General features: G+C 36.8%; 1 protein-coding gene across 1 annotated transcript; it reads left to right on the top strand.

Moving 5' to 3' along the window:
* The first annotated feature begins 27,439 nt into the window (after positions 1-27,439).
* On the top strand, positions 27,440-66,379 carry LOC131165835 (BTB/POZ and MATH domain-containing protein 3). Its single transcript, XM_058123940.1, has 4 exons — positions 27,440-28,298; positions 33,788-34,136; positions 41,583-41,859; positions 65,937-66,379. The coding sequence occupies exons 1-4, from the start codon at positions 27,907-27,909 to the stop codon at positions 66,167-66,169; spliced, it is 1,251 nt and encodes a 416-aa protein (XP_057979923.1). The 5' UTR covers positions 27,440-27,906; the 3' UTR covers positions 66,170-66,379.
* The last annotated feature ends 5,710 nt before the right edge of the window (positions 66,380-72,089 follow it).

Below are 72,089 nucleotides of genomic sequence, written 5' to 3'. Positions count from 1 at the left end.
TCCATTTCCCTTTCCTTATTATTTAAGTTTCATTTTTAAATTCGGGTCGTTACATATCATGTGTCTATTTATATTTCTGCACTTTATATTTACCGCACGTATATGTTATAGTGTGAATGATGTGCATGATTTAAATTTATGCATATTATATGCACATTTGGAGCTGCATAGACAGACCCTAGGTTGTGAATGTACTGCTGTTGAACTAGCTAAAGCTAGGATTAAATTTTAAATTCCAATTCACCCCCCCTCTTGGGAATATACCAAAGCTAACAATATATACATACATATATATATATATATAATTAAAAAAAAACAAACAAAGTTTCCTCAAGCTTTCTAGACACCCCCCTTCCCCTTCTTCCTGCGCACGCCCCTCTATAATTTCTCATGCTCTCTCTGTCTCGTCTTCGTCTCTCTCACACTCTCTTCAATTTCTTGACTAATTTTCGTCTGATCAAAAATCAGAAAATACCGCTTTAGTCCATTTTCCGCTACTGTCATTTCTATCGGAGCGGATTGGTTGTAAGAGCAGCGTAGGCATACCTCCCAGGGTAAGCTAAATTTCCACTTTTACCTCAATTTCTTATAAATCTTAAGCATAGTTGATGATCAGACACCACCACGAGAATCTAAGGATAATTCTCTACAAATCTAGTGGAGCGGATTCTCGTGGGGTCTTCGTAGGCATAACCCCAAAATTGGGATAAAAGAGTTTGATTATGCGTCAAAAGTGCGTAATTAGGCATCTTAATCTGGGTATTACGGCTTATATTTTTAATTAAATGTCTAATTATGTCTAATATTTAAATAAAGTGCTGAATTTATCATTTTTGAGTTTTATTGCGTAATTTATGAATTTTTGGTAATTTTTTATCGCAGGAAAATTCCTAGGAACCAAAACCGGTACCTATTTGTAATTCATGCACAACTTTTCCGTACAAGCTCTGATCGAGACGATTCAAATTTTTTTGAGAAATAGGAAAGGATTATCTACAACTTCTGTGTTTTGAGTTTCGCGAGAAATAGGCTCTAGAAAGGTCAAATTTGGCTGTGAACGGAGAACAAAAAAAAAAGAAAGAAAAAAATTTATAATTAAAGTGTTGACGTGACCCAGCCATGCGGATGTGCGGGGTGTGTGGGTGAGTTTGTGTTTTTTTTTTTTTTTTTTATGCTTTGAAAATTCAAATAAAGGGGCAAGAAAGGAAAGAAAAAAAGAAAAGAAAAGGAGGTAGGGTAGGGTTAAAGAAATTTAATTCTTTTGGAGGGGGCCAGCAGTTGTAGTCTTGTGGGGAGTCTGCGTGCCGCTGGAACGCAAGGAGACCTCCTCACGACCAGCCCTTCATTGATCTCTCTCTCTCCTTCATTTTCCTCTCTCTTCCTCTCTCTCTTTGAATTTAATATTTGTTAAGGATTATTCACATTGTTAAGTCTTTAGTTTACTTTTATTTAAAGTTAATGTTGCGATTAAATTCTGGTTTAAGTTTATTAGAGTGTAAATTTATTCCATTGTTGAAAAATCTTTCTTATTAGATTAATTTCTGCTTTACTCCCTCTTTTACTCTCTCTCTCTCTCTCTCTCTCTCTCTCTCTCTCTCTCTCTCTCTCTCTCTCTCTCTCTTTGAATTTAAATACTTGTTTGAGTTATTGTTGAATCTTATTTGGGTTGTTTTATTATTAAAGTTAGTTTGTTTTTCTTTTTAATTAAAGTCATTAAATCTAGTCTAAGTGATGCTTTGTGTTGAGTTTGTTTGCTGCATTTATTTAAAATTAGTGTTGGATTTAAATATTTGTTCAAGTAGTATCTTAGGTTAGTTTATTATTGAAAGACTTTTATCTAGGTTAGCTTAGTTAATTTATTTGTTTAATTGTGTGTTAGTTATTTTCCTATTTGTGCACGTTATGTTCTTGTTTTAGGTTTTAATTTGTTTCAATTTCATCACGAAATTTCAAAACCCCCAAAAATTTTGAATCTGAACCATGTTCAATAAATTTTTTTTCTTTTTTTCTTTTTTTTTTTGTTTTGCGCTAGTTTAGAACTAATCTGCATTCCCCGTGGAGACGATTTGGCCTATTTGGGCTAATTATTACATGACGTAGCTCCTATACTTGGGATAGCCCTAGTGCTACTCATTTTTATAAGTGAGTCAAGTTTTTGGTGCCGTTACCGGGGATTGCCAGAATTAGTTTCAATCTAGTGTGTCTCCATTTATTTTAATTTCTCTCATAACTTAAAAACACAATATATATATATATATATGTATAATATTTTCAAAAAAAAAAAAGAGCAAACTTTTTATCATGCTTGATTGCTGCTATGTTGGTGATTGTCTACTGTTTGGGTTGATGTTTGATGCCTTGGGTTAGAGACATTTCACATAGGTTATACAAACTGTCACCTAATACATGTAGTAGGTTTCCTATTTATGTTGTAAGTGAGGACACTGAAATTGATTTGAGTGATTTCTTTGAAGAGAATTTTGAGGAAACCATGGCTGAACCTCCACCTGCACCTCGCACGTTGAAAGACTTTTTGCCGCCTACACGCATCACTACACCATCCTGCATTGCTTTGCCAAATAATGCACCGAATTGCACCATTAAGCATGGTATGTTTTCAGTAATACCTCAGTTCCACGGGATGGATTTTGAGAGTCCTTACCAACATCTGACCGATTTTGAGTTGGCATGTACTACCTTCATTACTAAAGCAGAAACTGATGAATACATTAAACTTCGTTTATTTCTTTTTTCCTTGAATGATAAAGCGAAGATCTGGTTTAATTCTCTAAGACCTAACTCTATTTCTGATTGCACTGACATGCAACGTGAGTTCTTACATAAATTTTTTCCTTTTTAGAGAACCTAGTTCCTATAGGAGCAAATCAGTCAGTTTATGCAGAGAGGCAATGAGACTTTCCAGGCTTGTTGGGAAAGGTTCAAAGAGTTGATTAATATTTGTCCACATCATGGGTTTGAGTCTTGGAGGCTGGTAAATTATTTCTATACTGCTCTCAATCCTGATTGTAAGCAGTTTGTTTAGACTATGTGTAATGGGAAGTTCTTTAGCAAGGAACCAGATGAGGCACTAGCATTCTTTGATTACTTAGATGAAAGTGCACAACAGTGGAATACACGATCTGATCGGGCACCAACAACAGTGCAACCTCTCCGGGTAATCAGTGGTGGAGGTGGATATGAGGTAAAAGAGGAAACTAATATCTAGGCTCGTATTGCTGCATTAGCTAGGAGGGTAAAGGTTATGGAGTTAGAGAAGGTGAAAGCAGCGAAATCAGTTGAGGTGTGCTCTCTATGCGCCGACTCTAGCCATAAGGCCCAGGGTTGTCCGATCATGATGGTAGTGCAGGAGAGTAGGTCTGATCAGATTTAGTCAACAAATTGGGTTAACAGAGCTCCCAGTCAGCCATTCTCAAACACTTACAATCCGGGATGGACGAATCACCAAAATTTTTCATGGAGGAATGATCAGGCTGGTTAATCTTCTTCACAGTTTTAGCAGCCTCCCCAGTCCTTTGCACCACAGTCTCAGCACCCATATCAGCCACATCCGATTTCTCAACACTACTCACCTCCAGGGTTTCCATCTAATGTTACACCCTTCAACACTACTCACCTCTAGCCACATCCGATTTCTCAACACTTCTGAGATTGAATTTGGGTTATTGAATTCAATACTTGGATAAGTGTCGCAAGTGTAATTTCGGGACCTTACAAGCATAATTTAGGAAATCAGGTAAGGGTGTTAAATATTAGATTAAATGTTAATTTGGATTATTGGGAGCCTAGGAATTGTTTTATGAAAATTATTTTGGAAATCGTTGAATGTTTTGGGAAATGGAAATTGCAAACTTTTGATGTGATGCCCCAAAAATATATATATGATTAAAGCATGATAATAATAATAATAATAATAATAATAATAATAATAATAATAATAATAAAAAAATAACAAAAATGTTCATTAAGTTAATATCAATACAAAAGTGCTCTTCTATAAGATCCTTGATTCTATGTTTGATGTCTAAGAAAGACCTTATCTTAGCAAGTGCTCAGAGACCATTGCGGCTCAATCGCTCCCTAGAGGTCGGCCTCGTCAAAATGAAATTTCATAAGATAAACAGTATAAACACTGTTTGTACACGTAAATAGGTACATATACATAAAATAGTATTTTGACAAACATAATTTGTAAAAATACATGGTAAAATAATAATAATAATAATAATAATAATAATAATAATAATATAGGTATTCTATGTGGGGTCTACATGAGTCCCGAAGTCATGTGTGATGACCTGCTTATTTTCTATTTTTTTTATATAATAATAAAATCGACATCACATATTCCAGCTCAGCAGATCATAATCCACTTGGACCCGTGGGTACTAGGGATATATCAGAATACAAAACGGAAGCCTAAGCAGCAGGAAACACATAAGCACAATATTATAAATACAAAACATCCATTACATTACTATAAATACCAGAGTCACTATATCCATTGTATTCTAGTATATACATCCCAAAAACAGAATCTAGGGACATTTCCCACAAAATCTAACTGTCCCTACTAAAACTTACCTTTCAAAAAGGGCAGATAACAGCTCTAGATCAGCGGGGCTTTTCCCGCTCTCCTATCTGGGGCTCCTGAAAAGTTTATAAAATTTTGGGGTGAGATATCACTTAGTAAGGGAAATAAACTAATACCAGTATGTGGCAACATGAGTATTTCGTGTTATACATATACCATACAGAACATATTCAGTAACTATTTTGTCAAATATGGGAAAACATATATATATCAAAACATGGCAAAACATACTACATTTTCATAAACATATTTCATCTTATATAATAATAATAATAATAATACAAAAACATTCCTGGTAGGTTAGCTGGCTGTTGTCATGCATTACCCCCACATAACTGGGTTGTGTGGTCCGAAGGCGGGACCTGACAATGGTTGGTCGACCACTGTCAAGTCAAAAGTACAGTTTGTAAGTCTGATGGGTCTGCCAGACCTGGTCCGTACACCAGGGGCGCTCAGGCACTCACACACTTCTTAAAAACCACATCGACCATCCAATCTCACACCACTCCGTACAGCGGCGTTAACACAGATATCATGATCATGACGACCATGGACACATAGCAACGGTACCGTACAAGTGCTAGCCTAAACCAAGCCAACTAGGTTCGGATATCATATAACATATACTGAAACTGTGATACATGGATATTTCATATCATTAATTATCAAATCAATCATATCATTTTGCATATATACGTATATCATGAAAATCATCGGCCCATACGCAAGTATTACACATTTTATCATAGCTCGGCCTGTACGCCGGCAAATCATAGCACAACCCGTACGCTGACAAATCACATCCATAGTTCGGCTTGTACGCTGGCAAATCATATCATAACACAGCCCGTACGTTGACAAATTACATCAATAGCACGACCCGTACGCCAGCAAAACATATAAAAATCTCAGCCTGTACGCTGGTTTTCACATTATAAAAATCTGTATCATAATCACATTTCTAGAAAACAATATTTCATAAAATTTTATACTCATGCCACTCTGACATATTTTTTGCATATTCAACATACAATCATTTTCAACAGTATTTTTTCCAAATATAAATCATATATAAATATATTTATTTTTCCTGAAACCAAATGCTATAACGATATACATATTTTTCATAAAGTATTAACTTTGTTTATCCCTTTACCTGATTCCTGAAAAGCTCCTAAGAAATTCTGTCCCACACCTACAAGGTTCCCAACTCAACACCCTGGAAATGAAAATTCTCAATACTAAACTTTAGTATTTCTACGCATATATCACTTCTTATAACTACCGTAAATTCAAATTTGGCTTAAAAAGCCTTATCTCAACTTAGGAATGATTTCCAAATTGCTTTCACCAACGATTCGCTCCGACAGATTTGGAGAGAACTTCCCCATGAGCGTCGTGGTGACTTCGGATTGTCGATCTAGCACAAATCTGGCCCAAAATCAATGAGAGAGAGAACCGAAGGGGAGAGAGAGAAAATAAAAATGGCTTAACTGTGAAGTAAAATCCGGATTTTTCTATATTTATAGAATTAGATTCATTGACGAATCCTTTAATAATTTTGTCGACGAAATTCAGTCCTCGTCGACGAAATTCAGTTGGCTCAAAACCTCTTTCAGTATTTCTTTGTCAATGAAATTTAGTTTTCGTCGACAAATTCTCTTAAACCCTCGTCGACGAATCCCCTGTATTCGTCGACGAAGCTATGATGATTCCCCTTGGTTATTCCTTCCAAAATACAATGTCGTCGACGAAGTCGACTTCCTCCTTTTGTTACTGTTTCCATTTCCCTTCCTCTTTATCATTTAAATTTTATTTTATTCGGGTTGTCACATCATGTGTGGTCTACATAAGTCCCGAAACTATGTAGGACTCATAAAATTATGTGAGAACTAATGAAATTACGTAGGACCCACTTGGGTATCGAAGTTGTGTGGGGTCCACATGAGTTTTCAAAATTCAAACTTATTTAAAAAAAAAAAAAACTAAAATATAGTTTAAAAATAATAATAATGATGATACTAATAATAATAATGATTTAAAAATTTTTTTAAATAAAATTAATTAAATGGGAGTGGTGGCAAACACTCCCACATGACTTTCATCCCTATCCCATGTCTAATCCATCACATGTTCATTCCTTAATTTCAAAAAATTATAATTTCACCCCTCTCCCCACACTTTTACAAATTTAATTTTTTTCTCCAAAATTTTCCTATAAATAAGAAGCTCATGACATTCATTTTTCACAAAAAAATTCCAAAGGAAGATAAAGATTAGTGTGTGAAAGAATTAGTGGTGGAGAGAGAATTTTTGCTCTAATTAAAATTCTCACTCACTCATTCTTTTCGATTTCATTTTTTTAAAAGATATTCGTTGTGATCATAGCATAAGGTTAAGTGAGAGGTCAGTAAATTTGATTACGTTAGATTTTTACTTAAAACTCATACCCGAGTTTAATTGTAAGTAAATTTCAATTATGATAGTTAATTTTATAAAATTCTTTTGAGTTTATTTTTACGCATATTTAATTATACTAGTTTTATCTTTAATATACTTGTATTTATTTTTAAATTAAGAAATGTTCTAAACCCCTCAGGTATTTTACATCATTAATTTATATTCAAAAAAATATTTTTAACACGAAAATTATGTGGCATGAGTTAATTTATACGTTGCATATTTCACAAAAATATAAGTAAATGTCACATGAGTTGACTTTTTTTTTATGTTGTGTATTTCATGAAAATATAAGTAAAAATGAAATTTTCATGATATTATTTTAATTGTAAAAATTATATAATAAAAAATATTTTAAAAATCCCTTATGCCTCAGACGATACAAAAAATTACAAATACTTGGTACCGCAGCTTAAAGTTTAAACGGATCAGAGTACACCCACACTGTTTATAAAGTAGTTTTATATGGTAGTGATTTTTTCTTGAGTGCACACTTGAGTCGAACCAGAGTTTAATAGGGAAAATCTCACTTAATGATGATATACGTTGATTTAGTTTGACCGGTCAGCCAATTAAGTCCAGTTTTCGGACCGTACAACCCAATCATAGGGGTAAACATGACTTACGATTAACAGACCTAAGGATGATTTTTACAATATATATACATATTTAATTACGTGTATAGAGTTATTAATGATTTGAAAATAAAGTATAAGTTTATATGAACATGACCATTATTGTGCCTAAATGATGATCTAAGGGAAACATATAAGAAAAAGTATATATATGTATATAATTAAAAATTATAATTACAATTTTTAAAGTTAAAAGTTTAATTTAATAGTTATAATATATGATTATAATATTTTATTGTTGTAGTTGATGGTAAAAGTTTTTATGCAAAAATTTTTAAATTTACATTTATTTTAAAAATATTTTTGAAATTATGATATTAAATATTATTTTATGAAATTATGAAAGCACATTTTGGCCACGCACTAATAATAATTTTATTTATTTATTGAGCGTCGTCTCACCCCAATCATTATTTTACATTTTAGATTATTTTGAAGAGTGTACCAAAAATCTGACGTAACAAATGCATGAACAGGAATAGAAAGAGCATAGTAGAATAAAAAAATTAACAAAATACAATTTAGAATATGTTTGTGTATTTTAAAATTTTAGAAATTTACATTTTAATAATTGAGACATATTTGTAATAAACCTAATTAGTGCTCTGGTAATAAAAATAATTTAAATTTATTTCCGTCCACTGAAAAATTTATATGGAGGAACCCACTCAGGTTCGGGTCCTTACAATTGGTATCAGAGAATAAGATATAGGTTCTGCATACTCTAGTATATAGATTTCATAAGAGCTTAGACATAAAACATAATTTGGGTAGAATTGGGTAGTTTACGGTATTTCTTTTAGTCTGTTATATTGTTATACGTTAACAATAGATTTATGATTTTAAAATAAAATTTGATTATTATTTAATAATGGATCCTAAAAATAGTAACATTAGAGGAAATGAGATTAACGTGAAAGCTCCCAAAGACAGTAACAATTTTATATTCTCAAAGAAAAATGATAGTATTATTGAAGACACGTTAATTAAGTTAAATATGTTATCTGTGTTTGTAGAAACACGTACCTATATTGATGACTCATAATTAATTGCTAGATCATATGCATTTATAAATTAAATTTTTCATATGTATAAATATAATAATATCCAAGATTTATTTATTTTCGCTGTTATTATTTTCACTAAAAATATAAGAAGTATCACAGTAGACCCTATTAGGTTTGGAGGTGCTACACATACAAATAGATATAAATAAACGGTTTATTCTGAAATCTGAATTTACCAAAATTTCTTTGCATGAGCAAGTTGGATATGAATATGTATTTTTATGTTACATATTAAATTTTTATTATAATATTCAAGATTAATTTAGGAATATATATTTTGACGAAATCTTTAATTTTAATTTTGTATTAGTTTATAAGGAATTAAATGCAATTTAAATGTTACTATATTATATTTAAATTCAAAAGAAAAATCTCTTAGCATGTGCAAGTTAAATATGAATATATATATATATATACATTGCATATTTAATTCCCATCAAGCATCTAAGTTTGATTTAGGAGTATAAATTTTGACAAAATCTTTAATTTTTATTTTGTATGAATTTATAAAAGTAAATACAACTTAAACTTTACTATATTATAAAATAAAATAAAATTTTCATTAATGAAAGTAATATAAAAATTAACTAATCTTCTTCAAATAATTAACTAATGTCAAATTATCGATTGGTTAAACATACCCAATATATATTTGATATAATAATAATTATTATTATAATAATAATAATATTGGAATATAAATATATATATATACATATATATAATGGGTACTCTCGCAGTAAAAAAAAAAAATAGCCTTATGGGTACAAATCATCGGCTATATCTCACTTTCCCCCGAAGCAAGATCAGGGTATGAGACCACTTGGCCATAATGGGGATTCGAACCCGCGATCACATAGATGCACGGCTAGTTCCTTACCACTAAGCCACCCACCAAAGTGGTGACCTAAGGATGAAATTAATCATAGTTAAAGCATTAATAAAAATGTATAAACATAAAAAGAACCTTAAGTCCTCAAATTTTGCTATACGCGTCACTCTCTCTCAATTTCCATGACACATATCGCTCTCCCTCGATTTTTGCAAAGCATGTCACTCGAGGCACGCGTCGCTCTTTCTCGATTTTTGCGACACACATCTTTTTCCCTCAATTTTTGCAAATATCGGTGACACGCGTCACTCTCTCTTAATTTCCATGACACATATCGCTCTCCCTCAATTTTTGCAAAGCATGTCACTCGAGGCACGCGTCGCTCTTTCTCGATTTTTGCGACACACATCTTTTTCCCTCAATTTTTGCAAATATCGATGACACGCGTTACTCTCCCTCAATTCTCGCGGCACACGTCGCTCTCTCTCGATTTTTACAAAATACGCTCGATATCGATGACATGCATCGCTCTCTCTCGATTCTCGCGGCACACGTCGCTCTCCCTCGATTTTTGCAAAAGGCATTGCTCGATATTCATGACACACGTCGCTCTCCTTCGATTCTTGGAAAACACGTCGCTCAATATCCGTGACACGCGTCACTCTCTTTTAATTTTCACAACATGCTGCCATTCCCCTATAAAAAGGGTCTGCCCTCCTTGAACTCTAAGTATCATAGCTTTCTACCATATTGAACAACCACATTTCAATTTGCAGAGATTAGCTCTTCCAAACTTTTCTCTTGGTTGTGTCATTACTAAAAAATGTTGTCAAAACACCCAACTTCCTAAGTTGTTGAGAGCAGCACTAGATCGCCAATCAAAAGATGGAAACCCAGCAAGGCACAACTGGAGATTTTAGAGGAGGTCTTCCACAGCAGTCAAGAGGAACTCTTTTCTATGGAACGGGCTATCTTGTTTGCAGCACGACTCCGACGACATAGTTCAATCGAGCTGAAAAATGTACGATTTTGGTTTGAGAACCGTAGGCGTAGGCAGGGATCAATTGAAGAGGCGACTATCTCAACTACTACCCCACCAATTATCCATCTTACCTCCTCCGCCACTACCGCCCCGAACAGTGCCCCTACCATTTTCCCAACCACTTGTACCCTTATCCCTATCGACAACATTTCGTCTATGAAACTTACAATTAACATCACACCAATGAGCCATACCCCTTACAATGACAGTATCGCAGTCACCACACTAAGGGTTTCGGATAATGCTGGCCTACTCCACCATTGTAAAGAAATCCAATACGCGTTGAGATTCATGTACGGGCCACCAATGACTCATTATGATCATCCCCACCAAGGGCCACAAGGGGAAGAGGATAGCTCTTCCTTCTTTGTCGAACAAACAAGCGTTCTCTCATTTTTTTTGACTTAAGCCGGCGATATTACAAGAGGTCAACTCCACCAAGAAATAACTCAGGCAGTTATTAGTGACACCGCTAGCACTTCGAGAGATATTGATGTTGAGTTAAGGCTCTAAAGGCCAGATTTCATTTCATTTTGTTATATGTATATGTGCATATATATATATATATATAATTATCCTTTTCCACATCTTCTGAATTTCTTTTTCATTTCAACCCTTATTAGACCGACGAATCACACTTCAGTTACCAAAATAAAATATTTCGCCAAATTAACCCTTAATCTATTCTAAGACTTAGCAAAATCGTTCATCAATTTACTCTTTTAAATAGCGCAACCAATTATACAATATTCATTTTAAATTAGCAAATTTTGAAGACGAAATTTTTATAAGGAGTGGGGAATGTGATGACCCAAAAATATATATACGATTAAAGCATGATGATGATGATGATAATAATAATAATAATAATAATAATAATTACAAAAATGTTCATTAAGTTAATATTAATAAAAAAGTGCTCTTCTGTAAGATCTTTAATTCCATGTTTGATGCCTAAGAAAGACCTTGTCTTAGCGAGTGTTCAAAAACCATTACGGCTCAGTCGCTCCCTGGAGGTTGGCCTAGTCAAAATGGAATTTCATAAGATAAACAGCATAAACACTATTTGTACACGTAAATAAGTACATGTACATAAAATAGTATTTTGACAAACATAATTTGTAAAAATACATGGTAAAATAATAATAATAATATACGTATCCTATGTGGGGTCCACATGAGTTCCGAAGTCGTGTGTGATCCACATGAGTCCCGAAGCTATGTAGGACTCATAAAATCGTGTGAGAACTAATGGAGTTATGTAGGATCCACTTGGGTCACGAAGTTGTGTGGGACTCACAAAACCATGTGGGGTCACATGACTTTTCGAAATTCAAACTTAATTTTTTTTTTTTAAAAAAATACTAAAACATAACTTAAAAATAATAACAATGATACTAATAATAATAATGATTTTAAAAAATTAATAAAATGGAAGTGGTGGCAAGCACTCCCACATGACTTTCATCCCTATCTCATGCCTAACCCATGTCTAACTCATCCCATGCCCATTCCTTAATTTTAAAAAATTATAATTTCATCCCTCTCCCTACACTTTTACAAATTTAATTTTCTTCCCTAAAATTTTCCTATAAATAGGAAGCTATCAACATTCATTTTTTACAAAAAATTTTCAAAGGGAGAGAAAGATTAGTGAGTGAAAGAATTAGTGGTTGGGGAAAAATTTTTGTTCTAATTAAAATTCTCACTCACCCATTATTTTCGATCTCATTTTTTTAAAAGATATTCACTATGATCGTAGCACAAGGTTAAGTAAGAGGTAAGTAAATTTGATTATGTTAAATTTTTACTTAAAATTCATACCCTAATTTAATTGTATGTAAATTTCGATTATGTTAGTTAATTTCATAAAATTCTTTTGAGTTTATTTTTACACATATTTAATTATACTAGTTTTATTTTTAATATATTTGCATTTATTTTTGAATTAAGAAATGTTCTAACCCCTCAGGTATTTTACATCATTAATTTATATTAAATAAAATATTTTTAATAAGAAAATTGTGTGGCATGAGTTTATTTATACGTTGCATATTTCACAAAAAAATGATAAAGATCACACGAGTTGATTTTTTTTTATGTTGCGTATTTCACGAAAATATGAGTAAAAATGAGATTTTCATGATATTATTTTAATTGTAAAAATTTTATAATAAAAAATATTTTTAAAACCTCTTATGGCTCAGACGATACAGAAAATTACGAATGCTCGGTACTACAGCTTAAAATTTAAACGGATTAGAGTACACCCACACTATTTACAGAGTAGTTTTATATGGTAATGGATTTCTCTTGTAGCGACCTGCTTAATTAATTGATTTTTTTTTTTTATACTCTGATACCACCTACGACGTTAACCTAAGCAGCAAGAAACGTAAATCATAATAAACATATCCATACAATATAATACCAGAGTTATATACATATCACTATTTTCTCAAAATATAAATACAACTCTTCCCCAAAAATACCCTCAACTAGCAAGGGTTAATACAAAAAAAATCCGACTTTGTACTCACTTTGCTAACAGGGCACTACAAACACCCCTCTACTTGCGAGCCTGGTCTGCTTGCCTACCTGGATCACCTGAAAAATGTTTCAACACCGGGATGAGCCAACGCTCAGTAAGAGAAAATATGCTATTACTAGTGTGTGGCAAATGAGCTACTGTATATCATGAAATCTGTTTCATATAAACATGAATAGCTGAGTACCAAAGTACAGTACAAGTAATAAAGCACACCACCCCTTTTCCCTATTGCTTAACATATCGGTATTATGGTTATAATTCAAAATACTTCTAGTGTATATAGTAGGATCCCTGTTTCTGTAAATCAATACGTAAGTAATAGTAACTGAAACTGTTCCCTGTGGCTATCTGTGTTATGACATGCCCCTCATGACGAGGTTGTGCGGCCCGTAGGTGGGATTTACTCTGGCTGGCCAACCAAGAATAAATCACTGAACTCCGTCAGTTGACCTGCCCTCCTCAACCCATATTTGGATGGGGAGCCTAACCTCTTCTAGGACCTAGGTGGTCAACCATACCACGTATATCTGAATAGGAAGTTGCACTCATAAAGTAACATAGTATCTGTAGCAGCGGTACCGTGCTCTGTAGCTGCAAGTCCAACAGGGTCTGATATCGTATAATATATTTCTGTATATATATGTCTAACTGATTTACCATGATTATAAAGTACTGAAATAATCATGATACTGCATAACGTACTTAAATCTGAATAATCATCACATGAAACTGCATATTCGTAATACTGGAATTCATATAATTATGGTACGTAAATCTGTAAAATCATAGTGTACTGAAATTCATAAAAATCATGAGACTAGCATTCGTAAAACATATCCCCGTACTACATACATAATCACAAGCCACACCCTACTAAAATACATAATTTTCATAAATAAATAAACTGTGTAATATTTAGAAATATCCTAGCATAGCATATTTCCCTTACTTTATCTCTAAAAAGCCCCTAGGGAATACAAGCCTAACACCGGTAGGGCCTCCTACAAAACACCCTGAAACCAATATTTGTCAGAACTAAATATCAGTATTTTTCCATCTATAATATTTTCTCTAACTGCCACAAGGCCAAAAGGGGACTAAAAGGCCTTACCCTGAATTTGGGATGATTTTCAACTCTAATTTCCTGACGATCCGCTCCAGTAGATGCATAGAGAACTCCCCCGGGAGTGTCATGGTAGCCTCGGATCATCGATCCGGTGACCAGTGGGGCCAAAAATGAAGAGAGAAGGGAGAGGGAGTCGTAAGAGAGAGAGAGAGAGCGGCGAGTGAATGACAAAAATCCTGGGTTTCCACTATTTATAGGACTGAGTTCGTCGACAAGACACGTCTCTTCGTCGACGAGCCCTTCACAAAATTCGTCGACGAAGCCCTGTGTTCGTCGACGAAACCTGACAAAATTCTGAAATTTTGATTATTTAATATCATCCCCAAAATGCAATGTCGTCGACGAACGCGGAGTCTACAGCCTCCTTCTATTTCTGGTTCTATTTTCTCTCCCTCTAATATTAAAACGCTATTATTCTTTAGGTCACTACATCTCCTAAGTGCACACCTGGGTCAGACCATGTTTTAATAATGAAAATCTTACTTAATGATGATGTACGTTGATTTAGTTTGACCGGTCAGCCACTTAGTATAGTTTTCGGACCGCACAATCCAATCATGGGGGTAAACATGACTTACGATTAACAAGCCTAAGGATGATTTTTACAGTATATATACATATTTAATTACGTGTACAGAGTTATTGATGATTTGAAGATAAAGTGTAAGTTTATATAAACATGACCATTATTGTGCCTAAATGATAATCTAAGGGAAACGTATAAGGAAGAGTATATATATATATAATTAAAAATTATAATTATAGTATTGTGCCTAAGTGATGATCTAAGGGAAACGTATAAGGAAGAGTATATATATATATATATATATAATTAAAAATTATAATTATAGTTTTTAAAGTTAAAATTATAATTTAACAGTTATAGTATGTGATTAAAAAATTTTTCTGTTATAGTTGATGGCAAAAGTTTTTATGCAGAAATTTTTAAATTTACATTTATTTTAAAAGCATTTTTGAAGTTATAGTATTAAATATTATTTTACGAAATTATGAAAGCACATTTTAGCCACACACTAATAATAATCTTATTTATTTACTGAGCGTCGTCTCACCTCAATCATTATTTTACATTTCAAATCATTTTGAAGAGTGTACTAGAAATCTATAACAAGTGCATGAGCGGGAATAGAAAGAGTAAAGTAGAATAAAAAAATTAGCAAAATACAATTTAGAATATTTTTGTGTATTTTAGAATTTTAGAAATTTGCATTTTAATAATTGAGACATATATTTGTAATAAAGTTAATTAGTGTTCTGACAATAAAAATAATTTATATTTATTTGCGTCTGCTGAAAAATTTATATGCAGGAATCCACTCGGGTTCTGGTCCTTACATTTGAACTGTGAGTGCCATAGGCTTAGGATTGATTTGATTGTGGGCATCTCAGTAAGTTAGATAAGAAGAATAAATTATAGTAGGTATTTTTGTGAAAGACTGATTGATTTATATGTGAAATGATTTAAAGTATTTTTCCTGAATTTATTATGATATGGATAACAGATGGAAAATTGTGTGGCAAATTATTATATGAAAATGATGAAATGTATTATCTAAAAATATGATTTGAAATGTGGAATTATTATACAGTTTTTGGGAAAATATTGATATGGGATAAATGTGTATACATAAATGATTTTATGGGAACTGTGGAAACATGGAACATTAATTTATGTGAATATTGAGAAATGTGGAATATGGGAAATATGAAAATGATTTTCTATGAAATGGGAAAAATGAAATATTGATATGTACATGTATTGAAATGTGAAATAGTGGAAATGAAAACCCTGATGGATGGATATGTAAACCCCGACAATGGGTTATAATATCGAGCATGGTACCGATGCTAGCGATTGAAAAGGGCAACCACACGAACTCGTGGAGCGTGTGGCGTGGCAATGCGAATGGGCTACAGTAGAGTTGATTATTGCCCCCTAGATTCCGGACCAGGGTATATGGCAAGCCATTCGTTACTACAAATAGGTATATGGTATTATTTGATCTAATCGGGTCGGCCAACAGCGGTTAGATCCAGCCTTCGGGTCGCCTAACCTTGACCATGGGGGGAAGCATGGCGTGAAGAAAAATCCTCATGGCAGCCATGGATTACAGACACGGCATCTTATGGTTACAGCGGATACCCATGGGCTGGATAGCAGACTAGAAATGACCATGAGTTACAGACACGATATGGAAAGGTTACTGAGGATACTCATGGGCCGAATAAATGAGAAAAGAATGATATAATGAAAATAAACTGAAATGAAAGAAAGATAAGAAAAATAAATGAAATTGGGAAATGGGATATAAAGTTTATAACAGTTGTGTTTTATATTTATATAGCTATTCGCACATATCAAATATCATATTAGATGAATAATGTTTTGATCGAATATATATGCGTATATTGATGTAATCACACTCATATTGCCATACACTATCAATAACTTATTCCGTTTTATTAAGAGATGTCTCACCCAAGTATTAAATATTTCAGGAAACCGAGATCGAGTTGGTGATAGAGCTCCGAGATAGAGTGGAGCAGGGACCCTGATATACAAGGTGAGTATTTGATCTAGGGATGGATGTTTTCCCCTAAAGTTTTGTTATTTTGGGGCATTTGTTGATGCATGTATTTTTGAATGGATTATACTCTGGTATGTATATTCGTCGTGGCATATGTATATATTGTCTTCCGTTGATAAGTATTTGAAATATAATGTGACCGGTATACTGGTGCCCAATGCGGGCTAGGTGATATGTATGGAATCAGGATTGATGATGTGGCCGATTGGTGTGGATAAATAATTAATCAATTAATAAAAAAAATTTATGAAAAATCAGGGCGTCACTGTTTGGTATCAGAGTCTAGGTTGCTAGGTTTTGCAAACTTTAGTAAACAGCGGAACACAATATCAGAGTTTCGGAATGGATTTTGAAGAAAAATAGGAGATGGGTAGATTGAAATGTGAGGTAGTGATTGTTAAAGGATAAAGTGGGAATTTAGGGTTCTATCTTGCGGCCTAAAGATAGGAGTACCAGGGTTGTTTCTGTGTTTTTCCTGGGGTGACGATTTTAGGAAAACTATGGATACTATCGCTGAGTCTTGTTTCTAAGTGGGAGGATTGAATCTTAAATGGAGATTAAAGATGTAGAGATAAATGGTCGTAAAAGAGTAATTTATGAATTATAGTAGTGTATTGGTTATATGATAACAATTGTATGCTGAGACTAGTTGCTTCCTTTGCAGGATGGATCCGGGGAACAGTAACATGAGTGCGGGAGGTGATGGAGCAGGACCTTCCAGTATGGGTGGTGGAGACCCTGACGTAGTATTGCGTAGAGTCACCCAAAAGGTGAGGGCTAAGATGGCCAGAAGATCGGGGGAGCGTAACTGCACGATCGAGCAGTTTACGGGGATGAAACCTCCATCATTTTCTAGAGGAGCGGACCCATTAGCAGCTGAGAATTGGGTCCAGGACATCGAGGATACGTTGGCAGTGATTCCATGCACGGATGAATAGAAGGTATTATTTGCGACGTTCAAATTGATTGGAGAGGCGAAGCGCTGGTGGATATCAACGAGGTTGATTGAGGAATAGAGACCGGACCCTGTACCGGTGACGTGGAGCCAATTCAAGGAGATTTTCTTTGAGCGGTATTTTCCCGCTACGGTTAGGAGTGCAAATGCATCATAATTTATGTATCTGACATAAGGGCTTTTGACGGTGCAGCAGTATGGAGCGAAATTTATTGAAGTGCCAGATAAGGAGAGGAAGGTGAGGAAGTTTGAGGAGGGACTAAGGCAAAACCTATATGAACAGGTGGTAGGCTTATGAGCTCAGACATTCTCAGAGATAGTAGACAACGTTGCAGTGGTTAAGAGCGGCCTACAAAGAGACGCAATAGCACAGAGCCAGAGGAAGAGGCTTGTGCCTTCTGATTTTCAGGCAGGGTTCAGTTGAGGGCCATGGAGGAGATATGATAGCAGAGGGGGACGATGACAAGGAGGAGGAGATTGAGCAGTATAGGGTAGACAGATGCCCCCTCATTGTTCTAAATGTTTCAGGAGGCACCCATGAGAGTGTCGAGTGAGGAAGGTTATTTGCTATCAGTGCCACCAGCCTGGACATATCGTGAGAAATTGTCAAGCACCGCCAACGATAGCGGTTGCTCCTCGACCATATAGAGGGGGCTATCAGGCACCTCGAGGTGGACAGTAGAGGAATACTGCTCCGACGCGAATTTATACACTAACGTTGGGAGATGCTGAGGCGGTAGGAGATGTGGTGATAGGTACTGTTTCAATACTGTCATTTAAAGCTACTGTCTTGTTTGATTCAGGGGTGACTCATTTTTTTATCACCCGAGAATATATTAAGTTGTGTGGGTTTGAACCTCAACAGTTAGATATTAATTTGTCTATTTCTACGTCGACTGGGGCTATAGGGATACACAGTAAGGTACTCAAGGACTATCCAGTGGGTATTCAGGGGAGATCTTTGTTAGCTAATCTGGTGGTTTTAGATATGTATGGATTTGAGATAATCTTGATGATGGACTAGCTAGCTGCCCACTATGCCAGTATTAACTGTCATTGCAGAGAGGTAGTGTTCAGACCTCCAGAGGGATAGGAGTACAAATTCGTGGGATCATGTGTGTGTACCCCACCTCAGTTACTATCCGCTATTCAGGCGTGTAGGTTGTTATTAAAAGGTTGTTAGGGATATTTAGCCTGTGTGAAGGCAATATCAGAAGGGGAGCTGAGGGTAGAGGACATCCTAGTGGTGAGGGATTTTCCTAATGTATTCTCCATGGATTTTCCAGGACTACCTCCTGATATTGAGGTAGAGTTTGATATTGATCTGGTTCTAAGGACAACGCCGACTTCGAAGGCGCCGTTTAGAATGGCACCGGCAAAGCTAAAAGAATTGAAAGAACAGTTGCAAAAACTGTTAGGTAAGGGGTTTATTCGGCCCAGTGTGTTGCCCTAGGGAGCACCGGTTTTATTTGTGAGGAAGAAGGATGGGTCGATGAGGGTGTGCATCGACTATAGGGAAATAAATAAAGTAACTATAAAAAATAAATAGCCGCTCCCTCGCATCGATGATTTGTTTGATTAGCTATATAGGACGCAAATCATTTCAAAGACTTACGCTCCGGGTACCATCAGGTGAAAGTCAGGGAGGAATATGTTCCGAAGACGACATTTAGAACACGATATGGTCACTATGAATTTTTGGTTATGCCGTTCGGTTTGACGAATGCTCTAATAGTGTTTATGGATTTGATGAACAGGGTCTTTCACCAGTATTTGGATCAGTTTTTGGTAGTATTTATTAATGATATATTGGTGTATTCAAAGATCCCAAAGGAGCATGAGGAACATCTGAGGATAGTGCTTCAGGTGCTGAGAGAAAAGAAGTTGTACGCAAAGCTCAAGAAGTGCGAGTTATGGCTAGAATAGGTTACCTTCCTTGGACACGTTATATCCAGAGGTGGTATTTCTATTGATCCGAGTAAGATTGAGGTGGTAGTAGACTGGATACGACCATAGAATGTGCATGAGATTAGGAGTTTCCTGAGATTGATTGGGTACTACCACAGGTTTGTTGAGGGCTTCTCTAATCTGTTAGGCTCAGTAACCAGATTGACCAAGAAGGGAGTAAAGTTTAAGTGGTCTGATGAATGTGAACAGAGCTTCCAGGAATTGAAGCAGCGACTCATCACTGAGTCTGTGTTGACGATTCCTTCAAGAGAAAAGGGATTCGTAATTTACAGTGATGCATCCCATAAAGGGTTCAAATGCATGTTGATGCAGCGAGGGAGAGTGATAGCCTATGCCTCACGACAGTCGAAAAAATATGAGAAGAACTACCCTACCCATGATCTGGAGTTGGCAGCGGTTGTTTATGCACTGAAGATTTGAAGGCACTATCTATATGGGGGTAGGTGTGAGATATTTACTAACCATAAGAGTTTAAAGTATTTCTTCACATAAAAGAAGTTAAATATAAGGCAGAGGAGATGACTGGAGTTGATAAAGGATTATGACTGTACTATCAGCTACCACCCAGGAAAGGTTAATGTGGTCACTGATGCTTTGAGTCAGAAATCAGTGGATTCATTTGTATCTGTAGTGGAGATTCAGCATGTAACGCCTCGACCCCCTAAGTGGGCCCGGAGTGCTACTAATCCATTCATTTACCTAATAATCCACATTCTAATATCATTTATGCAGCAAAAAACATAACTATAATCTTCCAACAAATATAATACTAGAGTTTTCTACATCCATCTACATTCTAACATAAATTATGCATCCACCTATATTCACATATATACATATCCCCAAAACATAACGGAATTATTTTAGTGCGTAATACCTGTTCTTTCCTATCTAGAATTTGCACTAGTGTCTCTTCATATATTAGCGAATCTTTGAGCTTTATCTTTGCATAATTGATCACGTGGGAAGGGTCTGAGACGTATTTCCTTAATATGAAAACATGAAATACGTCGTGTATTCAGGACATTGCTGGCGGTAAAGCTAGCATGTAGGCTACTGGACCCACTCTCTTTTATATCTCAAATGGGCCAATAAACCTAGGGCTCAGCTTACCGTTCCTCCCAAATCTCACAGGTCCCTTTAATGGTGCTACTTTCAAAAATACTTGATCTTCAACATCAAACTTCACTTCTCGGCAGCGTGTATCAGTGTAACTTTTCTGCCGACTCTGAGCTGCATTGATTTTATCTTTAATTAGTCAGACTTTATCGCACACCTGTTGCACCAACTCTAATCCCAGATTTCCCCTCTCACCTAGTTCATCCCAGTACAAAGGTGAACGACACCTCCTACCATACAACGTTTCATAAGGTGTCATGCCAATGTTGGTCTGATTGATGTTATTATAGGCAAACTCAACCAGTGACATATACTAGGTCCAACTACCCGTAAAATCCAACAAGCATGCTCGCAACATATCCTCAAGTATCCGAATCGTTCTCTCTATCTGCCCATCGGTATAAGGATGGTATGTCTTGCTGAATGATAAATGAGACCCCAAAGCCTCCTGCAAGCTCCTCCGAAATCATGATGTAAAATATGGGTCACGATCTGAAACGATGGATACTGGCACTCCATGGGGTCGAACTATCTCCTGAATGTAGATTTCTGCTAGTTTGTACATAGGGTAGCTAACTTTAATAGTTAGAAAATGAGTTGTTTTTGTCAATCGGTCAACAATCACCTAGATAGCATTCTGACCATGCAGTGCTGGTGGCAACCTAGTGACAAAATCCATGGATATGTGATCCCACTTCCACTCAGGGTTGTGGAGTTGCTACAACTGTCTTGCTAACCTCTGGTGCTCAGCCTTTATCTCCTGGCACGTCAAATACTTGCACGAATTCAGTTATCTCCCTCTTCATTCCACTCCACCAGAAAGTCTCTCGAAGATCCCGATACATTTTAGTGCTACCAGGATGAAGTGTGTACATGGATTTGTGAGCCTCCTCCAATATAGTCCTCATGATCTCAGCATCTGCAGGAATGTGTAGTTTGGCATAGAACCTCAAGGCTGCATCCTTTGAAATATTAAACTCCTCCCCCTGACCGTCCCGCACTTTCTCTATCAACTTTGCCAACTTTGCGTCATTCTTCTATGCAGCTTTAATTTTCTTTTGCAAGGTAGGTTGTACCACCAAGTTGGCAATGAATGCCTGGTGATCACCCTCTATTAGCTCCACGCCTAATCTCTCCAAATCCATCTATATAGGGTGTTGGATCTCCATTGCTGAGATGGTAGCTGATAATACAATCATAATCCTTGATGAGCTCCAACCATTTTCTCTGCCGCATATTCAAATCTTTATGGGTGAAAAAATATTTTAAGCTTTTTATGATCAGTGAAGATCTCGTATTTCCCACCATAAAGATAATGCCTCCATATCTTTAAAGCATACTCCACTACAACTAACTCTAGATTGTGCACGGGGTAGTTCTTTAATAGTTTTTAAGTTGTCTAGATGCGTAGGCGATGACTCTCCCGTGCTGCATCAACACGCACCGAGTCCCTTCTGGGACGCGTTACTGTATATCACAAAACCATCTTCCCCTGATGGGATAGATAATACCGGTGTAGTGACCAGTCGCCGCTTCAACTCCTAGAAGCTCTGCTCACACTCATCGGTCTAATCAAATTTCACGTTATTTCTTGTGAGTCGTGTTAGTGGACCTGATATTCTGGAGAAGCCATCTACAAAACACCGGTAGTACCGTGCTAGACCTAGGAAGCTTCTGACCTCCTGAATATTCACTAGTCTCACCCAACTCACTACTACCTTTATTTTACTTGGATCAACCGATATATCGTCCCCAGAGATTACATGCCTGCGAAAAATAACCTGCCTCAATCAAAATTCACATTTCTTGAATTTAGCATACAATTTATTTTCCCTCAACACCTGCAAAACAAGTCTCAAATGACCCTCGTGCTCCTTAAGACTCTTATAGTATACCAGTATATCATCAATGAACACCATAACAAACTGGTCTAAGTACTGATGAAACACCCTATTCATTAAATCCATGAATTCCGCTGGTGCGTTTGTCAATCCGAACGGCATTACCAGGAACTCGTAGTGCCCATAACTGGTTCGGAATGTTGTCTTTGATACATCATCTACCTTGACTTTCACCTGGTGATAGCCTAACCGAAGGTCAATTTTGGAGTAGACTTGGGTCCCCTCGAGTTGGTCAAATAAATCATCAATTATGGGAAGAGGATATTTATTCTTGATTGTCAGTTTATTTATTTCCCTATAATCTTTGCACATCCTCATGGTCCCATCTTTATTTTTCACAAATAGAACTAGAGCTCCCTAAAGTGACACACTGAACTTGATAAACCCTTTATCCAACAACTCCTGCAACTGATCTGTCACCCCCCAAACCTGCGGATGGGTCCCAAGTGTGAATATAGTAACCTAACCAGTATCTGTATCATTTAAAACATATATGATACTACACTGAATGAGGGTTTGACCTCGCGAGGTACATGTACACCCTATACACATTCACATATATATATCCATACTCATCAAATACGCAGCGGAAATGTTCTTTCTATACATACATCTTACCATACCAAAGTCTATACAGAGCTAGAATATACGTTCCCAAAATACAATACATACTTCGGGTGTCTACAAAACCCAACAATGACAACCCGGTTAAAAAACCCATACTTACATAGGTACTAAACGCAACTAACAGACACCCACGCTTCTGGATACTAGGATGCTAGTTTTGGCTACCCGAAGGACCTGAAAAATATTTGTATATTTGGGGTGAGAAATCTCTCAGTAAGGATGAAAGTAGGTTATATCAGTGTGTGGCATACATGTGTTATTTCAACATAAAACATAACACAATACAGTTCCAGTATTTTCACAATTCAGTTTTAGTACATACGATACCAAACATACAGTCAATGTCGTCACACTTAAGCACCTGATATCCTGCGATAACCGAAGCCTCATAGCGATATCGTTGCCAATATGGTGTCCACTCACACCCATCGGTGACAAGTTGGAACAAACAGGCGATATTTCACACCCTCGGATATAAAGCTAAACACTCTCTCCCATGGTAATTAGCCAAGACATGTCATCAGCGTACGATAATTAGCTACCCCTAGTTGATTTAGCGTATGGTAATTAGTCGCCACTAGCTGATTTACAAAACCTGGAACAATTTTGGAACTCATGTCACTATACTCATCAGCGTACGGTAATTAATCGCCCTTAACTGTTTTACAAAACCCTGGAATATTTTACATACAACATTTCATTCCACACTTAATCATATCGTTTTCAATTCAAGAAATACAGTTTAATACAAATATAGGTACGGTTATCTCAAATACTACAATTTTATACAACATACAGTTTTTCGATAGAAATAAAGATGATACCCGAAACCCCAAACTTTCCCAAAAACTATAACCCAGATATCCTGTATTTTTACCTGATAGATTTTCCCAAATAAGTAACCAAAACATACATACAATCGTAAACTATAGGTTTACTGATCCCGATTTAAAAAATAACTAATATAAATAGAATCCCCTCACCTTTTCCCAAATACCAAAATACAAACTCTACAGCTCCAAAACTACGAACTGAGACACCAAAATCTAAACAACGAAGAACAATAATTCCTTACAATTCTTACTACTACATATAAATTGAAATGAAAATGAAATCGGACCCTTACCTCGATTTTGGGTCAAAACCCAAAAATCCTCGAAACGAGATTTCGATTCACTAAAAACATAGAGTTTCTCCTCTTGATCCACATGGTAACGTCGGATCATTGATTCCAGCAACTGGCGGCCCAAAATCCTAGAGAGAGAGAGAGAGAAGTTTCGAGTTCTATAGAGAGAGAGTGAGGATTTTGATTTCTTCCTCATTAAGTAAGTGAAAAAGATATTTATAAGCCTTTGACCCAGCCAGCCTCGTTGACGATACAGCGTCCTCATTGACGAGCCACAAAAGGAAGTTCGTCGACGCCAAGGTGGCCTCGTCGACGAGCCTGAGATTTCAGGATTTCCCAAAATCTCTCGGCATCTCCTCGTCAATGGGCTACTGAATTTTGTCACTGAGTTGCACAAGAAACTTCATCGACGAGCAAGGAAGCCTTGTCGATGAGCCCTGTAGTTTTTACCGTTCTAAATTTTTCTCATTTATTTAATACACTTACCTCGGGTCAGGTTCTTACATGATCTTTCAATTCCTTCAATTTGGCTGGAACCATTGTGTACGGTGCTTTAGATATTGGTGCCGACCTTGGTAATAGATTCACGGTGAATTCGATCTCTCGGTCTAGTGATAAACCAAGTAATTCCTCTGTAAAAATATCTAAAAATTCTCTGACCACTAAAATATCAACCTGTTTCAATTCTTCATTCGGAAGCTTTTTTATGCAGGCTACGTATCCCTAACATCCACCCTGAATCAGTCTCCTCTCCTGAATAGTCGACACTAGCCGTGGTGAGGCATGCACATGTGAACCCACAAATCTGTATTCTTGCTCACCTGGGGGGTCTAAAAATCATTTCTTTTTGATGACAATCTATGCTGTCGTAATTGGCTGCCAGCCAATCCATACCTAATATTACATCAAACCCCTGCATGTCTGATATCACGAGATCAGCTGGTAATACTTTCCCTAGAATGGCCACTGGAAAGTTCCTAAGTACCTCCCTACACCTCGCAATATATCTCATCGGTGTGGCTATAAACAACTCAACATCTAACAACTGTGGCTCTTCCCCAGTTACTTTAATTAATATACCCTGCCGATACAAAAGAATGGGTGGCACCTGTATCAAATAAAACAACAACTTTATATGGTAAAATAGTAAGGATACCTGTCACGACGTCTCCAGCAGCTTCAGCATCTCCGAACGTCAATGCATAAACCCTCGCCGATGCTTTGTTCCTCTGTTGGCCCCTACGAGGTGCCTGATAACCACCCCAAAGTGGTCTATGAGCTGGTGCGTGGATCCGTGGTCCCCGACATGATCGTGCCATATTACCAAATCTCCCACACTGATAGCAGACATTCTCTCCCAATCGACATTCACCTAGGTGCTTCCGGCCACATCTAGGACAGATAGGAATAATCTGCCCACCCCGAGCACCGTCGTGCCCCATCATTTGTCTCTAGTCCCCTCCATATCAATCTCCTCTCCATGGGCCCTGACTAGGACCTGCAAGGAAACTCGGTGGCGTGAGCCTCTTCCTCTAGCTTGATATTCTTACATCTAGATTCAAGGTACATTCATCTAATTAACCTTGTGCATTTAAGAGATATATGAATAAATGACCATAACCCAATCTAAGATACATCTTCATTTTTTCAAGATAAAATAATAATATACATCTTCTTTTCCAAGATAAAATAATAATATTAAAATAATATTAAAATACACTAACACTACGTGTCACTTAAATTACTCAAACATTAGGTTATAGTTTTGCCCTCACACCTCAATTAATCTCTCTCTCTCTTTGAGTCAGTCTCGTTTCTTTGCATCAAATTGAGTGAATAATTGCAAAAATATTGTTATTAACTTTAATACAAACACAATAATAATAATAATAAAAAAAAAATACTTAAACTCAAATTAAACACAAACACAATTGACAATTGTGGTTTTTCGACTTAACCCATAAACTAGTGCAGTATAACTTCATTGACTCGTCTCTTCCAATATACAATAATCCAATTTGAATCGCACACCTCTTTCTAATTTTGCACAAACAAAATGGGGGAAAGTTATAGGCAATAATGTTTTTCTTAAGTTATCAAACATTTTCCACTCGAACAATGATGATAATGAGGTAAAGAGGTTGATGTGTAAAAATTATGTTATGTTGAATTAAAACCATAGGAATCTATTTATAGACATACTGGACCTTTCATTATTTATATACTTAATAAATGGGATATATATAAAACAAATAGATACACATCTAAAAACAAGGTACACTATATAAATGACTAATTAATTTATGAACGTGGATACATTTCTCGATTGAAGGTACATACCCTGTCATAAGATACGTTTATATATATAGAGTATATTGAAATATTAAAATACACTATTGCTCTAAGCCTATAATATTAAGTTTGTTATAAATTAAGTAGCAGTTATAGCCTCACTCAGCTGGACGTATAACTTTTAGCGAAAAATTTGGTTATTTTTAATTAAAAAAGGATTACCAAGTTTACAAACTAATATCAAATTATGAAAAACTAACTAAATGCATCTACCAATTACATTATTAACTCAATTTCATCATTGACTCCATTTTTTTGGCATCTAAATTCTAGGCCACCAACCAAACAAGTCGAGGCTTTTGAATTTCTTCAAGATTTATTATTTATTTAAAAATTATTATTATTTTAGTATTTTATTCTTTAGTTTTTTGTTTTGGTTTAATTGTTTAAAGACATTTTAAAACATTTTTATTTTAAAAAGTCCATAAAAGTTAAAAACGGATTCTCGGACAGTTCTTGTGCATTAAATTAGAACGGACTACTGGACTCGGAACAGAACGCGAACTTCTGAGTATCTATAAAACGCCGTCGCCAAAACAAGCTCATCACCGGCTATCGTTTATGACGCGCACTATTTAATCACGCTGTCCGCGTCTCTCCTCTTTCGTCGAGTTGGGCAAACATTCTCCAATCTCCAACTCCACTGTGCATCCGGCTACCATCTCCTCCGATTCGCCTTCGACTCTTCATACTCGGCGCTCTCCTTCCCAGCGATGCGGCGCAGAACAATTCATCGCGTGTGACGCGTGTCTACGGAGAAACTTTGAATTTCTCCATATTTTAGCCCTAAATGCTACTTTTTCCCTCGCGAAACCCATAAATTCCATGCGATCACCGGGAAACCTAGGCGAATTCGGAACGATCCTGCGGTGAATTGATTGCAGGGCTCATACGACGGAGAAGGTCGGTGAATTCGATGAAATTATGGTTAATTTCGAGGATGAGAACAAGCAGTGCGGCGGCGATTCGTGCTCGAAGTCGATCAACGAGACAGTGAACGGCTCGCATGATTTCACGATAAAGGGGTATTCTTTGGCGAAAGGGATGGGGGCAGGGAAGTACATATCGAGCGATACGTTCACGGTTGGAGGCTACGATTGGGCAATCTACTTTTATCCCGACGGCAAGAACCCGGAGGATAGTTCCATGTACGTGTCGGTGTTTATTGCGTTGGCGAGCGAGGGGACTGACGTTAGGGCTTTGTTTGAGTTGACGTTGTTGGATCAGAGTGGAAAAGGGAAACATAAGGTTCATAGTCATTTTGATCGGGCGTTGGAGAGTGGCCCGTATACGTTGAAGTACAGAGGGAGCATGTGGTATGATTTTGTTTTGTTTGTTGTTCTATACAATTTTTTAATGATTAGGTTTTGTAAATGGTGGTTCCGGGGGCAGGAATGTGTTTCGAACAAGTAATTGTGATATTTGATTAATTTTCACTAAGCGTTTTGAAAATGAAATTACAAGCATTTCGAAAACGAAGTTTGCACAAAGCTGAACTCAATATCATGTTTTTTTGGACTTTAATTGATAATTTATTTGTTGCTGTTGTAACCCTTCTGTGTACACTGAGTTTTACAAGAAAAAAATTACGGCAAAGTCAGAAGTGATTTTTTGTGGGATGGGATGTCAAAGCAATTGTTTGTTGTCAAAATTTGATTAATGTGAAAATATGATTAATGTTGCTTCAAATAGCTTAGTTATAGTGGCGTAAATCTTCTTCTTCTTTTGTTGGTTAGCTTGAGATATTGACACTCCTCGCATCGTGGAGATAAAACTTACTTAGTACTTAGTTTAGCTGATAGAGTTGTACAAATACTTTCACTATAAGTTAATGCACTCGTACGTCATATAATTCTTTTTGGTTACATTATGATTGAAGTCATGGGCGCTTCAAACCTTGTTGAGTGTTGACAGCAATGGAAAACTTGCTGTGTATTCTGTGTATTTTATTTATGAAGGCTGTGTCTATATATACATTTCACGAGGAATCAAAGAATAAAAAATGGTTACAATTTAATAAGAGAGAATATATCTGGTTACAACTTATTCTGTTTTGTAGTTGGGTTGGTATAACTGCTAATACGCCCCCTCGAGTCCAAGGGGGTGTCAACCACTTTGAGACTTCTTGTAAAATGGTTAAATTTTTTTGCAACTAATGGTTTGGTAAGAACATTCGCAAGTTGATCTTTGGAACTACAAAAGGAAATTCTGAATGTGTTAACAACGACACGATCTCGAACAAAATGGTAGTCGATATCCATGTGTTTGGTTTTTGAATGAAAAACAGGATTAGCACAAAGGTGTGTTGCACCAAGGTTATCACACCAGAGTGTTGGTGTTTGAGGTAAAAACAGACCAAATTCCTTGAGCAGAGTTTGAAGCCATATTAATTCAGCTTTAGTGGATGATCTAGCTACTGTTTTCTGTTACTTAGAGTTCCATGATATGAGATGTTTACCAAGATAGATGCAAAAGCCGCTGGTTGATTGTTGATCATCCGGACAACCACCCCAATCTGCATCAGAATAAGCTTTGAAGAACAAAACCTGAGTGAGAAGTAAAAAATAAACCATGTTTGATTGTACCCTTGAGGTATCGTAGGACCCTTTTCAGTGCACTCCAATGAGTAAGTTTGGGCGAGTGCATAAATTGACAAAGTTTATTTATGGCAAAAGATATATCTGGGTGGGTGAAATTGAGTTATTGAAGACCTCCAACTAAGCTTCTGTAAAGAACAAGATCATCAAAATCAAGTGAATCGAATTCAGAAAGCTTAAGTGATGCAGCCATAGGTGAGGACATGGGTTTGCATTGAAGTATGTTGCTGCGAGTGAGTAAATTTTTGATATATTTTCTTTGGGAGATGAACAAACCAGCTGTGGTATGATCAATTTCAAGACACAAAAAGAAAGATAAATTCCCATGATCCCGAACAGGAAAGGCAGTACTCATGGCAGCAATAAAGGTATCAATAGCAGAGGAGTTAGACGAAGTTATCACTATGTCATCGACATAGACAAGCAGGAAAATTTTAACAGCAGCAGTACTGAAAAAGAAAAGTGAAGGATCAACTTTGGAGACTAGAAATCCATACTCAAGTAACCAGGAACTACGGTGATCAAACCAAACTCTTGGAGTTTGTTTCAACCCATAAATTGCTTTGTTGAGCTTGCACACAAATGTAGGATGAGCTGGATTCACAAAGCCCTGAGGCTGCTGCATAAAGACATCATCAGTAAGATTCCTATGTAAAAAGGCATTCTCGATATCTAGCTGGCGCAATGCCCAGCGCCGAGACACAGCAATGGACAAGATGTGACGAATTGTTGAAGGTTTAACCATAGGACTGGATGTCTCTTGATAATCAAGGGCATGCTGCTGATGAAAGGCTTTGGCCAATAATCGGGCCTTCCGTTGCTGAAATGAACCATCGATGTTGGTCTTGGTGCGATAGACCCAACGGCACCCAAGAATATTTGAAGAGGGAATAGGTGGTACAAGCGTCAAAGTTTGGTTGTGAGTCAAAGCAGCAAATTCCTGGGCCATTGCTGCAAACCAATCCAGAAATTTTGAAGCCACAGTGTACCTTGAAGGTTCATCGGGAACATGAACAGTGGTGGTGAGGCACTGGTGGGTTGGGTAGGGCACAATACCATCAGAAAATACTTTGGGGTGAGAGGAATTGGTTTGGGCTCGAGTGATTATGGATGACCGAGGAGGGACAAGGATAGGAGGATCATTAGGGGGATGGAGGGTGAAGGAGGCGAGGGGTTTGATGTGTGGGGAGATCGGGAGGTAGACTAAGATGCAGGGGAAGAAATATGTGGTAGTGGATTGGGGCCTAGGCCGAGAACAAAAGGAGATGGGGAGGGAGTTGGGCTTGTGGGAGTTAAGTGTGGGGCTGGGCCAAGTATTGAAGGGGATAAAATGGGTAAGGAGGCCTGAGTAGAAGGAACGAACGGTGAAAAGATTGTGGGCCGAGATTGTGCAAGACGAAATGACATTTCATCAAAGGTGACATCACGGGATATGTATAGTTTGTTATTGGAGAGATCGAAACATTTGTATCCCTTGTGGGAAGCGCTATAGCCAAGGAATAAGCAAGGAGTGGACTAAAAATTAAATTTGTTGGGAAGGTATGGGCGAAGGTTGGGCCAACAAAGGCAACCAAACACCTTCAAAAAATTGTAATTGGGTTCATGATTATAAACCATTGAATAAAGAGATTTATGATTTAATGTTGGAGAGGAGAGACGGGTTATTAAGTAAACAGCAGTTTCAAAGGCATCGGCCTGATAATTAAAAGGAAGAGATGCTTGGGCCAAGAGGGCAAGCCCGGTTTCAACAATATGACGGTGCTTTCTCTCAACAAGTCCATTTTGTTGAGGGATGGGAGGACATGAGAGGCGATGGTGATTACCAAGTTTTTGACACATGGAGGAGATGGGTTTAAATTCACCACCGCCATCAGTTTGTAAGGTTATTAATTTGGTGTTAAACATTCTCTCAACAAAGGGTAAAAAATTGGAAAATATGTGCATGACATCAGATTTTTGTTTAATAGGGAATAACCAAGTGAATCTGTAGTGATCCACAAAAGAAACATAGTATTTATAACTCAAACGAGATACAAATGAAGATGGGCCCCAAAGTCTGAACAAACTAATTCCAAGGGCCTGTGATACACAACCCGACTTGAAGGAAAGGGAAGTTGATGTGATTTTGCAAGAGGGCAAACCGAGCATTTGAAGGAGGCTTCTGAGGAGCAATGCGTCAAACAGTTGGTGTGCAGAACGTGATGGACGAGAGCAAGGGAAAACTGGCCCAATCTGCGATGCCACTGTGGAAGGGAAGCGTGCTGATTGACATGGGTGGAAGGAGAGATGGAGTGGTGGAAGGAAACACGTATAACCCATCACGGGTTGGCCCGGTGAGGAGCGTTTGCTTCGTCTGCGAATCCTTGACAGAAAAATGAGAGGAGTGAAACTCAAAGAAGCAGTGATTATCAGTGCAAAAACGAAGAGAAGGAATTAGGTTTTTGGTAATTGACGGAACATGAAGAAGATTTTTGGGAAGAAAGAAAGAGGAAGAAGTAGGAAAGGAAGAATCACTGAAACTTTGGATGGGAAGTCCAGAGCCATCGCCAACCTCGATAGTGTCATCACCACTATACTGCTCGGATGAAAGATTCAGATTCGGCAGATCATTGGTGATATGGTGAGTTGAGGTGAAGTCAGGGTACCACACATTGTCTGAAGAAGAGCTAGGTGCAGTGAAATTAGCCAAGAAATTGCAAGGAGAATCATATTGATAAGCATGATTGAATATGTTTCGGCAATGGAGTGCCACATGCCCGATCTTTGCAAACCTGGCAAGTTGGCCGAGGGAAAGAGGACTGCTGGGGTGGATTGCGAAAGCCATTGCGGTCACCACGATTGTGATAGGAATTTCTCCCACAGCCACGACCCTATCTCCCAGCTCGGTGAAGAGGACGACCTTTTGGACTAGTAGCAGAGCTGAAATTCGCAGAGAAATCAAGAGGAGGAGGTGTGAATTTGGAAACATGAGAGAGGCGGTTTTCTTGATTGAGAAGAAGTTGATCCAGTTCATGGGTGGTCAAAGGATCAACTTTGGTTGTAATGGAGGTGAAGAAGGATTCATAGGAGGGACCTAGGCCATTTAAGAGATAGGAAACAAGCTCTTTATTAGATAGAGCATTACTAGTTGCAGCAAGGGAGTCGACAAGAAGCCGAACTTTCCCAAAATAATCAGAGATGGATTGGTCACCACGAGGGAGGTTGGTGAGTTGAAATCTGATCTGAAACTCTTTTGCTTGTGAGTGAGAGGAGAACATGGTGGAGAGGGAACCATAGATCACGGGATGTGGAGGAAGAGAGCACATGGCCGAGGATTGATTCAGAGAGGAGAACAGAACACTGAGGACCAGCTTGATCAGTGCATCTCCAGGCTAAGAAGGCAGGGTCAGGCTTGGGTGGCTGCTCTGCAGTTGCAGGGAGAAATTCAGGTGGAGGAAGCGAGCCATCAACATAGGAGAAGAGGTCCTGACCCTTTAGGTAAGCTGTGATTTGAACTTTCCAGAGGAGATAGTTCTCTGTGGTGAGTTTGGTAGTAACAATGTGAGAGAATGAAGATGCAATGGAAGGCACTGAGGGAAGGGAGGAAGAGGATAACTCCATGGATCTGAAGACAGGCTAGTCACGGCAGCTCTGATACCATGTTGACAGCAATGGAAAACTTGCTGTGTATACTGTGTATTTTATTTATGAAGGCTGTGTCTATATATACATTTCATGAGGAATCAAAGAATAAAAAATGGTTACAATTTAACAGGAGAGAATATATTTGGTTACAACTTATTCTGTTCTGTAGCTGGGTTGGTATAACTGCTAACATTGAGGATTGGATGATAGATACATGTAAGAGTTAAAGTTGGTTGATTAAAATGGACAAGTGCAAGTACTGTACTATGTGATTGTCAAATAGCTTTAAATTTAGAAGGAAAATTCGATGGAACAATTATAGTTCGGGCAATAAAGAAATGACTTGTCTTCAAACTGAACTGTTGGTGGATGTTGTCCTAGATTGAGCAACATGGCCGAGAAGGCCTTTTATTATTCAAGGCTTTGTTGCTTTCTCGTTGTTTCAAGTATTGACTATTCCTGCTTGTATTGATTTTATAACTGATCGTACCTCCTAAATTAGAAGTTTATTTAATGCCCAACCCCCCTTTTATTTTTTTTTCATTTTATTTTTCTGGGTAGTACCTTGACCACATTCATTGCAGGGGTTATAAGCGTTTCCTCAGGAGAGCAACTTTAGAAACTTCTGATTATATAAAGGATGATTGTCTTGCCATGCATTGCACAGTTGGAGTTGTCAGAACACGTGTTGAGGGGCCCAAACAATATACTATCCCTGTGCCACCATCAGACATGGGTCAGAGTCTTAAGGAATTGCTAGAATCTGAAGTTGGTTGCGACATAGTTTTCCATGTTGGGGATGAAACATTTAAAGCTCACAAGTTGATACTTGCTGCTCGTTCTCCTGTATTTAGAGCACAATTTTTTGGCCTTGTCGGAAATCCTGACATTGATGAAGTCCATGTAGAGGATATTCAACCCTCGATTTTTAAGGTATGGAATATCGGTTTCCTTGTTTTCGACCTCAGTGTGAAGGATATATGTGTGTGTGTGTGTGTAAAGAGAGAGAGAGAGAGAGAGAGCACACGGACACAGAGGTGTGGACATTACTTAGTTTTACAGTTTATTTTCCATGCATGACAAGAATTTTGTTCCCCATGCTATCTTGGAATGTGTTTTTTCCCACAAATATGCTACGTGCTACTATCACTGGATTTATTGTCTTATATAACCTTGTTATGTAATTGAGGTCATGATTGATTGGCTATTCTTGCATGGCGCTCTGGCTGCTACTCTCTGGTGTTACTTAGTTATAGTGATTGACATTGCTTAGTGTTAGTATTAGAATTATGAAAATCTTTTTGTGAAGATACTGCTTTCTTGAATGGGAAAAACTTGCACTAGTTTGGATTCGTTTGAAGGGCCTGAAACTGTTAAAGTGCGAGCTTAGACTGACATGTTCAGTTGTCCTGCCTGTAAATTGGTCTCTGTCTTTTTGATAATTGCCTTTTGTTGGTGCAGAAAAAGTACACGTACTTCTCCATATGTATAACACGTTGGACCAACTTTTGATGCTACCGAAATAACATTACACTCCTGTGGTGTTGCTGATATTATCAAATAGCTCCTCTCTGTTTGCTGACCACTAGTTGCAGTGGGACAAAGTAATGGTATAACTAAAAAATTTGTTTTTAGAATGTGATCTTTGCCCTCAATTGTCATATTTAAGTAATAAAATAATAATTTTCCCTTATCTCATGCTGGGTGTGTAAGACTTATTTCAACAATGGCCTTTCATGGTCAATATGAAGGGAAAGCATGTGATGGTTAGAAAATTTTAACAGAGGTCACATAGGATTTGACATTTAGGGAGGAAAAAGTTGAGATGTCTGCGATTGTAGGGAAAGTAGAGTTTCATGGTTTTGAAACTTACCGGACTGGCTGGTTGCGCTAGGTTGGTTGGATCTGGAAAGTAAGCTCAAAACTCTGCTTACTACTGACCTACAGTCAAATTTGTCAATCTGGTACAACTGAGCCTAAATTGGCCAGCCCGGTCAGTTGGCTAGGTTGACCCTGTCAATCAAGCTGAGGTCTCAAATGTGTACTTTTGAACCTTGCCCCACTTTTTAACAATTTGAGAGACTTACTGATGAGCAACTTTTGGTGAGTGTTATGATTGCTAAACAAATTATATTTGAAGTATATATAACACGTTTTTATTTTTTTGTAGAAGTTCATACATTAATTTGTCATACTTTAAATTTATTGTTATTTTTTGTATTTTACAAACTAGAAATAGTCATGTACCAAGAAAAAAAAACTTCGCATGTGCAATACAACTTTATATAAGAAGAATTTTTGGATGTAAAGAATTTATATGTCGACAATAACAATCACTGAGCGTTCAGTTGGAGTTTGTCTCCCCTTGTTATTCTAGGTCTACTCCCCCTCCTATGATCATAGTTGTCAAATTAAGATTCAAATCGTGTATCAAAATTCTAATTTTAGGAATGAAGAAGTGAGAATTGAACCAAATCACAAAATCTAGTCAAAATTTATTCCAAATGACGTGGCTACATGTTAAAAAAAGTTGGATATTTTATCGATTATCATGTTGCCAAATTGGAATGATTGCCTTCAAGAGCATACACTATATTAAACTAAAGCACTAAGAAAATTATAACATAGCTATAAATAAAATTAAAAAAAATGTAAAGACTGTAACATTCATGTGTCGTCTCTATAATATAGGTACATTTATAGAGTATAATATTGTAGGCTTAAGATTGCTAAGGTATAATAAAAAATTAGGAATCAGGAATACTTAAAAAAATTGAATGTTGTGACATTTAACAAGTAATTATTAGATTACCATATTTATATTATATATACACACACAGACACACTAACACGCATACTTTCTCTTAGTGCTAGAAGGCAAGAAAAAAGTCAAAAAACTAATAAAACTGAAAAAAAAAACTAAAAAACTAATTAAAAAAACTCTAGGTAAAAAAAAAAGAAGTTACTGTCAAAAGAGCCCTGGGATTTGGAGATGGAATGCACACTAGAATCACTCTTTCTAATAACTCTTCAATAGCAGGGTTGTATTTTCTGCTCTCTTTTGGAGAATGCTGTTTAAGAGGGAAAACAAGCTTTTTATGGAATAAATATAGAATCAACTTTTTTTTATTTTATTTTTTATTTCTTATTGATTCCACCGGCTCAATATTGATAAGGATGGAATAAAGAATTGAATAAAAAATATGTAGAAACAAAGTGTTTATCGAAAAAATATTTTGATATATGGTGATTCATTCTATTCCATTTGATTCCATCCTTGTAGACCAAACATATGGTAACATTCTCATTTCTCATTTTTTGTCATATTTAACCTTTGGACATGTTTATTAGTTGCCCAATATTTTGCCATGCAACATGGTCTCGTACATGCCCCATAGGACTTTTCTTTTAGACATCTTTCAGTTCGCCAGATCTAAAATGCTCCTTCGGATGACATTCTCGGGAATCCAGGAATGGGATGTCTTTCACATTACAGGATTCTTCGAATTATACACAAGATTCCAAAGTCCATATTTGGTTCAACATTGAATCATATCAAGCATTTGAATAAGGTTACCAAGATACCTTTGACCTTGTGTGTTGTAATGCATGAAGAGTAGTCATATTCTCTTAATATATGAGGCAATGTTACTAAACCTGGCCTGTCTAATGAAGGGATTGGGTCAATGGGCTTGTGGTCCAACATTAAAACCAAAGTCCAAGTCCCAAAACCCAAGGTAAATTCAGTCTAATTAATACAAATTATCGTGATGTAAAATAGTAAGTAGCAAAAATGTTCAACTATAAACAAAACAAAGTCTTAACTTTTAATTTTTCTTTATTTGTTCATATTTTAAGGCTCTAAATTCATAATTTACTAAATTAACCACAATTTTTTTTTAAATTTTTTTTTTTGCAGCAATGAACAGATAATGTAGAACCTAAAATTAAAACCATAAAAATCAAATTAGTAATAAAGAAAAATAAAATGGAGCAGAAGTGCAAATCCATCTGGGTGTATCAAACTTAGTTGCTCACCTGGGTTCACCAAAACCTGCTAGGTTTGACTGGTTTTGACCATGTTGTATGCATGTGTGGTCTAACATAAAACCCATCCTAATTTAAGTTTGGGCCTCAGGTTTTTGGTCCAATCAACCAGGCGGCGCTGTATTTAATGACTATGATATGAAGATATTTATTTCAAGATTATAGCATAATGCTATTTAATTATATATTATAGTCTCATAATATCATATGATATTGTAATAAAATGTTTTCGTATTTTGTTATAACAATATTACATTATTATTGACCATAATATAATATTATTTATATTTTTAGTATTATGATAATTTATTATTGTAGATATCATTGTGGTGTGTGATAATAGTATATTATAAAGTACATAAGATAATTTAATGTTATATTACTACTAGTACTTCTATTTTTTTACATTAATTTTCAACATTATAATAATTTATTAATATAAATATGATAATAATGTGTGATGTATTATAGGGTGCATGTACGTCCAACCGGCCAAAATAACGGGGACAATTAAGTCCAAAAAATAGGATGCCTATGGGACGTAAGATGCTTGTGGTTGAGCAAGGAATGAGATTCCCATGTTTTGTGGAGATTTTTCAAGGGAATGTGAGATTGCATCTGCATCACTTTCCTAGGCCAAAACACAAGCAGTTGGATCAGATTCCATGAGCATAACATGCTTGGGAATCTTGAATGATCCTGTGAACTGACACCTTAATTGTAAAGATATTCTACAATCACACAACTTACTCAAGGCACTTCTCAATTTCCCCCTCGTGCATTAACTCTATGTATTGCTTGTATCTTCGATTCCTCCTTTTTCTTTCATAATATATCCAAGGTAACAAAATCTACTGTTATTGTGAATTTCTTGATCATCTCGTTTAATATATCTCTACTATTATTCCTCCTATAATTTACTAAAATGGCATTTCGGATTATCTATTTTCCTTCTACATGTATTAAAACCTTTATATTCTGTAGTGTCCTGTATCATTCCAACTGAAATTCTATTCCAACAAAATCTACTATTATTAGGAATTCCTTTTTGTATACCTACATTGTACATATCCGTAAGGACATCCATACACTTATGTCTAACTTGATTCTATTTTAGAACCCACAAACACAATACTACTATCCTAAGGTACCTATCATAGGTTTCCTTTAGGTCAATAAAAACCGCTAATACATCTTCACACTTTTTCCTGAACTTTTCCGTGATTGTTCTTAATAGATCTATAGCCGTAATTGATCTCCATGTAATAAAACCAAACTCATTTTGTGAAGCCCTCAGTTGTAATGTTAGTTTTTGTTCAATTGTGTTTTTTTCTTTTCCCAAAACTTTAGTTGTGTGATAAGTGATTCTGCAAACAATTTTGAATATCTTCTTTATTTTTATGTTTAAGTACTGAAGTGCTTTTGTTCTGGTCATCACATTGGTTAGGCTAGTAGTATAATTATATAAAATGAAATTATTCATCATAATTTAAAAGTAAAAGGTGTTCTTCCGAAAGAAGTTACTGAATGATAGCTGCTAAAGAACGCTAATACCCTAGCAAACCGTGAATTGGTAAGAACTTTCTGAGGTATGGTATTCCTTTTGGAACTAAATATATGTCTATTTTAGATATGACATACATTTTTATTAGTCAAAGTGCTGTGTTGTTGCAGTATAATTTTATTCCCAATCATTATTAATCTATTCATTGGCAAGAATCTCTATTAGACTTTGAAACACCTTAATAATCTCTCTTAAATATACATGTGTCATTACACTTTTTTCACCAATATATCTATACACCTAGGGTACCACATTTTAGAGCATGTGCTGTACCACAATCCCTTTCCTGTCCAATTGTAATGTTATGCATTCTGACTGATTGTAACGTCCCTCAATTTCTAAATATATAATGTCACATAATAGATAAAATGGTCAACCCAAACCCGTGGGTAGCGGAGACACCTGTCAAACACAGCAGAAAATCTAGCAGCAGTAAACATAAAATCTCAAACATCCAAACATAAAACATAATACTAGAGCTTTCTATTAACATCAATATACTGTTTATATGTACAATCTCCAAAAAGTCAAAATAACTCTAGGATTATGCAACAAAATCTCCTAGTCTTAGCTCAACGCTTACCCTTCTAGTAGGGAAGCTCCACTCACTCAACGGCGGCCTTGACCCGCTGGTTTCTCTGGGTTTCCTGAAAAATATATTAATGTTGGGGGTGAGACACTTTTCAGTAAGGGAAAATAAACTAAATACAGTTGTGTGGCAACATGAACATTTAAAGTGCTTATACATATACAGTACATTTCATAATTCTGGAAATAATCATAATATCATACTGGATAATCATGTACTTTCATATATTTGTTAATAAATCATAACATACATAAGCATCTGTTATCACTGTAATAGCATACATAAAAACATTTGTTGTAACTGTAGTACTGAAAATATACCCAGGATGAATAGCTAGTTAATGTCATGTATTACCCCCCATGACGGGTTGTGCAGCCCGAAGGGGGGGACCCGACAATGGCTGGCCGACTACTACCGAATTAAATATGTCTGTAAGTACAATTGGTCCGCCATACCCTGGTCCGGACTGTCAGGTGAACGTCTACATTCTATTGAAAGCCACATCGACTATCCATCTCCCATCCCCTCGTGGGACAGTTAGCACTAATCTGAAGTAGATATCTGATCTACACATATAGCTACGGTACCGAGCCCTGAACTGAACTAAACTAACATCCTGGCTGTAATAACATATAATACATGAACATACATAATATCATCATGGCCTCGTGCCGAAAACATAGATACGGCCTCGTGCCGAAATCATACATATGACCTCGTGCCAAAATCATAGTAAATACGGCCTCGCGCCGATAACATAGTAAATACAGCCTCGCGTCGATAATATAGTAAATACGGCTTCGTGCCAATAATATAAGTATGGCCTCGCGCCAAAACATAAATACGGCCTCGTGCCAATAACATACATGTGGCCTCGCGCCAAAATCGTTTTAGGTATTAATATTCTGAAAATAACTCATTTATCATATATTCATCAAACTCAGTATATCATAATTCGTCTTTTCAAAATACCTGAAAATATGCTTTGCTTGTGAAATCATTCATATCATGATTTGCTTCACATAAAAATAATGTTCATGCCACACATGTGCTGTTAAAAATCATACTTCATATTCTAGAATCATGCTTTCCTATCATCTCATACATACATATATATATAATTATCATAGCAGTATTTTCCCAATCGTACATTTCCTTCATAATACACAATATAACATATGCTTTTTCTGAAAATAAATTTACTCATAATCAATAATAATTTGCATGGAAAATTACTGCTTTAGTTTATTCTCTTACCTGGCTACTGAGAAAGCCTCTCAAATTTCCTAGCCTGACCCCCGTAGGATTTCCTACTCAATACCCTGAAATTCAAAATTCCCAGTATTAAACATCCATATTTTCATGTGTACATCAATTTTTATAACTACCATAAAGTCTAATTTGGCTTAAAAAGCCTTACCTCAACTCTGGGATGATTTCCAACTTTGTTTTCCCAACGATCCGCTCCGGTAAACTTGTAGAGAACTTCACTAGGAGCGTCGTGGTAGCCTCAAATCTTCGATCCGACGACTGGCGGGGCCAAAATCAAAAAGAGAGAGTGAGAGGGCCAAAGGGGAGAGAGAGGAGAGAGAGAGGAGCGTGAAAAATGAATAAAAATCGGATTTTTCATATATATATATACAGCAGAATTCGTCGACGAGCCTGACCTTCGTTGACGAGTTCTTCACAAATTTCGTCGACGAAATCCACTCTTCATCGACGAAATTCAGTCAGCTCCGGAACCCCTCTCGACATTTTCTCGTTGACGAACCCCTGTGTTCGTCGACGAAATCTTTAAAGCCTTCGTCGACGAAACCCTATGTTCGTCGACGAAGCTTGGCAGCTTCCTTCTTTATTTTTGTTTCCATTCCCCTTTCTTTTATCATTTAAATTCCATTTTTAATTCGGGTCGTTACACTGATGATGTAGAGAACATTATATCTAGAAGTTATAACTTTATAGGTCCGATTGAATTTGCTTCACTAGTCTAATGTCTGGGTGAGAGGGTTTTGAAACTGGTTCTATTTCTAATATCCATTTTTTTGCAAATATTTTTTGAGTCCGTTGGTGAAAATAGTTTGTGGCTAATATCTATGTGAGTAGATTTTTGATATGTGCAATTATTCTTGGTTGAGAAGCAGGCCTAGATTATTTTGATTGGCTTTTATCCGCTTTGCAGGCTATGCTCCTCTTTATTTACTCGGATAAACTTCCTGATGTACATGATATTACGGGCTCAACCTCAATGTGCACATTAACAAACATGGTGCAGCATCTTCTGGCTGCTGCTGACCGCTTTAATTTGGATCGGCTAAAACTATTATGTGAAGCAAAGTTGTGTGAAGATGTTACTGCTGACACAGTGGCAACAACACTTGCCTTAGCTGAGCAGCACCATTGTTCAAATCTCAAGGATGTTTGTTTGAAATTTGCTGCCACTCCAGGAAATTTGGGAGGTGCGTGTTGACAGTAGAACCTGAGCAGTGCAAAGTTTCAGGTTATGTCATTTTCAGTTTTTCTTGTTTTCTTTGATCTGCAGCAGTATTCTTGATGTTTCCACATTCGCATGTGACCCTTTTAATGTGCAAAATATTTGTTGATTTGAGATTTAAATACTGACTGCATAAAGGTTATTAAGAAACATTGCTTTTCAGGATTCCATTAATGTTTCTTGTGATGCTACTTTAGGTAGTGGACGGACTCCTGAGCTGAAAGAAATGGTGGAATTGAGCAGGTTTGATCTAGGGGAGAATAGATTCTCCAAGAGGATAGTTTTGATATTGATGTTGTGCCACTAAGGTATTCAGCTGGAGGGTGTGGTAGGATCTCTTTTGGAATGAGGTTTGATGGGCATTTGTAGTTGACTTGACATATGCATGGGGTTGAATTAGGAAATCTGGGCTATAGGCTAAGAGCCGATTACAAGGATATTTGCAAAGAGTAGCTGCAAGATGAGTAGGTTGTCAGGGACCATCACTGTGTGGCATGCTTCATCTGTAGGGTGATAGCTCTTGTGGATATAGCTGAGAAACTTGCTTTCTTTTAAGCCGTCTTCGAGCTTCCATTCAATGGTCCTCTACTCCAGCCACCAGGCCTGACCTTCAAAACATCTGTGTGCAGTTTTAAGAGTTTATATTGATTTGACACACTCTTGTCTCTTGACAAGTGAAATGCTCCTTTTAGCTCCTTGAGTCTCACCCTTGACCAAAGTATTAGGCATTTGAACTCAGAATATGGCTTCTTGTTGTACTGTTTCTCAATAGTTTTGTGTCCCTTCTAGAAATGTTGATTCTTTTATTTGGAGGCCCAAGGGAATGGATGCTTTGGAGATGCCCATTTGGGGCTCATGGGAATTAGTTGTGAAGTATAGAGTGGTGGATTTTTATTTAATCTGTAAGATGGTTTGGGCCCTTCCTTAGAGATGCTAGTATGCTATGTTTCATGGTGTGTGTAGAGAAGAGAAGAGGGAGGGAGGGAGTCAACAGCCCAAACCAATGAGGCGGCCTCTCATTCTACTCATAATAAAACAATATATTCAATAGACATGAATGCCCCTCTGACACGACCCTATCAGATTTTTCTGAAAATTTCTTCTCTTTTTTTGAATTATTTATTTTTTAATTCTGTACTCTTTTCTTTTTATTTTATTTTCTATATTCTGTATTTCTATTTATTTTTATTTCCATTTATTGTTTTTGGTTTTTACTGTTTTTTTTTTAAATTTCATGATTTTTTTTCTGGATTATTTTGTTTTTACTGTGGATTTATTTATTTATTTTTTAATTTTTGTGTGCGTTCAAGAATTTTTGTAAGAACAACTTATTTTCTTTTTTCTTTTTTTTGTTTTTTGTTTTTTTTTAAAAAATCTTGCCGAAGGTGGTTTTATTTTACTTTTTTTTTCTCCCTATTTTGTTTCTTTGATGACTTCTGCATATAACATTTCTGATTTTTTCCTTTTTTTATGTTATTTGATTTTCACCTTAATTTATTTTTTCACATTTGTTTTCTGGGCTTTCTTTCATTTTCTTTTCTTGGTTTTTGCTAGTATGCTATGTTTCATGGTGTGTGTGTGTGTGTAGAGGGAGGGAGGGAGTCAACAGCCCAAACCAATGAGGCGGCCTCTCATTCTACTTATAATAAAACAATGTATTCAATAGACATGAATACCCCACTGACACGACCCTTTCAGATTTTTCTGAAATTCTCTTCTCTGTTTTTGTATTTTGTATTTTTTAATTCTGTACTCTTTTCTTTTTATTTTATTTTCTATATTATGTATTTCTATTTATTTGTATTTCCATTTATTGTTTTTGGTTTTACTATTTTTTTTTTGAAATTTCATGTTTTTTTTCCTGGATTATTTTGTTTTTACTGTGGATTTATTTATTTTAAATTTTTGTGTGCTTTCAAGAATTTTTGTAACAATTTATTTTCTGATTTCTGTTTTTTCTTTGTTATTGTTTTTTTTTTCCTTAAATCTTGCCGAAGGTGGTTTTATTTTACTTTATTTATTTATTATTTATTTTGGTTCTTTGATGACTTCTGCATTTAAAATTTCTCATTTTTTTAATTTTATTTTTTATGTTATTTGATTTTCACCTTAAAAGTTTTTTTCACATTTGTTTTCTGAGCTATCTTTCATTTTATTTTCTTGGTTTTTTAAAATTTTTACTTTGTGTTTTGTTTAGACCTTTTTTTTAATTTAAAAAAAAATTTGCTCCAAGATTTTTTGCGGATTTTTATTTTCTATTTTTTAAAGAAATTTTGAACTTTCTCAGTTTTTCTTTCTTATTTGAAAATTTTTATTTTATTAAATGAAATGATTTGTGTGTGTGTGTCTTTGAATGCTTGCCTTAAATTTTTTTTTTTCCTTTAGACCTTTTTTCAAAAAGAGAAACAATAATTATAGTGGTAATGACAACGAAAGAAAAATGGGGGGTGGATGGTGTGTGTGTGTGTGTATGTTTGAATGTTTGCCTTAATTTTTTTTTTCCCTTTATGCCTTTTTTCAAAAAGAGAAACAATAATTATAATGGTAATGACAACGAAATAAAAATGGGGGTTGGATGGTTGGGGTGGTTTTGCTACTCAGAGAGAGAGAGAGAGAGATTTGAAGTGGGGAGACACTGCATTGAGTGCACTCCTCAGGCCTGTACTACGGTGATGGTGGTTGCCTCCTCTCCTTCTGTTCTTCTTGTTCTTCTTCCATCGTTAAGAGAGAGAGAGAGAGATGGTGTGGCTTGTACATGTGTTGTGTATCTGATTAGGTGGGAATCAGGGGGATGAGATCTCGTTATGGCCATTTTGGGGTTGGGATGGGTGAGGCCATGGAGATGGGAGGCGGCGACCTTCTTAAGAACAGGCTAATGAGCAGGAGAGTTTATAAGGTGAAGGGGTGGGGTGCTTGGTGGTAAAGGAAGAGGCGGCTGTCACGCATTGGTTTTTTGGCAAGAAAGTGGCATTTGCAGCAAAAGGTTGCACGCCATGGGTGTAAAATGATTGGCGTTGTTACCAATCTTTCTCTATCCTAGATATTCCTAGTTGTGATTTGCCACCTAATTATTCTACTTTGCCATCAAATTATTCTACTTAGTGTAAGCTACCTAAATTTAAAAAAGGTGAGGGTTGGTCTTCATTAGAGTATTGTTATGCTTGAGGAAGTTATTCCATAGTAATCCCACAGCGTCTTTTTTACAAACAACACCAGTTAACTTGCAAATTACCCCTTGAGCATTGACTTAGTGGTCCCTGAAACAAAAACATATCCCCTTCAAACGTGAAATTTGATTACATGTGTACCCAGTATTTAGATTTTTTTTTTTAAAATTTTTGGGAACAACAGAAGGGATATCATTAATAAAGAGGGAATGTACAAGGAGCATAAGAAATCCCCTTAAAGAAGCAAAGAGAAAAAAAAATGTACAACCATCCAGTCACACTGTAAATTTGAAAAACGGCCCCCTTAAAGCAATGTTTTTAAACCTGGACCAGAAGGTGAACCAGATGACCATCCGGTTCCCGGTTCAGGCGGTCTAACCGGTACGACCACTCTGGTTCAATACCTATTAATATATATTTTAGGTAACATCATAATGTGTTATTGTTGTGCATTGATGGTTTTTCCCCACTTGAAACCCAGGTTCGATTCTAAAGAACTGGTTTATTTTGTATTTGCATTTTATTTTTTGTTATATTATTTATCTATTTAATTTTTATCCTTGAGTGGCCGGCCTTTTCATTTCCTTTTCCACGGGTAACCACCAGTCCCAAGACTCCTAAGTCTCAACAACTTTTCCCACGTCCCAAAAATCCTTCATAATAATGATGATGATGATGATGATGATGATGATGATATTAATAATAATAATAATATATTTACGATAATTTATATACTTTTTAATTCTTGTTTTGTTGTGTTCAATTTCCTCCCCCCTCCCTTCTCTGTTCGTCACTTCTTCTCTTGCAAACCTGACCTCGCTGTTCTCTCTCTCTCTCTCTCTCTCCCACCCTTCCCATTGCAGATTTTACAGTGTGAAATTAATAGCAAAGCAATATTGTTTGCCGTGATAAATTTTTTTGTGTCAGACGGTTGGTTGCTGGCTGCAAATCAATATTGTCAGCTGAACACAATGAAATTGGATGGACTATTTGCTGCCATTTGCTGCTACTCTCACTCCCCCTCTCTCTCTCTCTCTCTCTCTCTCTCTCTGTGCAAATTTGCGCACAACAAATCATGATCTGGGGGAAACTGAAGTTTCTCTCATGACCCCGGTTCTGTCCAGTTTGCTGGTTTCACCTGCTTTGGCCAGTTTTCCTGGTTTTGACCTTGTTAAAACATTGACAAGAACTGGATTGGAGTGTGAGCTAGTTCCCAGTTTAACCGGTTTGACCGGATGGTCTAATCCGATTTTCAAAACATTGCCTTAAAGCACCTTGCTGGACCCATGACGAGGCCAAATACTGAATTGTCTCCCAATCTCCTAGAGCAAAGGCCAATATCTTCTTCTTCATAAAGATACGAGTATTTTGCTCCAACCAGATACCCCTCAAAGCAGCCAAACCTCTACACCTCCATGAAGCTACTTCATAAAGGAAATAGCCAGCAAATCCTCCATCAAATCTGCCAAACCAAAGCTCTCCAATAATGCCATGTGTCACGGTGTTGCAATTCTTGTAACTGCGACTCATGGCTTTGGCTAACATGGATTCGATTATGAAAGTGTCATAGGATGGATTTGGTATGTCACTGTGACATTGTGGTGGATCCAAAAAGTTACCATGGTGGTATTCTCAAGCTATGATGTATGATCATTAGACCCATGTTGGTTACTCGTATGTGAAGGAGAATGCTTTGGAGAGATTACTCTTGAGGGAACCAGGTGAGTGAACTATCTTCTAGTATCCTATATTGGGCACTAAGTGAACACTGAGGAGAGCTCAAGGGCAGGCTTTTGACATCCTCGAGGGATGTCCTGGGCTTTCATGTGGGATTGGGACTTATTTGAGAAATAAGTCACGTGTCGCTCTTGACCTAGAGGACAAGATCGCCCTTGTTGGCCCTTGACTACATATTCTTGGGTAGTGTCATCTTAGACGGACTATTGAGGGATGTTGTTCCCTTGTATATCTTACTCAAATAATGTTTGGTGTTGCTTCCCTTAGCTCTGGCTAGTGGGTGGTAAGTGATAGGTACTCTGACACGAGGGCTGTGTTGTGGGGATTAGAACTAATGTAGGATGGTTCTAAGCAGCCCTAGTCCTACGGTTGACCCTCTTTGTAGCACACACACAATATCACAATGTATGAGAAGAATTGAATTAACCAAACATGAACATCACAAACATATTCTTAATGATCACAAGTTGTTGAGATTTTGAAAACACATATGATTTGGTCCAAAGCCCTTAGTTGATCATTTGATTCAGGTAATCTAGTTCACTTTAAAAGATGTTATATTAGAAGTCTTAGATCACAAGTCCTACCGTACAAATCAAATATCCCTAAGCATGGTACTAGCAAGCATGTTCATGTTGAAAATCTAGTAAGATTCAAAGAGAATGAACAAGGTTTTCAATCAAGGCTTCGGGTAAAGTTTCAAGGCTTACAAGGTACATTTAGGGGGTTGTTTTAGATGGTCACAAATAAGGAATTGAAATGAGCTTACCAAAAGGGTTCGGAATGTCAAACACCAAGACACACGAGTACTTGATCACACCACGAACAAGCTTGTTGATCCTTAGGAATCTCTTGAGACAAGAATGAAGCTTGAGGTGGTTGTGGCTGTGAGCTATGAAAGATGTGTGGGTGTGTAGTGTTGATGATGATGTTGATGTTTTCATGGTCTCTCACCACCCAATCTCCAAGGAGACGGAACGTTGCCTCACACTACTCACTCACAAGGGGAGGAACAAGATTCCCAAGTTCAAGCAAAAGCTTCTTTTTTTAATTGATAATGTAAGATGCCTTTTACAATACAAGTGATGGCATATTGATAGCCTTACATGCAAATGACTTGTAGATGGTTTCTTAAAAGATTAAAGAAAATAAAAAAGTAAAATAAAACATTTAAAACATAGGTAATGAGGTTCCTAGGAAATAGTTTGTCATAGGAAATAGGTGCCTAGGAACTAGAATAATTTTGATAGTGGAGTCTAGGAACTTAAAAATGAAATAAATACTTCTTGAAAACCCAAGACTCTTTTGACTTGCAAGTTGTCACCCTCTTTGCAAGCTAGCTTCTAAGAGAAGTTTCAATTGCTGCAAATAAAGTTCACATCAATGGTGGACTTCGGGTGGCTGTCCACGTGTCACAATATCCACGAAAGGTACTCAAGGTGCATGTTGGTCCCCATCATCTCTCCCCGACCGAAAAGAATTCTTCTCCGGAGAATTATGTCGAAAATACTCGGTATACAGCTCTGGGTTGAGACGAAGGACATCATCTTTAAGAATCCAACAACTTTATGACAGCGGCTTCCCTTTCCATTTGACCAAAAACTTTTAGTATGTTCCAGCTCGTGTGTTTGTTGTTTTAACATCCAAAATGTCTTCAATTTGCTCAACTTTCTTTGGTGGGACTAATGGTGGTGGCAAAGGTAAATTTGGCTTTTCTGGTGCAACTGGAGTTATGAATGGAGTAGGTTCATCGGGAGGGTTAGTAGGGCTAGGTTCTGCAAAAGAATTAGCATTTAGAAAAGGCGTTAGATTTTCAACATTAAATACATTGCTTATACCTAAATCATCAGGAATATTTAACATGTAAGCATGAGAACTTATTTTCTTGAGAACTTTGAATGGTCCCATCTTTTGGCATGAAACTTTCTTACCTTTCCTGAAGGAATCCGTTCGGAGCGAATTCAAACCATAACCATATCACCTTCTGAAAATTCCTACAACCTGCGATGTACATCAGCAATAGATTTATAATGCTCATTGTTTAAATTAATTTTCATTCTTGTTTGAGAGTGTAAATCATGTATGTGCTTTGCAAAAGCATCAGTCTGCTTACTCTCTCTGACTCAGGTGGTAATGGAATAAGATCTTCAGGGTTCCTAACAACCTGAATAGGTTTCCAAGGCTCCTATTTACCACTTCAGTCTGCCCATCAGTTCGTGGGTGATATGCACTAGAAAATTTGAGCTGGATTCCTAGTAATGCCCATAAGATATTCCATAAGTAGCTCACAAACTTCACATCCCTATCAGAAACAATGGTTTTGGGAAGACCATGAAGTCTCACTACTTCCTTGAAAAATATAGTGGCAATCCTGTAGGCATCATGTGTTTTATTGCATGAAATAAAATGTGACATTTTTGAAAATCTGTCGACAACAACAAACACTGAATCATTTCCTCTGGCAGTTTTGGGGAGACCTAACACAAAGTCCATATTGATATCCTGCCATGGAATGTGTGGCACGGGCAAAGGGGTATACAATCCTGAGTTTTGTTTCCTACCTTTCGTTGTCTGATAAGTACGGCATTGTGAAACAATCCTAGCAACATCTTTCTTCAGACTAGGCTAGTAGAACCTATCCTCAATCATAGCTATGGTCTCATCTTTACCGAAGTGACCCGCAACACCTCCAACATGTAATTCCCAAATCAGCTGGTCATGTAGAGATGTGGATGGGATACATAGTCTAGCCCCTCTGAAAAGAAATCCATCATGAATCAGAAAGTCTGGGTGAGATCTAGGAACTTCGTGTAGCAAATCAAAAAAGATATCACAGAAGTCTTCACATTGAGAATATTGTTGCTTGATGCTATTGAAGCCAACAACTTTCACCTGAAGAGTTTGTATGGTGGCTACAACTTGGCTCAAAGCATCAGTAGCCTTGTTCTCAACACCAGCTCGGTGTTTGAGTAGAAAGGTGTACTGTTGTATGTACTCGATCCATTTCATATGTCTATGCCCTACCTTCTTCTGAGTATGTAAATACCTAAGGGCCTGGTGGTTTGAGTACAAGACAAACTCCTAAGGAATGAGGTAGTGTCTCTAGTGTCGCAGTGACTGTACTACAACATAAAATTTCCTGTCATAGGTGGAATACCGCTGTTTTGCCTCACTCAACTTCTTACTAAAGAAGGCTGTGGGGTGTCCCTCCTAAGTACTCCTCCAATGCCTACACCCGAGGCCTCACATGCAACCTCAAATAATTCCTGAAAATTTGGGAGGTGTAGCAATGGTGCCTTAGTCATCAAATCTTTTATATCCAAAAAGACTTTTGTCGCAGATTTCGACCATGTAAATTCTCCTTTCTTGAGGTAGTTTGTAATGGGGGCCATGATGGTGCTAAAGTTTCTGATGAACCTCCTGTAGAATGTGGCTAACCCATGAGAACTCCTTGCATCATGTATGTTTCAAGGAGTAGGCCAATCTCTAATGGCTTTGACCTTATCAGGGTCAACAGAAACGCCATGCTCAGACACAACAAAACCAAGGAAGATGACATTTGTAGTCATGAAAGTACACTTCTTTAAATTGGCATACAACTTCTGCTCCCTCAAAAGTAGACCTTAATACCTGAGTAGACTACAAGGAAGTGTCCAATGAAAGGCCTTAGTACCTGAGTCATAACTCTTATGAAAGTGCTCAGTTCGTTAGTTAGCCCAAATGGCATGACTAACCACTCATATAACCCATCCTTTGTCTTGAAGGCAGTTTTCCACTCATCTCCCGGTCTGACCCTAATATGATGGTATCAACTTTTAAGGTCTATCTTTGAAAAAATCTTGGATCCTACCATCTGATCAAGCATATCATTTAGTCTAGGTATGGGAAACCTATACTTGACGGTGATCTTGTTGATTGCTTTACTATCGATGCACATCCTCCAAGTGCCATCTTTCTTGGGAGTGAGGAGAGCAAGGCAGGCACATGGACTTATGCTCTCCTGAATAAAGCCCTTTTCTCTTAGTTCATTCACTTGTTTCATTAACTCCTCATGTTCTCTCGAATTCATTCGATAATGTGGTAAATTAGGTAGAGATGAACCAGGAACAAGGGCAATGACATGTTGATGTCTTTTATGGAAGGTAACTCATTAGGTGGCTCAGAGATGACATCCTGAAACTCAGAAAGTATGGATGATACTTCCAGTGGTGTTTCACGCTTGGGAAGGGGCGCCTCAGTCTCCCTAGTAACAACCACATACACTGCCTGTGTATCTCTAATCTCCTGCTTAAACTGCTTTTTACTCATGATATTTAATGATTTTCCACTAGTTTTTGTCTTTTCCCTATTCTTTTTCTCACCTTTCGACTCTAGTGGACTCAAAACAATTCTCTTGCCATTACATCTAAAGGAATAAGTGTTGGCACGCCCATTATGTGAGACATCCAAATTATACAACCAAGGTTATGGGCAACGTCCATGGGAAGGACATCACACCAAATCTCGTCCTTATAATCACCAATCTTAATGGGGACTAAGCATCTATGGCTCATGGGCATGGTAGTGACATCAATCCAAGCTTACATTATATGGTTGTGGGTGTGACTCAACTTTCAATCCCAACTTCTCAGCTGCGGATTTAGACGCAACATTCATACCGCTACCACCATCTATGACCATCTTGCAACTTTTACTCCCACACTTGATGTAAGTATGGAAAATAGAAGTGCGACCCTAGTCCTCCTGGTCCTTGGGAATGATTATAATGCGTCTCATCACACTCAACTGGGCACTCTCATTTGGCTCACTTGACAACTCATCCTCACTTGGTACAACTTCAGGAACATATACTGGATCCTCCTTAGGCTCGTCCTCACCATCTTCCCTATCAAGTGCCAAGTTCTGGACATTGTTTGGCAAAGTGTCATTGTTTATGGCACTTGAAACACACTACATTGCCAGAATTCTGGCGAGAGGATCTAGTCATGGGTGTTCTTCCCTTGTCCATAGGCTCCTGGATTGTGGGAATTCTCCCTTGAGAGGTGACTTGACCTGATTGTGCTGGTCGGGACTTGTCATAACTCTGTACCTTTCAAGAATATAACTCATTTGAAGAGGCACCAAATCGTTTTCCCATGGGCCTTTATTCATTTGCTCAAAGTCATGAGCTAAATTATAGGCCTGTTCAAGGGACTCAATGTGATGGGGAAATAGTTCTGTCCTTAGTTCAGGCTTTAATCCTATGCGAAATCAGGGGATCTGCTGACTAACGATTTCATAGACACCACATCTTATAGACAACTCATCGAATTGACTCATGTATTCTCACACGGTCATGCTACCCTGACGCAAATTGTAGAGCTCATCCATAAGGTACTCTTTATAGCTAAGAGTTACATACTTCTCCCTCAACCTAACCTTCATTAGGTCCCAATGCTCAATGAGCCTATGATCTAATCTCGCCTCTTGCCTCTCGACATTCAACCAATGGAGCTTGGCTAGCCCCGTCAACTTCATTTTTGCAAATTTAACTCAATGAGGGTCAATCATCCTATACCAGTCAAAATAGAAATCCATCTCAGTCAATCAATCTTGGGAGACTTTAGGGTCCATCTGTCCATCATAGGTGGGGGTCTTTATCTTTACTTGCGTCATCACATCCTTGTAAGGATCACGATGGTCCCTACGGTAAGGTCACCTACCTTGAAAGTCATCAACGTCAAAGTCCTCATCACCCCAATGTTGGGCATAGGGCTCATGACGTGGGGGTCTCCTAACAAAGTCATCTTGGCCATTCACTTGCCTTTGTGGAGGAAGATGAGGTCTTTATCTAGGAGGCATAGGTGGCTCTCTAGGCTGTTCATCATCATTGCCTCGCTCAATGTACGACTCTAAATTGTCTTGGGGTGGGTTATGGACTAGTTGGACTTCCAACCTATCTAGTCTTTGGCGTGCCTCAACTAGCTCTTGATTCAAGTCACGGACTTGATCTTGAAGCTCATCCATTGAGGCATCTCTCTCAACATTAGTCCTACGACCTCGGTAAGGATTCTCGGATCGAGTAGACATCGTAGGGGTTGGGGAAGGATTCGGCCAGCACTAGGGCAGCCCTTTGGAATGATGTTTGGTCACACAAAGTAGGGTCAAATGTGAACCTTACCTAGGCTCTGATACCAATATGATGTAGGACGGTTCTAAGTAGCCCTAGTCCTATGGTTGACCCTCTTTGTAGCGCACACACAATATCACAATCTATGAGAAGAATTGAATTAACCAAGCATGAACATCACAAACATATTCTAATGATCACAAGTTGTTGAGATTTTGAAAACATATATCATTTTGTTCAAAGTCTTTAGTTGATCATTTCATTCAAGTAATCAAGTTTACTTTAAAATATGTTATATTAGAAGTCTTAGATTACAAGTCCTAGCGTACAAATCAAATATCCCTAAGTATGGTACTAACAAGCATGTTCATGTTGAAAATCTAGGAAGATTCAAAGAGAATGAACAAGGTTTTTCAATCAAGGCTTCGGGTAGAGTTTCAAGGCTTACAAGGTACTTTTAGGGGCTGTTTTAGATGGTCACAAATATGGAATTGAAATGAGCTTACCAAAAGGGTACAGAATGTCAAACACCAAGACACACGAGTACTCAATCGCACCACGAACAAGCTTGTTGATCCTTAGGAATCTTGGGACAAGAATGAAGCTTGAGGTGGTTGTGCTTGTAAGTTATGAAAGAGGTGTGGGTGTGTAGTGTTGATGATGATGTTGATGTTTTCGTGGTCTCTCACCACCCAATCTCCGGGGATACAGAACGTCGCCTCACACTACTCACTCACAAGGATAGGAACAAGATTCACAAGTTCAAGCAAAAGCTTCTTTTTTATAATTGATAATGCAAGATGCCTTTTACAATACAAGTGTTGGCATATTTATAGCCTTGCATGCGCACAACTTGCAGATGACTTCTTAAAAGATTAAAGAAAATACAAAAGTAAAATAAAACATTTAAAACATAGGTAATGAGGTTCCTAGGAAATAGTTTGTCATAGGAAATAGGTGCTTAGGAACTAGAATAATTTTGATAGTGGAGTATAGGAACTTAAAATGAAATAAATGCTTCTTGAAAACCCAAGGGTGCGACTCTATCACACTTTAGGCAGATCAAGGGAAGGGTGGTTCTGTGGCCTTGGAATTCTGCACGTTTGTGCCAAGTGGTATCCGGGTCTATCCTTAGAGAACTGAAACGAGATTGATACTGTGGGCATCAACTCTATTGTGAGAATTCAATATGTGACATTGAGTGGGGGAAGGATCAATTTGCCTTTGAGTTTGTGTCAGTCACTCTCTCCCCTTGTGTCATTTGATTCATGGGTTATTACGGCTAAAGCCTTCAATAGACTATCTTGTGAATATTGGGATGCTTGATTGTGCCCTATGCGCTAGTAAGTGGTGAGGGTGTAATAAGAATACCTTGTGCTCTTGGGGTGGGCATTAAGGCCCCGCTGTGGGAGCTGTCTTGTTGTGGTTTGCATTGGTGCTTAGATGTCTATCTGGTGAGACTTTGTGTTGCCCTTCCATAGGCAGAGATGATACTTTTGGACTAATGGAAGAGGACAATTGTAGGAGTTTGGCCGAGGGTGTCTTTCACTGAACTTTAAAAGTTTGAATAGAGAGAGGTGGGCTTGGGTCTATAGGAAAGAACGAGTTGTGAGAACCCTGGACAGACAATCTTTGAGCCACACAGGTATAACTTGTGTTAATCATGGCAGTGAAGGAAACTTGGTGGGGTATTAGACTCAAAAGGGAACTGTGGACGTTGCTTAGGGGACTTTGTTGGATCCCTGAAATGTTCCTACGATTTGAGTTTGGTGGGAACGTGGTTGAAGACCACATTTGTGGAATTGACGGTTGAGAGCTTTTGCACCATTGGGATTTTGGACCAATCTTTACCCATGCCAGCGGGCATTGGGATGTGTTTTTCCAGAGGGCATTTGAGCCATGTTGCCTGTGGGCACATGTGTTATTTGTGGCCAGAGGCCTTTTTTGTTTGTTGTTGTGTATAGGTTACTCTTACACCACCTGGCTAGAAAAGCAATTCATTCATATGAAAGCTTGAGCATATGAAAGCTAGAGGACAATGCTATGAGAAAGTTAACGACGATGGACTATGTTCAAAGCTTGTTTGTTCGAAGGATAAGTGAATGTGGATCTTAAGCATCTATTGGGGATGAGATTGGGATGTTAAGAGGATACAGAATGACGGAAATTATGATATGATATTGACTATTGACACTTGAGGTGTAAGTTGAATATTAACCTTTAGGGACTTGAAGAAGTTTGAATGGACATGTGTGGTTGGATATGGAAGGATTGATTGATCAACTTTGGAATCATGGGATTCAAGTAGATATTGGGGTTCACTTTGAGGAACTAGGGATGTGAACCTTGAATTTTTTAGACTGGTCAAGCTGTGGGAGATTCCAGAGCGTCCTTTCATTTTTGGAGTTAAGTCTTGTTAGACTCTGGGCTGGGCACTCACCTTTGGAATGGAATGTCAAAAAAGTGAGCTTGGATGGCTTGCTGGACATGATAGCCCTAGATTTGAGAGATGTTTGAATTTGCAGTGCCTTTAGGAGGTGGAGTTATCCTCGAAGGGGTATACTAGGTGTTGGACTTTGCTATGGATTTGGTGTGGGAGCCTTCTTTATAGATGATGAAATGTGGAGAGGGAAATTAACAAAATCGTTGGCATAATAAGGGTTTTGAATAGACCTCTCAAGACTATAAAGGAAGCTGCATCTGCCTTTAGAAGATGGTATCAAATTAGAGTGTCAAAATTGGGTTGTGGTGGAATCATGACCAGAATAAGATTTTGAGTTAGCTCCTTGGGCTGCATTGATGTGTGTTTTGATTGATTTGAAGAGTGAGAGTTTGAGTTGGCGGATCAATTGAGGGACCGTATTCACTCTAGTGAAAGCTTGAGTTTTGAGAACAAGGATGAAATACCAGTCCATGTCAATGATTAGTGAGTTGTGTTTGTAAAGAGTGGTTGCTGTCTACGGAATTTGTGGTTTAATGGATGGTTGATGGCTAATAGTGTTTTAGATAACCACTTTTCCTAAAAGCTGAAACTATTTGGTTGTGGGCCAACAATGTATATTAGGCCTTAAACACTCCCCCACATGCACAACTTGTCAGCACGTGGGGAGATAAACACATGATAAATAACATCCATTACAAAGAATACAATAATTTTTTTAAACACCACACAATAAATGTAGGCAACGAGACTAGAACCCGATAACTCCTAGTAACTAACTCTGATATCATGTTAGATAATCACTTTACCTAAAAGCTTATGTTGCTATTAGACTGTGGGCTGAGAATGTATATTAGTCCTTAACATATGGGGTTGAGCAATGTTCTCGGACATGGCAATTTCATGAAGGAATTAGTGATTAGAGAGTGGGTCTCAAAGGGACTAGAATTGTAGTTTAGTTCTTAGTTTGGAGGAAGTCGGTGGGTTCAAGAATGTTGAGCTAAAAGCTATTGTGGGATTAGAGATAGGTCTAGATGCTGTGGAGAGATGGATCCTTGGAGGTTGATTGTTTTGAAGCCTCCTGCTTTTAGTTTTGGGGAGTTCTACCATGTGCATGTAATCGACGAGGATGTTGATAAGATGAGTTGAGGGAAGATGTCATAGTGCTACAATTCTTGTAACCGTGATACATGGCTTTGGCTTGTTGTTTTGCCTTCGAGGAAACTTTGATTAACATGAATTCGATTATGGAGATATCATGGAATGGATTCAGTATGTCATTGTGATATTGTGGTGGATCCAAACAATTACCGTGTTGGCATTTTTGGACTATGATGTATGGTCATTTAAACCCATGGATGGTTACTCATACGTGAACGAGAATACTTCGAAGAGATTACTCTTAGGTAGTGTTTGGTTCACAGTTGGAATCAGAATCGGTATCGAAATTGAAATTCATTAGAATAAAAAACAGAATGTCAGATTCCTCTCTCATGTTTGGTTTAGCAAGGAATTGGAATCAAAATTGTATGATAGTGTTTGGTATCTATAAACATAGGAATCGGAAATGGGTGTAATTTATCAATTATGTCATTATAGTATAAAAAAATTATTCAATTAGTTTAATATGGAATAATAACATTATAAATACGTAATTATTACATAATATTATTTTATTAAGCTATGTAATAAATATTTTTTTTTATAAAATCATTTTGATAACTATGTACTTGATTATACTTTGCATATCATATTTTATTATTATTATTATTATTATTATTTTGTTTTAACTATATTATTAACATTATATTTTATCTTATATTTTAGAACTATTATTTTTTAGTATATAATTTATTAAATGTAAATAAAAATCTCATGTATTATAATATTATAACATCATTTATTATTTAATATAAAATAATGATATAGTAAAACAACCATCATAGCATTATATTTTTATTACGAAATAGCATTTTATTCTTTTTATATATATATATATATATATATGTATGTATATATATTATATCATTATTAGAATTTACTATTATGTATTTTTATTAATGATATTAATAACTAATATTTTATTTTTTTAAGGTTATACATAATAATAACTGCAATTATATTACAATATTCTATAATTTAATACTATTCTATTACTTTTTATGTGTTATAATATTATTATACATAATATAAATATTAATAATAATGATTAAATTATTTATATTGAAAATAATATTATATATTTATATTTAATTATGTTATAATATTAATATTATTTTTTAAGATTTATGTAACATATTATATTATATTAGATATAGTTTTATATTAATGTTATTTTTTTAATATTTATGTAGTATATATCTTATTATATTATATATAATATTACATTATAATATATATGTGCTTGCATATATGTAATATACAATAAGTATTATATATTTTTCTATACTATATCATTATTAAATTTTATGATTATATATTTATAATTTATGACAATTAATATTTCATTCTATTTTATTTATTTTAAAGATTAAAAATAATAATATAATAAATCAATAATCATACCACAGGTTCATCATAATATTTAACATTTAATATTGTTCTATTAATTTTTATATGCTATAACATTATTATATATAATAAAAATATTAATAATGATATCATAATAAAAATATTTTTTTGAAAATTTATGTATTGTATTATAATAAATTATCATATTATAATAAATACTGTGCTTTTAGGAATTAGAATTTGATTCCAAAGTAAGAGTTAGGAATCAAAATGTAGGTAAAAAGGAGGAATAGCATTTCTACATAGAATGGGAATCAAAATGAGATTATTGTGAAACAAATGTTTGGAATGGAAATCAGCCATTCCGATTCCGATTCCGATTCCTAGAGTTGATTACTAATTACCAAACACCACCTTAGGGGAAGAGTAGGTGAGTGAACTACCTCCTTCAAAATCCTAATGGGTGTTAGTGAGCACCCAAAGGAGGGCTCAGGGGTGGGCTCTGGACATGCTTGAGGGATGTCTTGGGCTTTCCGTGTGGGATTGGAAGCCTTGTGGACTACTCATTTGAGAATGAAGTCGAGTGTCACTCTTGACCCGAAGGTTGCAATGTTCGCCCTTGTTGGCCCTCGATTATATACTTTGGGCAATGCCATCTCTTGCTAATGGGTGGTAAGTGATATGTACTTTGACGCAAGGATTATGTTGTGGGGATGAGAGTTACCTAGAATGCTAGCGGAATGTGAGTTTAACTCTCTTAGTGTATGAATCGTGGTTCCTTGGTGATGACCTTAATTGGGACGAGGGCTTTCAAGCTGTAAAACTTGACCATTGTGTTGGACATTAGAATGTTCCCATGGAGGAGTATGGGTGTGGATGGACATGATTTGATGTAGTCTTGTGACTCTCGTCACTGCAAGGGCATGACTTCATCACGCTTTAGATCGATCAAGGCAAGGGTGATTCCTCGTTGTCTTGAAATTTTGTATGTTTGTGACACCATGCAACTTATTCCATACCTTCCACGAAAAAGAACAATGCAGAAAAAATGAGAAATAGATTTTGAATTGTGAAAACAATGAGAGCACACAATCGTAGGTGAAGCTTTTGAAGGCCTTCTGCTTTGCAACAAATTGTTGGTGTTAACTCTGTTAAGAACAATAACCAAATGAAAGCTTTAATCTCTAAGGGTGCATGCATTTGGAAATGATAAAGCCATGGAAGGCCTCCTGCTTTGCAACATATTGTTGGTATTAACTCTATTAAGAACAAAAAACAAAAAAGAAAAATTCACATATGAATTTGGAGCCTGCAATCAAATGACCTCCTATTAACCCTTAAGCAAACACAAGAAGGTCAAGAGTCCCTCCACCTCCCTATCATTGGTAATCCAAAAAGAGTAAATAACACTACTATGCAATGAGGGTAGGTGATAAAGATGAGTAAAAGAAATTTAAATAGCAAAATCACTGACCCAAATATCTTCCCAAAAATGAATATAAAATCCATTCCAAACAACAATTTTGGTATAAAAAGAGAACAAAGTTCTCAAATACACCGTCATGGACTCTCAAGGGAACATTTTATCCCCATATTCACATCCTATCCAGTTTTGTGCTTTCTAAATTTACTTCCAATAACTTTGTACTAAAGGGAATTATCCTTGATGGGAAGCCAACACCATAGCATTATTGGAGCAATGTTTTTTAGACACCAACATACCAAGACCGAACCTCCATCTTCCTTGTGCCTACAAACCACCTCCCAACTAACCAAATGATCCTTCTCCATTATGCTAGAATATCTCGTGACTCTCTCGATACTTTGAGCTACACCTTCTAAAAGTGGATAGAAAATAAATAGGGATACTAAAGAGACAAGCCTACATGACACCACCTTGAGAAAAAAATCACCTTCCACCCATCTTGATGCTTCCTTCACCGAAAAGAGCCTAAAAACCAATTACCTCCTTAAGGAACTCTAAAAATAAATCAAAAGACCACTCTAAAATGCCTCATCTAGGGAAAGAGGCTAGTTCCAAAGATCAAGTATCACTTGGATTAGTACTTGCTATCCCAATATTTCTTAAATTTATTTTTAATCTCGAAACATGCTCAAAGAGTTGTTAAATACCTAGGACATTGGGAAAGGCTCCTTATTATCTTCTAAGAAAATATTGTGTCTTATACAAACTCAAGATGAGACATGATAACTCCTACGCTTTTGTTCCCAATCCTTCCTCAAAAACTCAATTCACTGACAACCAATCTACTCAAAAAATCGACCATGAGAACCACGTGCCAAAAAAGGAGAGAGCATATTACCTTGTCTAACACCCCTTGAAGCCCTAAACCACAACTTAGATTCTCCATTAATAATGATTGAAAGAAATCCTATAACACAAAAAATTACACATATACCCCTAAAGATATATGAAATTTGACACTCCCCAAAAATATGCAAATATTACAAACAAGCCCCCAATATACATAATCCTATACTAAGTAAACTAAACATACAATAAACTATTAACTAAACCCAATAATCCCTTGATCTAAATCTTTTAAATTAGTCTTAAAACAAGGTTTTACCCATGGTCTGGATTCTTGCCCTACATCAAATCCTCCCTAGTTAGCAAATATTCAGCCTTGAATTTGAAGTGTTGGAGGATCAAAGTAAGAAACGAACTTGGACTCTTTGCAGGTTGGTGCTTGAGTGATGCAGGAAACCACATTCCGTTGGCAACACCATAGGCTTGAATTAAGAATTGTCAGGATACATTGGGAACTACTCGTTCAACAATGGGAATGTTTGAAAGACCTTGGATGTCTTCAAACACTTGCTTCCTTGCTTGTAGTATCTTCAAGTTGAGTAATTTTGATATGATCAATAATCTCAAATTCTTTATCCTAGTTGGTTGGAAGAGTGGGCTTCAAAATGATCTTCTTACAATTAGCAGAAGATATATGTGTCCTTGTGTCCTTGAGTCACACCCAAATCATCCAACCAAGGAGAACCAAGGAGTGCACGACCTATATTCATGGGTATGATATCACACCAAACATTATCAAAATAGTTATCCATTTGGATAGGAACCAAACATCTTCAAACATGTAAAGAGTGTTATCAATCCGAGATATGTCATAAGGCTTTGAGTTAGATTCCATATGAAGTTGCATACAAGTAACTCCATTTCTAGAAGCTCCATCCATAGGACATCTTCCATACGTGATGATAGACATTTCCTCCACCCTTGCTTGGGGGATAGCTTTTGTTGCTTAAAGAAGTGACTACCAAATGAGTTATCTATTTTCACTACAAACTTTGACCCAAGTAGGTAGTGTTGCGACATGTGAAGACCATTTACCACTACTAACATCTCATTTTCTTGTACGAAATAGGATGTCCATCCTATAATAGAACTCCACCAAAGGCATCATCTAATGCACTTATCTATTCCTCGAAGGGCTTCATGGTGTTGGGAAAAGGAAGTAATGGATCTTGAATCATGACATCCTTCAAGTCGTCAAAAAGCTCCCTAGTGTTCTTTTGTCTAGTTTCACCTATGAGCCTTCTTTAGCAGTTTTGTCAACGAGGCAGCTCTGAATAGAAAATGGATTGCTAATGACACATGGTAACCAATTCTTTATGCGTCGAGCTAGTGGCTCAAGAAGACATTGTTGAGAGAGTGCTATGACACCATGTGGGCAGGCCACCTAGGATGGTTTCACACTATGGAATTGTTGAAGTAGAGGTACTGGCCACACGTGTGATGAGGTGGTTGAGTATACTTGAACTTGTCCCACCTACCCGCGAGACAAGGTGGAACGAAGAAGATTGTGGGGTTGTTGTAATCTTCAAGTATCAACGAGACCATGGGAGTGTGTCTCACTTGACTACATCACCAACCTGCCCAAAGTTAAGAGACGCGGGGTCTATACAGTCTGCACTTGCGGTTATAGACAAGTTCACGGAGTACAATACTTTCATACCCCCACCAAAGAACTTTTTGTGTGAGGAGACAACACAACTATTTATGTAGCATACAGTGAAGTATTGGGTTGTTCCCCAAGATATTGTCAATGATCTAGGCTTAAGATTCCTAGGAAACTTTCGAGTAGAATTTTTCAGAATTCTTAACTCACAACTTGACATCTCTTTGAGTCATCACCTGTAGACAAATGGACAGACAAAGATATTCAATAGGCTATTAGAGGTAGGGGTGGGCATGGTTCCATTAGCCGAAGCATTACCCTCAAACCATTAACCGAACCGAAGTTTCGGTTCGTTAGAAAATACAAACCAAAACTAAACCATTTAAAACGGTTAACCAAAGTTCGATGAACCGGTTTTTAAACTAATATCCAATGGTTAACCAAACTGAATTGTTTAGTATTTTTAAAATTTAAAGTGACTAAAAATAATACTTTTTCTTTGATAATAGTCAACATGTAAATTTAAAATATTTAAAATAAAATTTAAGCAAGAATATTAAATTAATACAACTTTTTAAATTTAAATTATTAAAATTTTATATTATATTATATATAATATGTTTTTTATATGTATATTTATAGAATATTGGTTCGGTTTAGTTAATTGTGGTTATTGAATGGGCCGAACCAAAACCGAACCGATAACCAAAAAAACTAAGAACTCCGAACCAAAACTGAACCTGAAAAATGGTTAACCGATTTTTCAGCTCGGGTTGGTTTGGTTTTTCATTTTTTCTTGCCCACCCCTAATTAGAGGAATACTTGTGCCATTTCATCATTGCCAACCAAAAGAACTGAGTGCAGCTACTTAGCATGGCTTAGTTGTGTTTTCATTGTCCAAAAGATCTCAACAACCAACAAAAGTCCTTCTGAGTTTGCAATAGGTCAATAGTCAACACTTTACACATTGGACGAGCCATATAGAGGAAAGAGTTTTGAGAGCATATATCTTCACCAAATAATGGAGACAAAATGCTGTAATCGCCCAAGTGTACCTAGAGAAAGCTTCCAAGCTGATGAAGAAGTGGGTAGATTATGAGAGAAGACTGTTGCACTTCAATGTGGGTGACTTGGTGCTTGTTAAGCTTCATCTGGAACAGATCAAGTCACTAAAGAGTCGAGGTAGGGAACTATTTTGCAAATTGAAGGATCAGTCCCCATCTTTGTTGAAGTTGGGAAGGCCTCGTATAGGGTTGATCCTCTGGCTCGGATGAAGGTGCATCCCATGTTTCACATCAACTAACCCTCAAGCCATCCAACACCAACACCGAAGATCCAATTGGAAGTTAGTCAACTAGATCACCATTAAAGACAATGACACCTAATAGAGGAGAAGTTGAAGTCATTTGTGCGGACGGAGAGTTCACATCATTAGGGAAGAAATGGCACAAGCTCTCTTAATGAATGGAAAAAAGGTATGGAATGGCTTGACATTATGCTCAGAGTATGACAAAATCCATTCCTTCTCCCAGTAACCTGTCACCATGTTGCTGGATTTATATATACACCACGCGCACACATACATACTGCAACTAGCCCTTAAGGGCCTTTACACAATTTGCCCAGGAGACTAACTCAATTTCTCAAGAATCATCTTCAGTTCACACATAGTCTCACAAATTGTACACTCATAAATGCAGCAATGTGTACTGATTTTTATTGCTGACACTGACAAATCCATGCTCCAAAGTGCTGATGGTGCAGTAATAGACTTTAATATCTAAATATTGCACTTGTTCACAAAATATTATGTGTGCAACAGAAATAGCACCTTGCAGATTAAAATATCATGGAAATAACCCTTTGTGGCTGGAATCAATTTATTGCAAGTCTGGAACTTGCAGCAGTTTCAGGAGAGATTTCCGCACACTAGTAGCTGGAGTGGTGCATGTGCACTGCCGGTGAGGATCCTCTAGATGAATTTTTGGGTGGTGGTTGATTAGGGGTGGTTGGTCTGGTGGTGGTGGTGGTGGCGGCGGCAGCGTGAAAGAAGTCAGTACAACCAAGGAGGGTAGTGAAGGAGAGAGACGAGAGAAGAAATCAAGTATGGAGAAAGGATTCTGTAGAAATTAGCAGTGGGAAGATGGCCTGGAAATTAACAGAACAGAGTAAGAGCAAGAATGAGAGGAAAATGGGGGATTACAATGGAAAAATGGACATTGCAATCAGGCTCTCTAGAGCAGCAGTGAGGTTTTACTGCAAGAGAAGAGAGAGAGAAGGGAAAAAGGAGGAGGAGGAGGAGGAGGAGGGAGAAGGAGATACTAGAGAAAACCGCATGTTAACTTCCAAATTCAAAGTCACAACAAAAAATTGCCTACAAGAATACAGTCTACTAAATTTATAGAAATCCTAAAAAAATACTAATAAACCCCTAACTAATTGAATAAACCCCAGACACACAAATTAAAAAACAAACTTTCACATCAGCATAATCCTAATTAATTACTCCTTTATCTGGGCTCAAGAACTTGTAATTTCTCATCCAATATTCCAATTCCTCTCAAACAGCACCCAAGGAGGGTCCATATATTGTCCGGCTTCTTGTTCTGCATCAAAAACCCCTCAAGAAATTTGGGGATTCCCAGTTCTTACGGATGTCAATTAGCTGCTTGTTTGCTGCAATTTTTCTCCTGATTGAAGTCATCTGGAGGTATTAGCAGTGTTTAGAACTTAATTGACCAAGGATGCATCTTGCGAGTCCAAATAGAAAATCTGAGCAAACTAGTGTGCTCTCTTTCTGAGATGAACTGATTCTGATGCATGTGCTCATGTTTACTTGCAGTATCAGTGGTTAGTCTCTGGTTTAGTGTTTTATATCAATACGTTAGTCCTCTGTTTAGTGCAATTTCAATTTGGTTTTCTTCCATTCATCCTATTAGATTATGTTATATAGATATTAAAATAATAACTTTAAATTTAATATATTAAATTAAATATTTAATTTATTGAAAATAATTTATATAATTATATATCATATAAATTTATATATTTAATATATGAAAATTTTGAGATAAATGTTTTTTTTAAAAAATAATTTATGTATTTTGCCGATATTAGAATCAAATAAATAAATTATAAAATGTATGAATTATATGAAAAGTCATTAGTATAATTTATAATTCTTAGGATTTAATAAATATATTTATACATAAATTTAATTGTACAATTTATAAATTTTTTCAAATGTTTAAAAAGTGCCATAAGCCATCCTAGATTGCTTATAAATTATAATTTACAAATTTGCTGTTCCACAGGAGTTATAGCATTTATGAAAAGTGCCATAGAAGCCATTCTAAAATGCTTATTAAAACTAAGTCTAAGCAAGAAGTTTTTTCAAGTACTTTAAGCACTTCTTTTAACATTCCAAAATAACAGTTATTGTGTGCAAACACCATTTTAAGCCTCAAGTTTTTAAAGCACCTTTTAAAGAGTTGTCAAATTGGGGCTTACATTCAAAGTAAGTTTGTGATACTTGTAGCCACAGGTATTTTGTATCTGTGTCTATGTATACTGTTTAGCGCGTTGCCGTAGCTGTGGACAGTTTTGATTTGGTTTTGTAAATTTATATACAGAAGCACTTAGTATGATGGCGTAGTTTGTGGGAATTTTGAATGTTCAAATTAATTGAGAAGAAAATGGCATCCCATTTTTAATTTTATTTATAGATTTTGATAGGCAATAGACATATTCTTTGAGTGCTTAATCACCTATTTACATTGATAGTCTGACTATTATTATTATTATTATCATCATCCTTTTTGGTTAATTGCAAATGTTGTGTTCGCATTCTGGATTCCCATCATCTTGCCCAACAGTTCTGCAATGGCCACATATCCTTAGGAATAGCATGTGATTCCACTTCTGTTTATTTATCTTCTTCTTTCTCTTGTTTTGTTTTGTTTTGTTTTTTACTTCCCTGGTTCTAATCCCCCCTTCCTCCACCCATCGAGGGGAGAAAGGAAAAGGAGGGAGAAGAGAAAGGAAGTGATACATGTTCACAACATTTTCTGTGCCTTGTGCACCTAACTTCTAGTGCTTATTTCTTTTTCTTTTGCATCTTGAAATTCTTCCTGTGTTTTGCAGTGGTGATGCAGTCAGAAGGGTTTAGATACTTGGAAGAGAGCTGTCCTTCATTGTTATCTGAGCTGTTGGGAACAATTGCTTCAGTGGATGAGAATTCGGGTCTCCTGTTGAGCCGGAAAAGGAGTGGCAGCAGCATATTCGCACTTGTCCTAGCAGATGATGGGGCTGTGGCTGCGACTGCTGCGGCAGAATCGGTGAATCCCAATGTCAGGCGCTTGCGCAGGCGGCTTTAGTGCATGTAGGTATTTTAGTGCAAGAATGCCAAAACTAGAGTCCCTAGAGAGTGGTATGGCTTCTAACAGAACTGCAGCTCATTCCATGTTAATATTAACAAGTGATCAGTAAACTGTGTTAATTTGGTTCTTTACTATCATGTTCTAGTTTTCTTGTAGGGCAAAAGTTTTTGGCTTTCAGCCAATATGCATTGCTGCCTCTTTCAGCTATGACACGCGTGGTTTCATATCTGTGGGAAAGGTTCCAATATAATTTATGCTTTCACATAAAGAGTTTTTTCCCATTTTATTATTATTTTATAATAAAATATTAAAAAATACTTTGAGAAAAATTTTCTCATTTTAAGGCTTACGTAATCTCGCAGGATGGGCCTGCGAGATTTAAACGGATAGGGGAGTTGATGTGCTGACGCGTGGCAGGCAAATCTCGCAGGATGGTTTTACGAGATTCGCATGGAAATGTTTTTTTCCCTCCCGGCGCGTTTAGTTTGTTGCTGGCACAAATCGCAGCTGCTTCGCTGCATCTCTGGCTCTCTCTCTCTCTCTCTCCCTCTCATTCCCATCTCCGGCTAGACAAGATCCCCATATCCGGGTTGAACCCAAACACTGTTCGTCACGTACCCCACCACGACGCTATCTCTCTCCGGCCTCGAGCAAGGTAGGTCCCTCTTGATCCTCCTCATCACCGCCCATCACCCCACGTCTGCATAGACTCCTGCCGGAAAGAGTAATTCACTTCTTTACTATTATTATTATTATTTGAGGGAATGTGAGGTAGAGAGGAGTGACTGAGTAATTCCTCAGGGGAGTTTTTCCAGCGATGAATGCATTAATTGGGGAGTGAGTGGACATGGCTTGGCCAATAAATGGATACCTATAGTCATAAATTATCTTTATCTGACAGTTTGATGAGGCAGCAATGTCAAATTATTGAAGACAAAAAAATAATATTGTACATCAGCAGAAATAGAGCAGAGAGAAGCTGACATTTAAAAGGAAGTACCTGATATGTTGCTTTGAACGACATCGTAGCTTAGAGCGAAGAACTCGCCAGAAACAGGGTCAACCTTTGGGTGTGCAATCATGGTGGAATCTGGCTGCCCGTCGAAGTCATACCGTTCGACAGTCTCTAGGTCGCTGGCGGGAGTCACCTGGACGTGGGATGATGGGCGGTGACGAGGAGGACCAGGAGGGAGCTGCCTTGCGTGAGGCCGGAGAGAGACGACGTCGTGGTGGGGTACATGATGGATAGTGTTTGGGTTCAACCCAAATATGGAGATCTTGTCAAGCCGGAGATGGGAATGAGAGGGAGAGAGAGCTAGAGATGCAGCGAAGCAGTTGCGATTTGTGCCAGCAACAAACTAAATGCGCCGAGAGGGGGAAAAATATTTTTATGCATCCATGCAAATCTCGTAGGACCATCCTGCAAGATTTGGCCGCCATGCGTCAACATATCAATTCCCTTGGCCATTTAAATCTCGCAGGTCCATCCTGCGAGATTACAAGGCTTAAAACGGGAAAATTTTTCCCAAACGAAGTATTTTTTAATATTTTATTATAAAATAATAATAAAATTGGAAAAAAAACTCTTCACATAAATCTAAAAAATTTTAAGGCATGGAGTCCTGATCTTAAATAGTAGTGCCTGTGAAGGAGATTATAATTGTTCTAACATCAATGTGGCCTTTGTTAAGTGTCCTGAACATGTACCTGAAAAAATGACAGACAACATATATATATATGACACGTCTGCTTTGTTTGTCGTTGTCTTCCTTTGAAATCTAAGGAGGGCTGTCTGGAGTTCTAAGTTTTTTTATCTGGATATGAACAAGATTTGAACTAATAGCCAATAGGTAATTTTCAAATCTAGAATTGAATTTTATTCTCCCAACAGTGGATTAAATAATGGAAAATTTGTGCACATTCAGTTTTCCACGTACAAATGCGCTCATGGATCATTTTCAATTATCTTTTCCTATTTCTTTTAGACTCTGTTTGTAACTTAAGAAAATATTGGGGAAAGGAAAGGAAAATATTAAGGAATTTACATTTTAATGTTTGGTTATTGAGGGAAGTAGAAAAAAATAATAATACCAAATTTGTAAGCAAAATTTTGATTTTACATATTAATATTTAGTTTTTCTTTATTTTAATCATATTAAAACAAAATTTTATTTTTAATAATATTTTATGGAGAAGAAAAATGTAGGGGAAAATGGGTTTTTTCATTATGTTTTTTTTTTTTTCCGAGTAAAATCCTTGATTCAAATGGATCTTTATTATTTATGTTTTTCACGTGCATCATTTGAATTTTAGAGAGAGAGAGAGAGTTGGTTGTCGTAATAGTTACGACCGCATGATTCATGTAACTTTCAATGTTTCTCTTGGATGTTTGTTTTATTGAGGATGGACCGGCTGAATAAAATTGGAATAGATTTGGTTGTGATAATTAATCAATTCAGCCTCACGTTTAGCATGTCATTTATAATCTTATTTCATGCTTGACTATTCATTAAAGAGAGAATAAGGGTAGGAAGTGAATAAAATGTTCTTACCTGGTTCTGTGCGGTGGGGGGTGGCGAGTTGGGTTGCACACATACATTGAATTGTTAAAACTAATTGGATAAGCTAGATTTAAGATTTTATTTATATATGGCAAACACTTGGAACAAGCCATTTTCACTTGGTAGTCTGCCAAAACAAGAAAAGGAATACAGTTTGGAATGAGGGCTGCTGCTGCTGCTGCGGCTGATGATGTCAGTGGGGAGCCTACTTAATTGGGAAGAGGAGAGTACCGTACTGTTTCAGGAGGGTTCAAATGAGGAGTGGTCGGGCCAGAGGAAGGCACCCATTGCAAACTGTCTCTTAAAGGCCAAGTCCCCGCCGAGGACGGGCAAGCCATACTCCGCAAGGAGGCGGTCCAGCACCGACTCTGGCATGTCCTCGTAGTCCTTCTTGGTGTACCTGGGGTAGTGCAGTGGCATCCGAAAGTAGCCCACTCCTCCATCCTTCGTTTTCTTTCTCTCCATTGATTGATCCATGACCATCAACCTCTCTCTCTCTCTCTCTCTCTCTGAAGCTTGGCGTGCACAGTATGAATGTTACAGCTGCATCGATCTCTCACTTTCTCTCTTTACATATATTTAAGGAGGATGCATCACAAGGATGGGATGCTGTACCTTCTCCTTCACGCATGCTGCCCCTTCCTCTTCATGTGTCTCAATGGAGAGGGACATCCACAGCGAGTGGGAGAGAGAGATGCTTGTCCCCATTGCAAGTGGTTCTCACGCTTATTTTAAGCTTAATTAATTACTTAAAGTTGAAAATTTGTGAATTTGTCAATTGGGTTTTGAATATTATTGAATTGTTTGAGTATTGATGGAAAAGTAACCACTTAATATATATATATATATACACATATGAAAGGTAGGATTTTTTGAGAGATTAGGAGTAGTGTGTGAGATGGAGTTTTGCAAACAATATGTTTGGATCAAAGATTTTACTTGAGAAAAGAAAAGGAAAGGAAAAAGGGAAACTCATTTTTCAGTATATTTTTGTTTTATATAAATATTATTGAAAATGAAAGTTTGTTTTAATATAATTTAAAATACGATAAAATAAAATATTAATGATGACTAAAATCAAAATTTTGTTGATAGACTTGGTGTATTTTTTTATTTTCTTTTTCAGTTTTCGTGATTACCAAACATGAGAACACAATTTTCTTGATATTTTTAGTTCCTTTCGTTAGTGTTTTCTGAGTTTCAAATGAATCTAAAGGAGTAAGTATTTAACAAACCTCTGAATAGATCTCTTATTGAATCAGTAATGCGGACATCTTCTTTATTTCATCAAAGTTAATTGAGCATCAATTCATTAATTAAGAGTCTTATTAAACTAAATTTTTTCATTAACTTTAGATTTTTAAGAATCCAAAGTAGAGGTAATTTAGTGCAAATAAATAGGGTCAAAGGGAGTGTAATATTTCCTATAGGATATCCCAATGGTTAGATTAGAGTTTGAGTGTGACGACTTGAGAACTCTACTATTTTTTTGTTTTTGTTTTTGTTTTTTATGCAACTCTGATACCATAAATATAAACCACCCGACTCCCAAGTGGGTTATCGGGTACGACTGTCCATAAGCTATATTACAATATAGCGGAAGCATAATATACATACATCTCATATGTAAAACAAGTCAGAGTACTATACCACCATAATACAAAAGTATCTCTCTCCCAAACCACCTATATAACCCAAGGTACATAAACATATCTATATACAAACAAAACAGTAGTGTCTCACCGCACTCACTTTAATTTCCCAAAAACACTAATCCTGCCCAGAGCCCTCTAAGCCCGTCTCTCTTTACTCCCTGAAATGTTAAAATATTAAAGAGTGAGACACCTCCCAGTAAGTTAGAATAAATTATCGTCAGTGTGTGGCAACATGAGTTTAAATGAATCAAAGCATGCTTATTTCACAAATAATTTAATTGAGTAATCATGAAATTTGCACTCATATCCATATACATATATACACACACACACATTTGTAACTATATATTTTTCTCAAAAATATGTCTGTACTCAATACATTTTCCTGGGTTCGAAACCCAACATGTCTGTAAACGTAGTTTCATCATGTATGTAATGAGGAACCAATCTGAGTGGACATTCATATATAACCGTTATGTAATCACCCCACATGATCGGGATGTGCGGCCCAAAGGCTGAACTTAGCATATGGTCGGCCGACCATAGTCAAGTCAAAATATAGCTCGTTTGTAGTACGATTGGCCCACCGCAGCCTGGTCCGAACTTAGGGGCGATCAACATCCTTTTGCAGGCCCAATAAATCACATTTTATCATAAAATAATCGCACATGTAAAAATATATGGTAACCCAACCAATACTTATGCCACACAAGTTTAAAGTAGTATTTCATAAAATAATACTTGCCCAGATAAATACATAAAAATTCAAAACTTGTATTTTTCAACTGCTTGATATATTAGAAAATCACATACAATATTTTCATATTCTCATACTTCCAATTAATTGAGTTAATTTCTAAAGAATCTGACATAATTTATTCCTCTTACTCAATTCCTAGAGATATGCCGCAGGGATCCAAGAATAGTGCCTGCGGTGATCACACAACACCTTTGTATCCATATACCCTAATTTAATCAACTCAACCTCAGAATAATAATCATTTTAACATTCCTAGGCCCACACACTCCCGATGATTAATTAAACTTTAAAACATCTTACTTACCCTGATTTTGGAGTGGTGCTTGGGAAGCCTAACTCACAAAACCGCTCCGGTTAAAATGATGAGGGACGAACCTAGGACCTCGTGGTAGTATCCAATCGTCAATTCGAGTAAGATTTGAGGGAGAAAATGAAGAGAGACAGGTAGAGGGTCGCAGCCCTGAGAGAGAGAGAGAGAGAGAGAGAGAGAGAGAGAGAGAGAGAGAGAGATAAGTTTTTATCCCAAAAATAATGACTTGAATTCAATTTATAAGCTGCTAGCCAGAGGAAAATCGTCGACGGTTTGGTTTTAACCAGGCCATTTTTTCATCGTTTTACCCTTATTGCCCCTCAGTAACTCAAAATTGTCGACTATTTTCTCTGAGCTTACAAAACCGTCGACGGTTTGGCCTGTGCCAAACCAATTTTCCCTTTTTCTTACTTATTATTATTATTATTATTATTATTGGGTCTCTACATTCTCCACTCCTTATAAAAATTTTGTTCTCAAAATTTTTTAGTTACTTGTACCAACATTTGAGGAAAAATCGCCGAAATTTTATTAATTACCCTCACTTATGGCGGAAAAATACTGTGGTTACAAAAGAGGTCTTAGGAGATTACAATCAATTACATAAAAATAAAATTCTCTCAAAACCATT

This window comes from Malania oleifera, chromosome 10 (assembly GCF_029873635.1).
Source record: "Malania oleifera isolate guangnan ecotype guangnan chromosome 10, ASM2987363v1, whole genome shotgun sequence".
Lineage (NCBI taxonomy): Eukaryota > Viridiplantae > Streptophyta > Magnoliopsida > Santalales > Ximeniaceae > Malania > Malania oleifera.
This window is presented reverse-complemented; position numbering and strand designations above follow the sequence as displayed.

What these genes read in the sequence shown, in the direction of transcription:
- LOC131165835 (XM_058123940.1), top strand. Translation starts at nt 27,907, where the DNA reads ATGGTTAATTTCGAGGATGAGAACAAGCAGTGCGGCGGCGATTCGTGC. An exon ending in TTCAACCCTCGATTTTTAAG is followed by an intron (nt 34,137 to 41,582) that starts GTATGGAATATC and finishes TCCGCTTTGCAG; the next exon opens with GCTATGCTCCTCTTTATTTA. An exon ending in CACTCCAGGAAATTTGGGAG is followed by an intron (nt 41,860 to 65,936) that starts GTGCGTGTTGAC and finishes TGTGTTTTGCAG; the next exon opens with TGGTGATGCAGTCAGAAGGG.